Raw genomic sequence first — 71,009 nt, forward strand, 5'->3', positions numbered from 1 at the left:
GGACAGAAGGCAGAGGGATAGAGAGACCAACCAACAGGAAAACTGGGGCTGGGTCCATGATCCATTCCGCCAATTATTCAGTGGTTCTCAGAGTGTGAGCTCCAGACCAGCAGCAGCATCTCCTGGGAACCTGATAGAAAAGCAGATTTCCAGACCTTCCCTGCGACCTGCTGACTCAGCAATTCTGGGGGCGGGACCCTAGGATGCGTGCTTAACAAATCCCTCCAGGTGACACTGATGCCTGCTCACTTGGAGAACCACAGCTCTGAGTCATGTACAACTGTGGTGGTGGAGGAGGTGATTATAGAGTGAGATGCATTGAAGCACAGACTCAGAGAAACCCACTCATCTTTAAATCCAGGCTTTGCTGAAGTCTTACCATGTGATCTTGGGCAGGTTGCTTTTTAAATTAATACATATTTATCGAAACCTACTCTTTACTGTTGAAGGCCCTGAGGCTATATTGCTGGGAGTAAATAATGGCAATAGCCAACATCTTTTCCTGTATTCACTCATTTAACCCTTACAAGAAAACTTTAGGCATAGTCCTGTCATTACCCGAATCTGGGCAGGTGAGGCACCAATGTCAAAGTAACCTGTCCCACCACTAGTCTGAGGCAGTGCTGGGGTTTGAGCAATGGATGTGTTTCTAGAACCAGGCTCTGGGCCATGGGGGCTACACTGAGCTGTGGCTAGTTAAGGAGATGGACAAGATGCAATAAAGACACACAACACAGGCAGGACCTGATGTGTGCTTTGAAGGCAAAATAACACAGGGAAGGGGATAGAAGTGCATTGGGGTAGGGTGGGGTGGGGTGGGGGTGACTATGTTAACTAGGTGGTCTGGAAAGGCCTCTCTGAGGAGGTCACCTATAAGCACAGACCTCTCTCTAAGGCAGCTTTCTTATCTGTAAAGTGAATTATTAGCACCCTCCCAGGTGCCGTGTGAATATGTCACAAGAACATGCCTGTGCAGCATAGTAGATGCTGAACAAAGAGAAACTGTTGTTATTTGAAGAACTGTTTCAACTCCAACCGGCTCTGCCCCTCACTAGCTCTGTGTCCCCAGCTAGTCGCTCTATCACTCTGAACTTTGGTTTCTGCAGCTACAAAATGGGTGGCGGAAGCCTTGGAGATAACCCACATAAATGTCAGAGAACAGAGCAGGGGCCCAGTAAGGGCCCTGCCCTCTCCTGTCCCACCCTGCTCACTCACCAGGCTGTCAGCGGCTCCTCTCTAGGGCTGTTGGTTCCCTGGTCCAGGCTGCCCAGGAGTCCTTGCTGTTTTTATTTTTATTATTCTGGCTCCAAAGCTGAGGCCTCTCGCTCCAAATGGTTCTTCTTGCCCAGAAAAATAGGTCGTTGGCAGCTCCAGCCTCCTGACAGGACCCACACAAAGGCAGCCTGGCTGGCCTGCCTGCTGACGCCAGCCCAGGGTTCCAGGAAGTGAGGAGCCAAGCCCCGGCAGGGCTGGTGCCAGGCAGAACTGGGTCCCTGCAGGTTCCAGCATGCCTTGGCAGAGTGACCCTGGTCGAGTCACTTTCTGCCTCTGGCCTTGCTTCCTCACCTCTGGGAACACGCTGGAGTTGCTACGACTTCATGAGGCGATGCATATAGAAGCATAGAAGGGCCTGGCACACGCAGGGGTGGCATCACCCCACCTGCAGAGGCAAACTCCATAGATGCTCCCGCTATGGTTGCTCTCACACCTGTGCCAGTACTGCCCCTGGGATCAGGGAGACCTGCTTATTCCTGTTTCACAGAGGAAGAGACTGAGGCTCATAAAAAAGTTTTCCCCAAGTCTCATCAGTCAAATTGGCAGTCTTGGCTTCAGAGCCCCGGGTGCTCCCCTCCTCTTGCTCATTCCAGTGTTCTTTCCAGCAGGGAAGGGACATGATCTGACTTCTATAAAAAGATCCCTCTGGCTGCTGAGCGGAGACTAGATGGAGGAAGAGGGGGCAAAACTGGAAGGAGGGTGCCCAGGTGGGAGATGCTGGAGGCTTAGACCAGGGCAGTAGCAGCTGGGAAGGCGCTGAGAAGTGGTTTGCTTCTGGATGTGAAAGGACTGTCCAGCCGGAGGGATGTGCTGCTGGCAGATGGAGTACCAGAAGTGACAGAGAAGAGTCGAAGCGAAGCAGGATGAAAGCGGCCCTGGCTTCCCATCTCAAGTCTTTCAGGAACTCACTTAAAGATCCCCTCCTTTGAGGCTTTCACTCACTGACCCCCTTCCCTCTCATTGGCCCTCCAGGGCCTCTTCTCTGCTTTACTTCCCCAAATAGCTTTATCCCCATCTGACAGACTAAATAGTTTACATACTGACTTGTTTGTTGGCCCCTACTAGAACATCAGTTCCTTGGGGCAGGAGTTTCTGTCTGTTTTTTCCCCCCACCTGCTGCATCCTCAGTGCCTAGCACAGAGCCTGGCACAGAGTAGATACGTAATCAATACTGTTGAGTGCATGAATGAATTGTATATGTATGAAGGCAATTCCATTTTAACCCAGGGCAGCCCTGGATTAATCTAGAAGGCCTCCTATGGAGGTGGCTGACTCACCTCAATTATCTGCCATAATCTCACTGCGTGACCTCAAACAAATTGTCCCCCAACCTCAAGATGCCCAGCTGCCCATGGTCTCAGTGACCTCTCAGCCCTGACGGTTGGCCAAAGATGGTTTTTCTATGGATGACAGATCAAGAGAACAAGGCCTAGACCCCCTCCTGGGGCAGGCAAAACTGCCCCAGTGTTGGGAAGCCCTGCTGGATGCCTTGGCAGGAGGTGCTGTATATAAATAGCAGGTGGTTCAATTATTATCCTGCCCTAATCCGAAGTTTCCTAATCCTGGGCAGGTTCCTGTGTGTGTGTGTGTGTATGTGTGTGTGTGTGTGTGTGGTCTTGAGGAATGGGGAATGGCAGAACCTTCTGAAAGCTCAGGCCAGGAGTCTGCCTTATCTCTGACCTTCATCAGAAGCCCCTACCCCTATTCCCACCCCAGATGGATTCCAATGATAGATTTTCCCAGGAGTCTCAGCTGGTCACCTTCACGGTCACCACCAGGTGTGTCCTGAAAAGTCAGACTCCTTACCTCCCACTTCAGATCCTAGGAGGACCCTAGAACAACCTCCTCACTGGTCCCCTGATTCCATGTTCCCTTCCCTGCAGCCCACTCTACACTCACAGCCAGACTGGTCTTTTAAGCACATGGATTAGACCATGGTGCTCTCCTGCTTAAACCCTCCAAGGATTTCCTATCTGCAAAATAAATGCATGTTTTACCAAGGCCTGCAAGGCCACCTAGCTGGACCACTCATCCTTCACTCATTCTCCTCTAGTCAAACTGGCCCCAGGGCCTTTATCTATGCTGTTCCCTCTTCCTGGAACAGCAAATCCCCAAATCCTCACCCTGCTGCCCCTTCTTGTGATTCAGCTCCCAGCTTCTCAGAGAGGCCTTACCCTTATCTAAATGAGCACACCCTTCTCACTCTCTGAGCTCAATCTTCTGTTGTTCATTAATTATTTCTACTTGTCTACTTATCTGTCTCTCCACTAGAATATAAATGCCTCATGGACAGGAACATACAGTGGGTCCCTGCTGTATCTTCCATACCCACAGAAAAAAAATCCCCTTGCACTTCAAACACTACCCAGAACCCTGTGGGCTCTCAAGGACTGTTGTCAAACACTTTGCTTATTTATCAAATGCTGTGTAGCACTTGGGACATGCTAGGCACTCTTTAAAGTGTTGTACAAATATTAATTCACGGAATCCGCACACCAGCCTTTTTAGGTTGATACTCAAGTTGGCCTCATTTCAGATGAGGAAGGCGAAGCACAGACAGGATAAGGTATTATCCAAATCTACACAGCTCATAAGAGGTAGCTGGCAGGATTTGAACCCAGGGAGTCTGGTTCATGCTCTCAACAGTGGTATCCTGCCTGCCTCCCTCTTAGCACAGGACCAGGACCAGGCATCTGATCGGGAGGCTGGGATGGGAGTGAGGGCATCACTTTACAAAGGTCTTCATTTAGCCTGGGAATCAGGAATTCAAACCTTGTTTCTACCCCGGCCTTGTTGTGTGGCCTTAGGCAAGTCCATTTCCTCTCCGGACCAGGACTCCCTTTTGTTGCTTCATTCGTACTCTTTACTTAGGAACCCTGCCAAGCAAAATTAGTTAGCTCTTATTTCCAAGCCCCAGAGAGGGTTTGGCTGCGTTCCGCCCACGGGCTGGAGCCGCCTTTGCCAGGTGACCGGCACTCCCAATGCCCGTGCCGACCTGGCTGCTGCTGGGAGCACGGTTTCGCTGGAAGGAAAGGGGGGAGCGAGAGAAAGAAGGAAAGGGGGCGACAGAAAGAGAGGCAGGGACCTGTCGAGGCTCTGCTCTCCCGCTCCAAGCCTCTTGCCCCTGTTCCCCTTCTTTGCTGTCGTCCTGCTCACTCCCGGTCATTTGCCTGGCGCCCGGGGCTTCACGTCCCCTTTCCCCCCCCGACCCCGTCCGCCGCCCCGCCCGAGAGGCCCGGGCCGGGAGAGCGCCCCTCCCGCCCGGGCCGCAGCCCCGCCAGCCCCGCGCCCCGCCGCGGGCGGCACGGAGTCCTCCCCACGCGCGCTATTTCTGCGCCCTCGCTCGCTCCTTCCCTCCCTGCCCCCCACTCACTTCCTGCTTCCCCACCGAGGCGGGCGCGGGGAGTCGGGCGCCTCTGGCCCGAGCCTGCCCCCGGCCGGGGCCTTCCTTGCGGGCGCGGGGGCAGGCCGCTCGGGGAGGGGCGAGGACGGGCACCCGCGCGCCCTCCCCGCCACTCCCGCGTCGCCCCCGGCCGCCCCGTGCGGGGAAGCGGAGGCCGAGCGCGGCCGGAGCGGGGAGGCGGCGGAGGCGGGCGCAACTCGCCGGGTCCACCTTAAGGGGACGATGCCGCCCGCGCGCCGCGCCGACCTTAGGAAAACAAGTTTGCGCTGAGCGCGCGGGGGACCCGGACCCGGCGGCCCGGCGGCGCCGCCACAGCCTTCCAGCCCCCGCCGGCCACGCAGGTCCGAGCCCGCGCGCGGTGGGGGCGGGGAGGGGGCGGCTCGGGGCCGCTGACCGCCGCGCGGGCTTCTGAACTGGCACATTGTTGGCGCCGGAGGCTGGTCTGGTCCCGAGCCCGAGCGGGGTGCGCCGGCGGCGGGGGCTGGCGGGCCGCCTCCCGGGGCTGCTGCCGGGGCTCGGGCGCGCTGCTGGCGGGCGCTCGCCCGGAGGTGCCGGCGCGGCCGGAGCCCGCATCCCCCGCGGGCGGGCGGGGGAGAGGGTCGCGGCGGGGGAGGGGGCCGCGGCCGGGACTGCGGCCCGGAGCGAGCGGAGCCGCGGGCGCGGCGAGAAGTGCGGGCGGGGCGGCGCGGGGGCGGCCGCGGAGCCGCGGGGACCTGGGCTCGCGGGGCTCCCGCCGGCGCCGTCCGGGGCTGCGCGCCGCCTCGCGCGCTCGGCTCGCCGCCCCTCCTCTCGCTTCCCCCCCTCGCCGCCCGAGTCTCTGGCTCTCCGCCCGGCTACCCCGGTCTGCGTCCGTCTCCGCCGCCTCTCCGGCCGCCCCGGGCGTGCTTTCTCGCGCGCCGGGGGTCCGTCAGCCTCTCGCTCTCCCCGGCGGGGGGCGGGGGGCTCCTAAGCCGCTCAGGCGCCCGCTCCGGGAGGGGGAGCCCGGCCGGGCGGGGAAGACGGGGAGGGGGAGGGGGTTAGTCATCCCCCGCGCCCGCCGCCCGAGCGCGCACTCACGCCGTCTCCCTCCTCGCTCCGCAGCCGCGGCCCATGGAGCCCGCCGGCCCGGCCCCCGGCCGCCTCGGGCCGCTGCTCTGCCTGCTGATCGCGTCCTGCACCTGGGCAGGTAAGCGCCCCCACCCCACCGCGGCTGTCCCCGGACTGCGGGCTCCGGCCTCGCAGACCGCCGCTGGAAGCCCCTGGGCTGTCAGCAGGAATAGGGGTAGAGATGCCTGTAACCAGGGTTACAGATTCGAAAACTGAGGCCAAGAGAGAGCCAGCGACTTGCCCAAGGTCACACAGCCAAGGATGGGACCCAGTCTCCCCCGCCTCTGACTGTGCGCCCCTGCGCCGGGCACTGGGACGTACCCAGACGAGTTGCTTCCCTGGCCCCTGCGCAGCCCGGAGCGGGAGGCAGGCTGTCAGCAGCTTTCCGAACAGGCACCCCTGGCTTCTCTAGAAGCTCTCTGCCTGGACTGATGCTTTCCACAGGTTTGATTTCGGGGTCTGAGAGAAGGAGGTGGGGGGCAGAGGTGTTCCAGGTACTGCCTGGGATGGAACAGAAACAGGCTGCTGCCATTAGGGAAGAGAGCATTCCTTCTGGTGCGCAGAGTAAAACAGTGTTGGGGGGGGGAGAAGGGTGAGCTGCTGCGATCAACAGATCCTAATATGAAAACACGGTGGATGTCCCTGTGGTTGCCAAAGCCTCCGGCTAGATGGCTGTTCTCCTTGCTGCTCCCCCCCCCATTCCTCCTGCCTTCCCCTGGCTGCCCGGCAGCTCCCTGCAGCTGAGGGGCTCTGTGGGGCTATTACCTGTGGCTCTGAGCAGGTCTTTTTGTTGGCCTACATCAAACACCTGGCTGTCTCCAGCAGGCGGGCTCTGAAAGCTGGCATGTGTTCGCCAAGGGGTGAGGTCACCATTCAGGAGTCCTGCTTCTTAAAGGGGTTTTGCAAAACCATGGGTCTCCTGGGAGGGCATGGGGGACAGAGAAATGGCATTAAAGAGAGGGTTGGGGAGAAGAAATCTGAATCTTAATTTTTGGCTTCTTGAAGCTGTGTTGTTGTCAGAGGGGTCTTTGCACCTCCCTCCCTTGAGGAAAGAGGCAAAGATGAGCTCAGTATCCACCTCCCCCCTTTTGCATTTGCCTAGAGACTGGTAACCATCTGAAAGCAGTGAAAAAGGAAGAACTAGCAAAGAGTGGGTGGAGGGAGAAGTGGGGGTAAACAGCCTCTTCTCTCTGCCCTGCAATTTCCTCTGAACCCGGGGATCCACGCAGGCACCCCCCCCCCCCCCATTCTCGGGTCTTTCTGTTACAGTTGGGTACTTGCTGGGCAGAAGGAAGCACTGGAATATTTCATGTCTCTCTGGTGAGTGGCATCTCCGATCTGCTCCTTCCTGCCTGAGCCAGCCATGTATACCCTGCAAAGTCCCAGTCCCTGCCCTGCCATCCTTCCTGGCCTGGAAATGCATGAGCATCTCTCACAAGTGCTTAATTTTCCTAAAGCAGGGAATTGGACCCAAGTTAATTTCTAAGTATCTGTTTCAGACCCTTCTCCAACCAGGACCCTGTGGTTCAGTTTCTGGCAAATGAGCGGTAACGCTGGTTAACAAGTGTTCAGATGGACAGCCTGCCTTTCCCAGGGCCCTGGTTGGGAATACCACCACCCTTCTTGTGAGAGAATCTCTCCCTTTTGTCTATAAAAACAATCTATAAAATGGTAAAGATTAGGCCATAAAACTTCCGTTCCAATCCATTCAGCATCAATAGCCTGAAAAAGTGGGAGCAGCAGAGGGGCCAAGATTAACTTTGAAATAAATAAATCTTAGGAGGTGAGAATAAATTCCTTGTCTGAGGATGGTGGGGAAGGGATGGAGGTGTCACTGTCATAGCTGAAGCCTCCCAGCATCCTTCACTCTATGTTCTACAGGGTCCTGGTCAGATTCTGGGCCCTGGCCTGGAATTCATCCGGTTTGACTGAAGGATGGGCCTTCAGGCACCTCCCTCAGTTGATCTAAGCATGGAATACAACAAAGCAGAGCAGAGGCAGGACAGAAGGGCAGGGAAGTACAAGGAGGCAGTCGTGCAATTTTCTAAGAAAATGGATTTGTTTGAGTGAGAAACTCAAATGTCAGGCTTAGGAAGGCGGCTCTGGATTGAATGACTCCTAGTGTCTCAGGCAGAACTGTCAGCCTGGGAGGTGTCACATGATTCCGTGGCTTCACATGATCACTGTTTAGAGGGGCTGGTCATGGGAATTATCTTGTTTTGGGGGAGGCAGGGGAAGAAGTTTCTAAAGATTGCTTTCAGCACAAATGCTGCCAAAGGGAAATTCTATAAAGATGCCAGTGAAGTCACCAACCTGTGATCTTAGAGCCAACGTGAGGCTTGTTTCTTAAAACAACTTCCCAAGGGAGATTCTGAGTCTGGAAGAAGGGCAGGTGACAGGGGCTTGGGGATACCTGGGCAGCTTGATTTTATAGCAGCAGTAGCAGCAGCACATGACACTGAACCTTCTGGCTCCTGTCTTGGCCCCACCTAGGTATTGGGACGTCTCCTACTAGGCTGACCTCAAATGAGGTGGCATTCACTCCCGGCACTGGCTTGGAGAAGGCAAGGCCAAGTTGGGGTTCAGGCTTTGGGGGACAGCTGGGCCCTCTGGTGAAGCTCTGACCTTTTGGTAGAGGGAGGCATGCTGATGGCTCCTCTGTACTTCCCTAAGTGGTGAAATTAATCTCACTTCCTCTTTCACAAGAAGAGAAGGGCGGGGGGCTTTAGCCCTGTTGAGCTCAGGCTATTGGAAGGTCCTTAAAGTCGAGTGTTCTTTGAGTAACTTCTGCCCATTAGTTATTCCTTTACAAACCCCATGAGATTCAGGGTGTGATTCATTCCTTGATCTGCAGTCACTCAGCATGTATGACGTCCTAATGTGAACCATGTGTTGAGAGAAGCAAGGAGACCCAGTCTTCTTTGAATGTTAACTGTATTCCAGGCTGTGTGCCTACTACCTATCTGCGTAATCTCATCAATCAGCAGACAAAGACTGATTTAGCTGTTGTTCCCATTTTGCAGATAAGGAAAATAGAGTCCCAAACTGGAAAAGTTCACTACTTTAATCAGGATTACTTAGTCCAAGCTGGAGGGAGCGAGAGAAGCCCCCTCCCAGCTTCGATGGAAGTTGGTAGAAAGGTTCGTTCTGGGGCAGAAGTTTTTAACTGAGTCACAGCCGTTTCTCTGAAAATACACTGAGGATGGAAACACTGGCAGCCCCTTGGCCCTCACAAATGACAACTCATCAGAGAGATGTGACTCCTGTCAGAGCCCCCCATCTGGGCTGCTGAGCTCTGGAGCCCCCAGAGCTGGAATATTTCTTCTTCCATCTATCTTCCTGGTGCCCTTTGCAGCAGATGGAGAGGGGGTGTGTGAGAGGAAGGCAGTCTAAAAGTGTTGTGCGGATCCCACACTCGCTCGCTGCTTCCAATGGCTCCGTGTGACAGGTTATTTTTTTATTTGTAGTCTTGGACTGACGGAAGGTCCCCCCACCCCCCTCTTTTTAAATGTGCTCAGATTTCTGGCCTGTCAACACAACTCAGATCATGCCACTCCCCTGCTCTAAACTGTTGAGTGAGTCCAAATTTTCTTTAAAAGAAAAAAAAACAATTGCACCAGGGCCTCTGTCCCATGACAGGCCTTATTTCTCAGCCACATGTTTTCCAAAGAGCTGACCTGCTGAGATGCTACAAGGTAACCAGGCTTCCTCTCTGCGGGCCTAAGCTTTCCTGGCTACTCAATACCTTAGCACCCAAAAGACCTGAGATGTCCCACACCTGGAGAATCCCCATTCAGACCCTATTTACTTTGCTGTTCCCCAGACATATGAACAAGAGGCATTTGGTTTGTATAACGCTCACTAACTAGGCCTAACCCATTTTGGTGAGTGCTCTTGTACAAATCCATGCCCTTAGCTCAACTCTCTCAAATGTTCCTTTGCTTATACTGTTCCTGCCATCAGAGATGCCCTTCCCTGCATCTCCTTATCTCCATATGTCCAATCCCTACCCCTCTTTCACAGTTCACTTGTGCTGCCTCGTGCTCTAAGGGATCTCCTCCTCCTCTGGACCCTCTCCCAGCATTTTATCAACACCGCCTGAGGCTCTGCATTGCCTTCTCCTTGTTTCGTCTCCCTGTGCGTGCATGTTTAGCTCCAGCACCTGGTTGGCGTGGCAGTCCTGCAGTTGTGATCATTTAGCCTCTCCATGCAGAGACACAGCTAGCCTAGTGCTGAGTCACAGGCTCGGAGCCAGACCCCTGGGGTGAATCCAGCAAAACCATCTGCTTGGACAACTTACTGAACTCTGCGTCTTGGTTTCCTCATCTGTAAAACAGAAATGCCATCAACAGCTCTGTTTCCAGGACTAAGTCAATTGCTGCATGTGCAGTGCTGAAGCCATGCCTGACACGTAGTGAAGTGCTCAGCACATACTAGCCAGTGTTGTAATCATCAGTTTTGTTGTGCTTGGGTTTCCTCATGCACGAAAGCAGGGCATACTCTTGTGAAGCACCTAGCACGGCTCCTCGCACAGAGTGGGTACTCGCAGAACAACAGAGCTTATAGGGGAGGGAACGTCTTCAGCCTGAGGTTTTTAGCTTTTATGCCTGTGGGGGATGGACAAGTTGAGCAGAAACCCAAGCTGTGTGATTTAATTGTCTGGTGGTAGGACTGAGCGCTGTGGGCACAGCTTGCCTCTAGGTGTCTCTGCCCCTATCCACAGGTCTGGAATTGTGGGTTCCCAGACGCAGAAAACCGGAGGGGGCCCAAGAGAGCTGTCAGTCCTCTGATCCAGCACCTCGCAGTGCAGCCTAGAACACTGCAGCAGAGAGAGGAAGGGACTGGAGGCTCACCCAGCAGATCCATGGCAGGGCATGGGTGGGACGCCAAGCCAAGCCCCCTGTCATTCAGGCCAAGGCTTTTTAGAGCTTGGATGTGCTGGAACTTTCCATCCTTAAAGCTAGAAATCTGACAAGATCCTGAATTCCATGGAAAAATACTAAAGTAAAAATAATGGTAGTCATCTTTTCTGACCACTTACTGGGTTCAGCACTTGCTGGGTATGATCCCAGTGGTACAGCACCCTGGGTAGTATGCGCAGTGACCATCAGATCTATTTGAACAATGAGGAAATGACGCTCAGAGAGGTGGAGTGACTTTACCAAGGCCACAACAGTAAGTTGCAGAGTCGGGATGGTGACCCAGATCAAGCCCATGTGGTTAACTGGACAGCGCTTAACCCTGCTTGACCAGTAGAGGAACTGAGGCCCAGGCCTGCCAGCATCTTGCTTTCTTGGCACTCCTTTCATGTCAATCAGTGTATCCTCCCGGAGGCGGCAGGTGTTCCCAAGATGTGTTTCCGCCCCATACTGGAGAAGGAAGCATCTATTTTCACAGCCGAAACTGCTTTCCTGTTAACTTGGGCGTTCCTGGGCAGGTCTTCTGTTGGAGCCCTCCGCAAGATGAGTTTTCCCTGCCAGGTGTCCTGCCAGGCCTTCAGTCGGGAGAGATGCAAAACAGCTAAAGTGAAGTTGGAAATTACAGAGAATTGGATCTTTGTGTCTGTAAGATTTCCTGGCACATCCATTTGGGGGCGCAGGGCGTTAGATGGCTGCAGATTAGCTCCAGGAGCTGAAGGCAATCAGGTGGCCGATCAGGATCAGGAGGGAGATTGGAAGGGGCGAGTGAGCAATGAGCTTCCAGCCGGTGGGACGGCTGGAGAGGGTAGGTGCCTGTGCCAGCGCCTCTGTGGCCCCACTCTTCAAGGGCACGTGTCCTCCGAAATGGAAGCTCATGGTAACATGAGCTGAGCCTTGAATCCGTGTTTTCTCTTCCTCCTCTTTTTATTTTGAAATTTTCAAATATGAACAAAATGAGAAGGAATGGTGCAGGGAACCCCAGCTTCAAAACTGCTCTGCCATTGTTTCACCTGCTCTCACCTTGCAGGGGGTGGGGTGGGCGAATATTATAAAGCAAAGGCTAGAGATTGGGGATCATTTCATCCATGAATACTTTGATGTGCACCATTGTCTGATCCTCAAAATGAGCCCAGAAGCATGGAGTTCTTCATCCCCATTTTACAAATAAGGGTACTGAGGCTCCCCAAAGCCAAGCTGGGCTCTTCCTAAGGCCACATAGCCAGTGAGAGTTAGAGCCGGCTCCAGGTTTACTCTTAACCACTTTGCTGTCCTTATGGTTATTATAAATATTTATTCAAAAAATTTTCTGAGCATCTACTATGTTCCAGGGGTGGCTGTAGGTGCTGGGGATGCAACTGTGCACCAGACAGACAAAAGCACCTGCTCTCATGGAGCTGACATTCCAATGAGGAAATAAAAATAGACCCAAATTAACATTACATCAGGGGGAGACTAGTGCTATGAAGATAGCTAAAGCAGGACAAGGCAATGGAAGGTTGAGTGGGGACAGAGGCAGGGCCTCTCTGAGGAACAGAGGCCTGAATTAAACAGCGGGAGCAGCCGTGGGGATATCAGGAGAGGAGCACTCCACACTGAAGGAATAGCAAGTGCAAAGGTCCTGAGGCTGGAATGAGCTTGCTATGTTCCAGGAATGGAAAGGAGGCCAGGAAGGCTGGAGTGAAGGGAGATGGGGTGGAGGAGTTACGAGAGGTCAGGGCCAGACCAAGTGGTTCATTGAGTACCTGACATTAAACATGTCAGACCATGTGAAAGGATAATTACTCTGTAGATTATCTCACTTAGTTCTCACCACAGTTTTGTGAGGTGGGAACTATTATACCCACTGGACAGATGAAAATGAGACTCAGAGAGGTGAAGTGACTTGCCCAAGGTAATACAGCTTGCAAATGCAGAGCTAGGATTTGAGCCCAGGCCCCTAAATACTGCAGCGTCCTCATCGTTGCTTTCCTGCTTCCACTCTGGCCCCTTCAGTGAATCAGATCCTCTTTGTTCCTGCTCCAAACTTTTCAGTGGTTCCCACTGCCCTTAGAATAAAATCAAACTCCTTACTCATGAGGCAGGGCATTTCCTGGACCCCATCTATCTATCCAGCCTCATCTCATACGAGACTCTCCTTCTTTCATGGGTCGTAGCCACAGCAGCCTTCTTTCTGGTCTTCATATGCACCAACTTCTTTCCTACCTCAGGGACTTTGCACTTGCTGTTCTCACCTCCTGTAATACCTTCCCTGGCCTTTGCTTCCTTTGGGTTCCAGGTGCAGTCTCACCTCCTCAGAGATGCCACCCCAATCTAAAAAAGGTTCCCCCTTATTCACTGTCATGGCACCCAAGTTTGTTTCCTAGCACTCCTTGCTGTTTCTGTCTTGTTTCATTACTTCAGTCCTGCCTCCCCCAGTAGGATATAAGCTGCATGACAGTAGGGACTGTGTCTGTCTTGTTCGCTGTTAAGTCTCCGGGAACTTAGCACAGGGCTTGGCAACAATGGGTGGGTTAATACACATTGGTTGAATGAGGGAAATAAGTGGGTACTAAGATCCTCATTTTAAGGAGGAAGCTTGGAGCCATAGGTCACATAGGCAGTTACCCTGGTCCAAAGGCAGAGTGGTGCCCTAACTACTACATAGTCCCTCTGTGGCCAGGGCCAGGAGCACACCGCAGATCCCTGCCCATTGTGCTGACATCGCGCAGGATCCCTAAAATATCAGGGAGTACAAAAATATCAGTGTCAGCTGGGGTGGGAAGTGTTGGCCGAGAAACCCCAGAATTTGTACTTAAGATGCTGGCTACGCAAAACGCTTGCCCCAGTGCAGATACCATGACAGAATGAGCAGGCAAACCGTGAAGCATGATCGTCAGCGCCGCACTCAGCCAGGGTTTGCTTTGTTGGGCCCGCTCGGGCTCCCTTCCCCCAAAGGGTCCTTCATTGCATGAGACCATCTGGTGCTGCGGGTGAAGACACAGGTAGAGTCAGATCGTGACCTTGGCCAAGTGGCTGTGCCTGCCTGAGCCTCGGTCTTGTCCTCTGTGAAATGAGGGTAGTGACAGCCCTGTCTCGCTGGGTCCCATGGAGGTTTGGTGAGGCCTGTCGTGCTCCTGGCAATGTCGGTGTTTGGTGCTTGTTACCCATTATTACTATTACTGTTATTGTTGTGTGATCATCATTTCAAGGTTTGGGGCTTGAAAGAACAGGTGGAGACCCCACTCTACCGCTTACCAGCCAGGAGACCTGAAACTTATGCTGCCCCTCTGGGGCTCAGTTTCCCCTTCTGTGCAGCTGAGGCTCAGCTTGGCTGTTTGGCAAGTCCCTTCCAGCCCTGATGCTCCAGCCTGAATACCCATCTGTCCTTGATCTTGGTGACACCCAGAGCCCTTCTCTAACAGGGCAGGCGGTGAAACGGGCATACGCTTTGGGTCACACACTGGAATATGGTCCAGCATGTGCTACCTCCTGGCTCTGTGCTCTGGAGCAAGCATGTTACCCGCTCCGAGCCTCAGTTCTCCATCTGTGAAATGGAAGCACTACCACTCTCTCCTCTCACATAGGGAATATTGAGGGTTAAGGGACTTAAGAGCTGTGGAAAGTGCTTTCGTGAGCTGCAGAAAGCGCTATAAAAGGCATCAGTGAATAGTGTCAGCTTGGGGAAAAAACCTCATCCGGAGACTGTCTGCTGCAGGCAGCAGAGTGCTGAAACCTTGGCGAATGCCGTTTAATAAATGCGTGCTGCTTTTAAGGGGGCCTTTATCTCGGTTGGAAGATGTGTGCACGTCCTTGGCAGCCTGAGATTCCAAGAGCCTGAGCTAGAGGGGACCCGGTCTCCAGGAGAAGTGATTGTACACAAGCTTCAATGGCAGACAATGGCTGTGTTTGATTGAGCCCTGTCTCTGCCCCTTCCCTGCCTCTCAGGGTCTCAGCTTCCTCACCTGTAGGAAGGGGATGTCGACAATAGCACTCGCCTCACTAGGCTGTCGTGACAGTTAAATGAGGGCTTCCCATTATCTGGCCTCATCCAAATGTGCCCGTGAGAGCATGGCTGGCAGCACTGGAGCCTGTCCTGGAGGAGCAGCTGGGCCTGGAGGTTGGAAGGACACCACCTGGGTTCTCAGCTTCTCCAGGCCTCAGTTTCTCCCTCTGCAAAAGGGAAGTGGGAAGAAGGTGCTTAGGTTGTCGAGGCACTAAGTGCAGTGAATAGTGGGTGCTGATGTCCTGCAGGCTGTCCCAGCCTCATCTCGTTCCCAGGCCTGGTAAACACAAAGGGCATTTACAGCACACACATACTGATAGCTGTTCCTTCCTGCTTTGCAAACAGGGCCACGCTGCAAACATTTCTTATCACCTCCAGGTCTAGTCTAAACTCAGTGAACACTCACCAGGGCCTCTGGCCCTCCCTGCCTCCTGGCCCCCTTGCCGACAGCCTGCTCTCAAGTCTTGCTCTCAGGGGTCTTGTGTATACACTGGGGCAGAACTGGTGTTGCCTCAGAGTGAATCCTGCTTCTAACACTTAAGGCTGTGACCATGTGCCATCCCCTTCATCCTGAAATATCTGAGGCATGGGAGCAGCTGCCCAGCATTGAGGGCTTCCTCTGCCAGGCACAGCGCTGAGATATTTACCTTCGTTTCATCCTAAAACAGCCCTGGTGTTGCTACTAATATTATTATTATCAACATCAGTACCCTCATCCCAGTCTGCAGATGAGAAACCAGAGGTCCAGCAGGGTTAAGACACTTCCTAAAGTCTTAAATGGCAGAGTTGGAATCCAAACCAAAACTTGCATTCAACCAATGCCAGGCTCTGGTGTAAAGCTGGAGGGTACTGCAGGGAACAAAACTAAATCCTTACTCTCAAAGGGCTTATCAGTAAGCCTAGGGGAGGGAGATGGACACTAAAGAAATTAAATACATAATAAGTTGGGTGGTGGGTGATAATGAGAAAAATAAAGCAGAGCAGAGTCGTTGAGGGGAGTAATATTTTATACAGGGTGGCCAGGGATAACCTCTCAGGCCTGAAGGAAGTGAGGGAGCCAACGTGTACATACATAGGGGATGAGAGTGCCAGGCAGAGGCGATGGCAAGTGCAAAGGCCCTGAGGCGAGTGGAGAATTTGGCATGACTGAGAGCAAGGCTGTAGGGTCCTGGGTGCCACCAGAAGGATTCTAGGTCTCACTCTGAGTGCAGTGGGGCCTGCAGGAGGGTTTTGAGCACAGGAAGGATGTTACCTGGCTTAGGTTTCAGAGGCTTCTCTGACTGCTGGAGGAGTGTGTTGGAGAGAGGTGTAGAGGCGGGGAGGCCAGTTTAGAAACAGAAACAAAGATCCACATGTGGAATGGTAGTGCAAGAGAGGTGGTAAGAAGAGACCAGAGTCTGACCAAATCTTGGAAGTTGAGCTGGCAGGATCTGCTAACACGTGGGACGTGCAGGAGAGAGGGGAGGGGAGAAATGTCCAGGTCTCAGTCCTGCTCTCCTCCTGATCACTGACCATCTAACCTTAGGGGGAGAGGTGGTGGTGTTCCCTTGTTCACATGTGAGAAAGTGGAGACTCAGAGAAAAGGGACCCCACTAGAGATGAGACTTACTGGTCTCTGGCCCCAGAGCCTGAGCTTTAGACTGTGTTGGCACCTTAAGAGTTTACCTGCTACATGGAGGGCTGATCAGGGTCTACTCTTTCCCTGCAAGGATATGGCACAATGCCCAGTTCCCCAAGTTGCCTGCAGTAGGGGTAGAGGAGAGAGTACGCTGGGCCTGCCCCCACCTTATTTACAAGGCCACATGTGTCCCCATTTTTGCTGGCTCCAATGCAGGCGGATGCTTCTACAACACCTGGAGTGTCTCTGCACAATGGGTTTATTGTAGCAGTTGTAGCAATGGACTGCTCCCAGTGGTGGCCTGTTGTTCAGATGGCAACTGAAGCCACCTTTCAGGGTGTCAGGTTAGCCCAGTGCCAAGCTGGCCCTGTCCCAGCTTGCTCAACAGCCAACAAGCATGTCCCAAGGACTCTGCCTGGTCCCTGGATTGTCCGAGCCTTTTTCTCCCCTCTGTATCTTTGCTCATGTGGTTCCTCCCTCCTGGAATGCCTTCTCTTTTCCCTAGCTTCTGTCAGTCTTCAGGGACCACCACCTCTAGGAAGTCATCCCAGATACCACCTCTTTTCCAAGACCCCATCCCCAGGCCTCTTCTTGCTCATTGATCATCCTGCACGTGGTTATTGACCATCTCCAGGGCTCTGCCCCACAAGGGCAGGGACCTGTCTTACCCAGCTGTGTCCTGTGGCATCTAGGACAGGGACTGGCAGCAGAGTGAGCTTTGAGAGGGCATGAATGAATCAGCCTGAGTCCAGAGAAAAATCAATGCCTAGCTACAGCTGTCGGAGCCCTGGTAAACCTGCTTTGGATCCTGAGCTCCCTTGGGAACTGCAGAGTCCACACGGCCATCTCCCCCCTATAACCCCCCTCCGTGAACCAGCCCAGAGACTATCTGCTCCCTGCCCAGAGTCATGGGTTCCAGCAGGGCAGTTCCAGGCTGGCCTCTTCACAGCTGTGCCTTGTGGCCACACATAATAGTAGGTGTCAGTAAAGGTTTGAGCCTCCTCTTACGGGCGGGACCTGTGCCAGGTGCTGCGCAGGGCCTTGCCCACCAGATAAACTTGAGGAAAGCGTCTCTCCCACCCTCCTTCTCTCTGTACGTGTGCATGGAAACTCACCATGCCAGGCACTTCCACAGCTGGGCACGTGGACACACAGGGTGTACAGACAGTGGGCCCCACGCATGCTGTCGTCCTTGCTCCCAGCACTGTGTCAGCACACACCTCTCACACCACACTCACGTGTACACCACTCCTGTTGCACACGTACTCTCCCTGCACACCCCCCCATGCACATCCCACTCACATGCTGTCTCCTGTACTCCCCTTCCCACAGGCCATTCACGGGCACTGCCAGCGCACACCCCTCCCAGACAGCTGCTCACACCCTCAGGCTCAGGCACACCCTCTGGCCACACTCGCTCACACACCCAGGCCAGCCAGGATTCAGATGCTCCTGCACACAGCGCACACCCCGCGTGCCCTGTTCTCTGGCCCCCATTCAGACACGCTCGCAGCTGCGCTGTCTCACATTCCTGCACGTGTGCATCATCTCTGTACACGCTTACCTGTGTACACCCTCCCGCCCCCGGTCCACCCGGGGGTATGAATGCTTGCACTCGGCACCCTCAGGCACATGTGTGCACACCCACATCTGCTCCCTTTCCTTCTTATGTGCGTACTATGTGCGTACTCTCATCCGCACTCCACCACGCACTCTCACGTAGCCATCAGACCATAATCCAGAAGGCACCGAAGGTGGCCCCTGAGGAGGTGCTACTGGGCTCGTGGGCTAATAAACCAGCAGCCCCCCTCCTGGGGTGCCGGAGTGGCCAGTAATGATCATGATTGTAGTCAGGGAAGAGGGTGCCAAGCTACGCCTGCTTTGCGGGCTGGGGCAGGGCTGGTGGGTATCATTGAGTCACCTTGGGATGCTGAGCTCCAGGCACAACCAGAGCTCCAGCTGTAGCTTCCCAGACCCTGGGCTCCTTAAGTTTGTGGAAATTTGGTGGATGGCCTCCATCCGGTCCCCTAGGCCCCTGCACCAGTGGCAGTGAGCACCTGTCTGGGAAAGGCTGGCTCTGGGGAAATGTATGTCTCACCTTTGTTCTCTGTGCCTCGATGAGACAGACTTCTGCAGGAATCACACCTGGGGATGAATGTGGCCCTGTTTTCTTTCCAGCAAGTTTTGGTTCTAAGTTGATTTTTTTTCCCATTAGAAAAGCATCCATGCTTTTTCACTTCTAATGAAAATCATTTTCATTTTTTCTTAATCTCAAAAACCAGGCATAAACAGAGGAAAATAAATTTACATATAATATGTATCTATATCTATCTATATACATATACACACACACACACATATATATATATGTCTCCAAGCCTGATGATCAGCTTTCAGCCCCATCTTAGTTCATCTCTCACACTCTCCTTGGCCTGTTTGTGGAAGACAAAGGAGACTGGGGTGGTGGGAGCAGCAGGTCGCTGGATGGGGTCAGAGATGCCAGCAGGAGCCACTTGTCTAAGAGGCTGTGGTTCATTCCAAATGTAATCACTTGATTTATTTCTTTAAAATCTATCTTCTCTGCTTGTGAGCAAGCTCCACGAGGCCAAGGACAGAGCCGTCCACAGCCCTTAGCTCAGGGCCTGGCTCACAGTAGATTCCAGTAAATCATCTCTGACTGCCCCTGTGCTGTGGACTCCCGCATCCTGTGGACGTTGAGTTCCTCCTACAAGTGCACAGAGCAGGCACCACTCACCATGTGGACTTCTTCCATTAGAAAACTTGCTCACAGGTTTTTACTTCATTAATTTCTCCCCAAAACAATAAATGTTCACTGCAAAAAAACAACAACAACAAAAAAAACCGGGGGCTTCAATATATATTGTTTACTATAGAGTAAAAAGAAAATGTGCCCACCCCAGTCCTATTTTCCAGATGCAACATACCTCAACATTATGGTGTTTATCATTCCAGACCTCTTCCTCTGGACATTCGATAGGTCAGTCAGTCTGCAAATGTTTATTGAGCATCTACTCTATGCCAAGCACATATGTATCAGGTGTAGTGAACAAAACAGACAAACTTCTTGGAAGGGAGGTTCATTCAAGCAATAAACACATATGTAACATACATATTACATATATAGGTTTTGCTTATTACAAAGTGGGATACTGTAAATATTCTTTAATATTCATCCAGTTTAGAGAATCTGAAAAATCTCCAAAATAGAAGGAAAAAGAAAAGGAGAAACCCATCAGCTTTAGATTCATGATCCAAAGAGAGGAGTGTTTTATAGCTTTGTGTAATACCTTGCAGCTGTTTATTTATCTAGTTTTATTTTATTTTACGAAGTCATGAGCACACCGAAAGCATACTTTTTCCTTCTTTTTTATTGCACAAGTAATGCAAACAGAAAACATAAAAACAAAATCCCTTGTAAATCTACTACTCACAATTAATCACTGCTAACCTTTAATATCATATATCATTTTTTTCAAAACTAGAAGTTTGGGATCAAGCTGAAAATGTCACTCAGTAACTGACTGTGAATTTCTAATATATCTCTGTGCTAGTAATTGAAATTCTACAGTCATTTTTGTGGCTGTAGACTTCGTCGTCAGGTGGGTTCAGCATCATGGGATCAACCAGTCTCCTTTTCTTGGACATCAGGATAGTTCCAATTTTATATTTTTATCAGGCCGAAAGAATGAAGCTACATGTTTGCACATAGCCTTAGTTACCTGAGCCTGGCTCTACATTGTTTCCATTCACTCATATTTCAGCTACATCAAAATGTTGATCTCAGTTGTCTTTGGTGATACTCTATGATCATTATTATATTTTCATACTTTTTTGTTTTCCCTAAATGCTTTGCAATGAACAGGTTTTATTTACATAATCACAACATCATTTCAAATTATGCCATGCAGAAATTTCCAGATCACCACAGCCTTCATTATGATCGCTTTTTATGGCTACTTGCAATTCCGTCTAGGGGATGGGCCACAATTCACCAAACCATCACCTATCATTGACCATATGGGGGTTTTCCCAACTTTTCCAAGCTCATTATGCAGGAACCCCACTCCAAACAGCTTTCGCACCTCTGGTACATCCTGCCAAACTGCTTTCCCAAAGGGATGCTCCAATTTCCACCCCCACCAGCAGCGTGTGAGAATGCCCGCCCCGCCACCCTCCTCCCCGGAGACCGACGGTTCAGGCCCCTGGACAGCCTCTCCGCCAGGAGGGCAGGAGAGAGCCGGAAATGGTTTTGCCAGCGATGCCGGGATGACGACCCCAGGCCCAGAGCCGCAGGAGTGAGTTTTAACAAGGCCGGTTCCCAGAACAGAACCTGCAGAGAAGAGCAAGCAGGAAAAAACTCTGCTGGAAAACACACACGTGCACAGATTAAAATAATATTTGGCACTTACGTCGCACTTTCAAAATTCTTCAAACACTTTATAAACACTAGCTAATTAATTAAGCCACCTAAATCTGGCTGCGGTTGGTGGAGAGAACTTAAAAGGGAGTGGGGGGGCCGTCCTACACAGCTCCAGGTCTTATTGTCGCCTGCCCGGCTGTGCCTGCGGGCCTCCGACAGCACCGCGAGAATAGACCTGCTCCAGCACGCCACACGCCTGGTTCTGCAGCCTCTTCTCGCACCACTCCCCTCACAGCCGCCGACGCACAGCCCTGAGTGGTGTGATTGATTAAGATAATAATAACTGCCATGTATTACAGGCATCTGTGGGCCAGGCACAGCCCTGGGCTCCGGGCTTGCCTGTTGCCTGGATATGCCTGTTGCAGCTCCATTAACGTAAGGAAAGAGGCTCAGAGAGGCAAGAAAAGCCCCTCCTTTGTTTAGTCACGCATGCATTCAACATGTATTTTATTGAGGGCCTGGCGTGTGCCGGACCCTGTTGTAGACGGGGTTGGAAAGAGTCCCTGTGGATCTTACATCTTGCTTGGGGGGACATGACAAGACAGAGAAAATCAAGTAAGTAAGTAATATATCTGTGGTCATAATGGGAACACAAACTAAAATTTAACCAGCATCTGTGCAGTGCGCACCTATTTCCAGCCGTGTCATAGCCCTCCTAATTGTCCTGGGGTGGGTGGCGGTCCACCACTTTATGGAAGGAGTGGAGGGCCAGGGAGGGCAGTGCTGAGCTGGCTCGGGGGCTGCCCCGGCTCTCCCAGGCCTGCTGGCCCCAGCCTGTGCTGCCTCCCTGGGCATTTCTGGTTCATCAGTACCCATGCTGGAAGGCAGACCCCCTGGGAAAGTACCTGGCTGGTGCTGTTGGCAGCTGCTGGTGCTGCATCAGGTGTCTCTGGGTCACTGCCGGCCTCTTTCCCCTCCTCTGTGTGCCTCTCACACAGATGGCCACCAGCTACACGTCGAGCCCCTGCCCTCTGTGGACTCGAGTTTCTTCCCTGCTGCCCTGAGTGTCTGGCTGCCCTCAGGCTGCCAGCCTAAGTCATCACTCACCTACCATGGGAGTCAGGGCTGGAAGAACAGGCAGGGGAATGAGGAGCCTGTCCTGAAGCCCTGGGCTTGCCCGCGGTGAGGGCAGATGGAATCCATGGCCCTCTTTCCTCAGACGCCCTGCCCCTGCCAAAGGGGTGGTGCCAGGCTGCTGGCTGGTGGGCCCAGCCAGAGCCAGAGGGGGCTGCTCGGGGATCAGCTGAAACCCTGTCTGCTGTACAAGACAGTGGTGGCCTAGGTCAGGACAGGACAGGGTCACATTGTGGTGAATGGAGTACCAGGGGAGACAGATGGCCCGTCTGCATCCATAACAGGCTGCCACCAGTCCGTCTCTCTTATCTGCTTCCCCCTTCCCCCGCCTGTCTCTGTGCCTCTGTAGTGTTAAGTCAATCTGTGTGTGTGTGTGTGTTCAAGGTCTTTATGATCTGTCCTCCCCACCCCCCACCTTCTTCAGAATCAGGGCCCGGGCTGTGACTTGCTCTGAGCACCTGTGGCCCTTCTCACAGCATCTTCACCTGCCTGTGGTCTCCCCTCCCCCCAACTCCTCTACCCATAGTGCCTCGTCCTCTCCAATTTGGGGCTCAGGTCCCTCCCACCCTGGACCTCTAGGACTCTTTCCAGCTGCTGAGCCTAGAAACCCTTGAAGCCTGACCAGGTCCATCTCTTGTGTGTCCCCAGCACAGCCTGGTCTGCAGGACCATCAGCGTCAGCAACAGACCCTCCCTCCTTCATTCATTCCACAATGACAGTAGCTTACCCAGCGCTCAGCTTGGTGCTCAGTGACTTAAAACAGAGGGTAAGGAGGTGTCTGCCCATCTTGTAGATAAGGAAACTGAGGCTCAAAACCGATGGATAAACTAGGTGACATAAATAAAAGGTGAGCCAGACTTCAGACCAGGTCAGGTGGCTTCAAAGACCAGAGGCTCCTTTTTCACACTGTCCTGGCCCAGGCTTGTTGGTTGGTCCTCCCAGAGACCCATCCAAATGGGGTCATATAACTGATTGGCGGGTTAGGGCACTAAGGCTCAGAGGACAGTAGGGGCCTGCCCAACGAAAGGCAGCACTCACACTTACGCAGTGTTTGGCAGTATCAAGTGCACTCACAAGAGTCCTGGTTGGATCTTCTCGGTGGCCCAAGTGATGGCCAAGGTCACACAGTAGTGAGCCCTGAGCCAAATCCAAGCCTGCACGAGCCCCAGCTGCTGAGCCTGGCTTCACTGCCAGGGTCTGCTGCTGGGACAGACTCCAAACGAGTCTAGACTCCTAGAGAGGCCCCACACACACCATGCTGCCACCTGCCTCTGAGCCTTTGCCCATGCTGTTCCTTCTCTTAGGAACACTGTGCCCCTTCCTGGTAAATTCAGATTTGAATTCAGAGCCCAGCTCAGACATGGCACTTACAGAGAGGGCTCAGGTCTCAACCCCCCTCTCTGCCACATCACATAACCTCTCTGTGCCTCAGTTTCCTCATTTGTAATAGTCACATTACAGGCTTGTTGTGAGGGTTACATGTATGACACATGCAATGTGCTGAGCTCAGGCCCGCTCAGGGTGCGCACTTGCCAATGAAAGCGGTTGTTGATAGACACTTGGCAGAGCCCACGGGATCACATGCGATGCATCATTAACTGCTCTGTGCTTCCCTCCAGGAGGGGCAGGTGAGGAGGAGCCGCAGGTGATTCAGCCTCAGGAGCCAGTGTCCGTCGCAGCCGGAGAGACGGCCACTCTGAGATGCACCGCAACCTCCATATACCCCGTGGGGCCTTTCCAGTGGTTCAGAGGGACAGGGCCAGACCGGGAGTTAATCTACCATTTCAGAGACAGCAGCCGCTTCCCCCGAGTAACAAGTGCTGCAGATGCCACGCAGAGAGACAACCTGGACTTTTCCATCCGCATCAGTAACATCACCCCAGCAGATGCGGGGACCTACTACTGTGTGAAGTTCCGGAGAGGAGCCAGTAATGACACGGAATTCAAGTCTGGAGGCGGCACCCAGCTCACCGTGAGTGGTGAGTACAGTGTGGGATTCCGTGTCCCTGGCATGTGACAACAGTCAATAAAGATGCCCTCAGCTCTGTGAGCAGCAGCTAGGAATCAGTGCGGTGGTGGGTGCTTATAGCCTTGATCTGATTCATGGGCAGACTTCACCCCTTCTGCAGATCAGGGAAGTTGAGGCCTGGAGATATGCTGTTTGCTCAGGCCCCATGGCTGGTCAATGGTAGGGAAAGTCTGGAACCCCCAGCTCTGGCCTTTCAGTCCCGTCCAGGGATGAGGGAACTGAAGGTCTGAGTGACTTGCCCATCACAAGGCCAGGCCTCACCCCTGCCTCCAGGGAGTGCTCCCCTCAAGTGGCCGAGGCTCCTCCTTAGTGACCTGCCTGAGCACCTGCTGTGAGCCAGGCTCTGCTCTGGGTGCTGTGGCAGCTGCAGAACAAAGTAGGAAAAGGCTCTTCTCCCACGAAGCTTCATTCTTTCCCCTCCAACAGGGACAGATCCATCCAGGATGGGACGGGGGAGAACATGCTTCTTTATTTCATCTCTGGAAACATCACACGAGAAGGAAATCCTGAGAGGCGCAGACTCACTGTTTACTCTGAGAGCCTGGTGGGAGGAGATGCCCAGCGGTTGGGCAGTCACTGTGGGTCTGCCCAATAAACTCCCTTTATTTCAGGGACCCAGTCACACTATCACTGAAGCTCCGAGCAGAGTTTTCTCAGATTGTCCCTCCCCCAGGGAGGAGGTTCCCCATGTGGGTGACTTATGAGTCATCCCATTGAGGCAGCAGAGAAGGAATGGTGCTCAGTTCGGGTTTTCTGCCAGAGGCCCAGGATCCTAAATCCTAGACATGTTTAGACCATCCCACCCAACCCACCCATGTACAGATGAGGGCCTGAGGCTAAGAGGTAACAGGGGACTTGCCCACAGTCACATGGCCAGTGAGTGAGGGGATGGTTCCAGAACCCAGTGTGATTCCAGGCGGGTTCCTTCCTGCCCTGTCGCAGTACCTTTCTTCCATGGAAGACCTGGCACATAGTAAGTGCTGAATAAAAGCTAATTACACCAAACCATTGAACAAGGAACAAGAATACTCCTTCCATCATTTTCTTAAAGGTTCCTGTGCCCCTTGCATTCAGACGCGGGGACCCAAGGTCACTGGGAATTCTTCCACCTTCAGCCACATCGCCCCAAATCAAGCATCCATCTCAGCACCTAGAGCTGCCCCTTGTGCAACAGTTGCCTCCCCCTCCAGTGTGTGGAGAGAGCATCGTCCATTGACTCTTCTGTTGATGGGTATGAGTTGTTCCCAACTTTGGGCTATTAAAACAGCGATGCAAGGGATGCCCTTGCCTATGTGTCACTCCACTCGAGATGCCCACTGGAAGCAGCATTGCTAGGTCACAGGGTATGTGCATTTTAATTTGTGTAAATATTGCCAAATTTCCCTCCTAGACATGGTAGCAATGAAATCTCCCCACAACTCACAGGCAGGGAAGGTGGCTTTATCCTGAATTTTCAGATATAACAGAAGTTCCCAGTGGTGTGTCCCTTGCCTAGGCAATCAGAGCTAGTAAGAGGCTCCATATCAGGTCTGCTGCCCCCTGGTAGAGCACTCGTCCCCATCTACCTGCTCAATGATGTCCTGGCTGAGAAAGCAGGGAGGTGGGAGGGGTCAGGAGCCCTGTTTTCATCATGGCATTTACTCTTATAACCAGCGCTATGGCAGGGGCTATCTGCTGGCCCCTTTGAGAGATGAGAACATGGGCTCAGAGAGGGGACCTGACTTGTGAGCAGGTAGGGAAGCTAAGACTGAACCCCAAGCAGCCTGACTCAGAGCCCCTGCTTTTCGCCCCACCCCACTGTGCTTGTGGAGAAAGCTCCAAGCCGCTCTTGTAAAGACTTTGAATTGCTCTGTTCTTCAGCAATAAGCATGTCTAAGAAGGTCCTGCAGGTCAGCTTTGCAGCCCACATCAGACAGGTACACAGCCGTCTCAGGATGTGCTGGGCCTGTGCCTGTGGCACAGCTCAGCACATAGACGCATTGAGGGGGCTCTCCCCTTTGCTGTGCTGTTTCCCCTTCACTGAGCAGCCTGCAGAAGCAGCCTGGGCGCAGTGGCCTGGAGAGAGGAGACAGGGGCCACTGCACCCCCAGCCACACCATGTGCACTATTCCTTCTCTGCAGATTGAGGATGGGGGCGCATTTCCTACAGGACACTGGGGCCCCAAATGAGCAAAGTTCATATTCTAGACCCGGTGTCAGGAGTCCATGTCTTCCATTTATTGCGACAGGGTCCCTAGGCCTGGGCACTCAGAGGTGACTCTTCCCTATAATTCCTTGAAGTCAGGAATCTGAGGGAAAAGAGGATGGCAGTCAGTACCAGGGTTTGTGAGGTAGTACGCTTGCTCTGTTGATGGACATGAAGCTTGGGGACCACAGGAAATACCCTGGGACATAGCGCTGGGTAAGGAGATAGTCCCTTCACTTCCTCAGCCTCACTTTGCTCATCAGTAAAATAGTGATGATCATAGACTCCTTTTAAGAGAGTTGAAGGATTTGAGGTGCTCTGTCTGAATCACCCAGCACAAAGTAGCACCCCCAAATCAGGTGATATTTCATGGTGTGGTCCAATTTCTTTTGCTGAGCCTCAGTTTCCTCACCTGTAGACAGTGGATGATCTCACCAACCTCTGCAGGAAGATATGAGGATGCAGTGAGCCTGGTGGGAAAATAGATCCTCAGTGAGCAGTGGTGTCATCCCGCAGCTGGGTGCTCTTGGGCAGGTCTCTGTTTCCCCGGAGTCCTCAGTTTCTCCATCTGTGAAGTGGTGATAATCATAGCTCCCATTCAAGGGATCTGTGAAGGTAGGAGAGGATGTCTAGGAAGCCAGGTGGTGGTCCAGGATGTTACTGAGCGTCAGTGCTCAGCAGGTGAAAGCATGGACCAGCCCCCTGCCGCCTGGGTTCACATCCCAGCTCTGCCACTTCCCAGCTCTGACCTCTGACCCATCACTGCCCACACTGTGCCTCAGTGTCCTCATCTGTCAGTGATAGCGCTGACCTCACAGCGCAGCTTCAAGGACTGAGTGAGTGAATGCATGTGCGGTGCATAGAGCAGGTCGTGGCATGTAGTAAGTGTTCAATGAGTGTGAGCTAGGATGTGCCGAACTCATAGGACCTTGGACAGGTTGCTTTCCTCTCCAGGCCTCAATATAAATGGGGTTAAAGGTGGGGTTCAATGCCTTTCAACCTTGGCTTCTCATAAGAATCACCTGGGAAACTTTGTAAAGGTCCTCAGGCCCTGTCTCCACCCTGGGAATTCTGATTTAACAGCTCAATGTGGGCCTGGCAACTGAATTTTTAACTACCCAGAGGATGCTAATGCAGAGCCAGGCAGAGAGCCCTGAGTTGGATACTCTCTGAAGCCATAGAGGAAACCTTGTCGTTTTTCCCCCCGACAGCAGTGGCTCCCCCTGCTGCTGGGGCTGAGAGAACAGCACCTTTAGGGGCACAGGTGCTTCAGAATAGCATGTGCCAGTGACAGCTCATCAGAGGCCCAAGAAAGTGAGCCCTGGAGAAGTGACAGGGACACCCTCCCACGAGCAGGCCTGGGCTGAGAGTGGCCCCTGCCCTCTCCGCCCTGAGGAGGGGCAGATCCCAGCTCCCTTGCTGGGGACTCCTTCCCATCTCTAAACACGTATGTGTCTAAACAGGCTTCGGAATCCCCACAATACTCACTGCTCAGCCCCAGAGCCCTTCCTGCCCCCAAACACCAAAACGTCACTGTTAAAATCTCCCCTCCCTTTCTGCACAATGCTTCCAGCTTCCGTAAAGAGCTAACCGGTAGGGAAATGCCTGTGATCTCATGTGTGTTTTGAAAGTCAATTCGCCAAACTTGTTTCCTGAGGGGATCATTAAAAAAAAGAGAGAACCATCATTTGGTGGTTTCTCTCCTTTTCGCGTCGCAGCTGCGGGGAGCAGGATTTGAGGCGTTTCTCGGTGTTTCCGCTCTGCTTTTCTGTTGCCTTCTTACTGCCTAACGAACAAACAGGTAGTTTCAGAACTAGTGAGACCAGGTCCTACGATAACAGCCACAGGTGTTATGTATTAAGCACCTGCCCCTGCCAGGCTCTGTTTCACTAAGTCCTCACTCTTCCTAGCAGGGTGGCATTTTGATACACTTTGTACAGACACAGACACTAAGGCTCAAGGATAAAGAGCAGAGAAGCTAAACTCAGCCAGTCCCGTGGGTGGAGAGATGAGCCCTGCCTTTGCTCCCCGTGTGCCCTTGACCAGCCGGGTTCCTCTCTCAGCCTCATCCCGTAAGTGGGACCACACGGGGCCTGCTTCAGGGGGGCAGGAATGAGCCGAGGGGCACAGAGGACTCACCATGAGCGGGGTACCAAGAGGCTCTCGATGGGGGGTAGCTGGTCCCGGCCTCTCTAGGGACATCCGGGCTGCAGGAGTTTTTGTGACTTGACTTATGCAAGTGACACCCTCTTACTCTGTCCCCAAAATATTTGAGGTTTAGGAGGCAAGTTAAATATTTACGAATGCAAATACTCGTTAATATTTGCTATCTGCCCCACTGTTAGAGAAGGCGTTGGGGAACAGTGAACAGTTTCGAGACCCTGCAGAACCTTTCTACAGGGAGAAACTGTTCTCGCTTGTCTTTCAGTGATGTGTGGATGCTGTCAGGACACAGGAGCCCTGCCTGCCCCTAGGCCTGTGTCCGTGTCCTTCTAATTTAATACCGATTAAGAAATTAACCACCTTTGGTTTTCCCAGCACTCAGTGATCTTTGTGTTCAACCCAAAACTGACCCAAGAGAACGCAAGTTTAGAAAACATCCCATTGCCTCTCCCTTTCAAATTCAGGGATTGACAAAGATTAAATTGACCCTATTGGAATATTTGTGAAATGAACAAAAACTATCTAGAAAATTCATAAATACCTGAAGGGAGAGCTCTGGATAAATTAAGTCTGAGTTCAAGCTGAATCTGGGTTTATTTATTTTTGTGAAGCACCTTCTATTTTGCTCAAAGCAAAAATGCTTCCATTGCCTCATTTAACCCTTTTCTGAAGTTTGGGGAAGGAGAAATGCCTGTTGTCCCATTTCACAGATGGAACTGGGATGTGCCCCGCGACACCTCTCCTCATCTGGCCAACCTGGGTCCAGCTGTCATAGGGGTCCCTTTACCCCACTGCTTCCCTGCCTTTACTTCTGTAAACACTTTCTCTGAGGTTGGGAAGGCTTCCAGGAAAGACCAGCTAGGAGAGTTAATAAGAAGAGTGAAACTCATCAGTAATTTTGTTCCTGTGCCCAGGCTGGTGGGAAATCACCGGGCAAGGAAAGAAGGTGGACTTTGAACTCAGGCCTGCAATTGCTTGTCAGCCCTGCCCCCCGCTCAGAGTTCACCTCTGGGGACATGAGTGTCCCCCTCTGTAAGATGAGGACGATAACACGCCCTCCCTGCATTATTGGAAGGATAAAAAACAATAGATGGGAAGGTTTTGACAGTGTCACATGCTTGTCATTAGTGGCAATAACAACAATCATGTTCTTTGTTTATTATGTTCCTTTAAAGCCAAACCCTCTCCCCCCGAGGTATCGGGCCCCACAGGGAGGTCCACACCTGGGCAGACGGTGAACTTCACCTGCAAGTCCCACGGCTTCTCCCCCAGAAACATCATCCTGAAATGGTTCAAAGATGGGAATGAGCTCCGAGCCTCCCAGACCACCGTGGACCCAGAGGGAGACAGCCCTTCCTACAGCATCTCCAGCACAGCCACGGTGGTGCTGGCCCCGGGGGATGTTCGCTCCCAGGTCATCTGCCAGGTGGCCCACGACACCCTAAAGGGAGACACTCCTCTTCGTGGGACTGCCAACTTGTCTGAGATCATCCGAGGTAGATGCCCCTCACACCCAGCGCCAGCCCACACCTGGCCCCTGCCCTCCAGGCCTGCTCCTCCCCCTGCTCTTTGCTCCAGAGTTTGATTTTCCTGGATTCTAATTCCTGACAGTCCTTCCCCTCACCAGGCACCTGGAAGTACCTGTCACTCACACTGTTTAATGGTAGCTGCCAAGTGAACACCTACCACTGTACTTGGTAGTTTCACCTACTTTACCAGTAGCAGTTCCAATAACTGAGCATCTGCTATCAGCCAAGCTCTTATGTGCTTGGTGATTTCATTTATTTTTGTACAGTTACTATGCTCCAACTGCATACCAGGGCTGTGCTTATTGACTTCACTTATGTTATCCTAATAGCAGCTACCAGTCCTTGAACACCTACTGTGTGCAGGGCACTGTGTTTAGTGATTTCATTCATGTGAAAGAGTACCGTCGGTGTCTGAGCGCCTGTCCTCTGATACCCTTGCAGTGGGGGAGCTAAGTTAGGGAGCGCTCCCCTGTGATCTGTCTGTTCCATGAGGTCAGAGCTTCTGCCCTGTGCTGTTTCAGTTCCGCCCACCGTGGAGGTTACCCAACAACACACAGTGTCAAAGAACCAGGTGAACGTCACCTGCCAGGTGAAGAACTTCTACCCCCAGCGCCTACAGCTGACCTGGTTGGAGAATGGAAACACGTCCCGAACAGAAACGGCCTTGACCCGCATAGCGAACAAGGATGGGACCTTCAACTGGAGGAGCTGGATCCCGGTGAACTTATCTGCCCGCAGGGAGGACGTGACGCTCACCTGTCTGGTGGAGCACAATGGGCAGCCGGCAGTCACCAAAAACGTCACCCTGAAGGCCTCTGTTCCTGAGAAGAACCAGAGCACAGAGGGATCCTCTGGTGAGGCCTCCACTCCAACTGACCCAGCTCCATTTAAATTGTATCTTTACTTTTGCTGTTATAAGTAGTGATTCATGCTTATTATAGAATAATCTAGAAGTTTATAGATAGAAAGTAGAATTTTAAAGTGAGATCCCCTCCCCCAAACCCCACACACACTCCGTAGTCAGCACTGGTAAGACTTTGGTACTTACTCTTACAGATATTTGACACGAATATACATTAAAGAAAGAAAGAGCGAGGAAAGGGGGCCATCCAGCTCACGGTGTCCTGCTGCTTGCTTTCTTCCCCTAACAGTCACTGCGTTCACTGTCCCTGCCAGCCCCTCCCTCCTTCTGGCTCTTTCTAACCTCTGCATGTCCAGGCCGCCATGCAGGCTGCCCCCCAGGAAACGGGGCGGGGCTCCCGGGTGTTTGTGGCTTGTGTCTAATATAATCACTGCTGCAGTAAATGTCCTTGTACCTATTCTGTTACATGTGCAGCTGCTTCTGTGGGACGATTTCCCAAAGAGCATTTCTGGGCCAAAGTGCAAGCTCACTGAAGATGGCGGTGATGCTGCCACTCTCCTGGGAGGGTCAAAGGTGTCAGGGTGTTATTTTCTCAGCACCCTTCCAACATGTGGTCATGTATCTCTCTTCTTCAGAATGGCAGCACCTAGTTGGCGTTCGGTGCCACTGAGGAATGTTCCATCACTGTCGTTAGCGTGGCTGTGCCTTGTACACGGCAGACCCTTTGAATGGATTAGAACAAAGGCCATTTCTTTACTTTGTGCATCCTTCAAGATTCAGGGGGCTCCAAAGAGGTCCTGGTGCCCTGTCAAGGGATCCCTTTGATGCCACTGATGCCTGGTTTTCATAGGATGAGACCTGCACTTGGAGACAGGATGTGCAGGTCAATCTCTGGCTCTGTCATAGACTTGATGGGTGACCTTGGACGAGTCAGTGCCTCTTTCTGGGCCTCTCTGCTTACTCATGGCAGTGATGAAGGAGAGGAGCTTTGTGACCCTAGCTTGGAGTCTCAGCTGCTAGGAACCCCAGCATCACAGCTTCAGGCCCTGGCATACAGCCCAGCACATAGTAGGCATTCAAGAAATACTTTTAGCAAGGATGAAAGAATGAATTAGTTGGTTGTTTGGTTATCTACTGAATTAATCCTCAGAGCTACCCAATGTGGTAGAGATAATTCTTGGCCTCAGTAACGCAGGAGGAAACCAGTGTGTGGAGGTTTAAATGACTGGCTCAAGGTCGCACAACTAGGGGCATTGATTTGAACCCAGGTTTCTGCAGCTCAGCTGTGCTCCCAACTGCCCACTGCGCTCTAGTGTAGGTTCCCTCCATGTGCCCTAAGGCCAGCCAAGTCCTTAACTTCATTTCCAGTGTCCTGGGTTCAGAGCCCCTGTGCCGGGGTCGTAGGCACTAATCAGCGGACAGTCTCTGAGAGGTTCACTGAGTCCATTAGTCACCTGCATGTCGACCATTCCTCACTCTCCCCATTGTGATTCAGAGTTTGCATGGACCTGTGCTACCACAGTGGCCACTGGTTGTAGCCCAGTTTCCACCATGGCTATCAGCACCAAACAGTTTCCCTCCTGGCACCTCAGCATGGTTTTTGTGCTACCCGTGGTTGACCCACGTGGGGACATGTGTGTGGAACCATGAACGTGCCCATGTGGCTGGAAACGTCCAAGGAGATGCAGCCAGATGTTCTTAGTTAATGATGCCTGTCTAGTGGAGAAAGGAGGCGGTGGGTGGCAATTTTCTTTGCATTTGTGTTCCTGAAGCCTCTATTCTGTCTTGTCTCTAGGTGATACTAAGAACTTCAATATCTTTATTGTGGTGGGCGTGGTGTGTGCCTTGCTGGTGACCCTGCTGATGGCGGCCCTCTATCTCCTTCGAATCCGGCAGAAGAAAGGTGTGTGGATTCCCTGCTTTCTCCCCAAAAGTTTGCCCCTAGGCTTTCCTTTACAAAGGGAGAGGACACAAGACTGCTTTGGGCTCTGCATAGTTTAAGCCATTAGGATGTCCAGTTACTTCCTGTAATAAGATCAAAGTCCAGAGGTAGCACTGCCATAGCTGGCGTGACACCTCCACCAGGCTGGCATCTGGGTGGGGCCCTCCCATGGCCTTCCTCTCATGGCTGCAGGATGGCCCTCTCTGCACATCACTTCCATCCCAGTGAGATGCCCCCCTCTCCCTCATTGGTCCCTGGAAGGGTCCACCCAACCTCAACCTCAATACAGTGAAATATCTTCATTTCAGTTCTACCAGTTACCATCTTTGTGACTGTAAAGAGTCACCCGATCTCTTTGGTGTAAAATGGGGTGATCAGTCATTGGACTTCCTGAGACATCTCATGTCCCAGCACTTTGCAACCCATCAGCCTCCATTAAGATGTTAGATGCTGAGCTGCAACCTTCCCACTGGTACCCACTCACCTAAAAACCCAATACCTGCCCAGGCACCGAGAATTAACCTAGCAGTGAGAATTTTTGCATTGTGACAGCCTCCAGCCTGTTAACACGAGGTGCAGAGCGCATTTGAGTGTGCATGTTGCTTTTTAATTACAATTTTGTGGTGAAATTCAAGTCAAATGGTGGCTGAACTCTAGCAGCTTCTCTGTGGGATGCCCCATAGCACAGGTTTAAAAATCTCTGAACCAGATGGACTCTTTCTTTCTTCTTTTTGGGAAAGTGGTGACATTAAAATAAATGAATGTCCAGCCCAGTCCTGTGAGTCAGCTGAAATCCAAGCTCAGAGGGGGAAATGACCCATCTAGGGTCACACAGCGAGTGAGTTGGTGGCAGAAGTGGGATTCACACCTGCTCCCTAGCTCACAGCCCTGCTAGAATCTGTTCTCCAGCAGTGAAAGGCCATGACTGGGATCCAGACTTAATGAAGGGTCTCAGGTGAGAAGGTGGTGAGGCCCAGACCAGGGATAGGACAGGTGGCCCCTCCCAGGCTGAAGTCTGCTTGGGGATCTGACCTTTGGCAATTCCCAGAGGTGAGAAAGGCCCAGCTCCTGGTCTTCCTCAGTGGGAGATAATGGACCACCCCAGTGGGGTGAGCGTGGGTTTCCTATGGTTGGGAGGATATGATTTCAACAATTTCTCCCAATGTTACTGGAGGCAAAACTTTGCCCACTACCTGCCCCCCTAAAGTTACATGAGAAAAGTATGTTTGTAGGTTAAATAACTGGCTTTTATTTCTTTTCTCTTTCAGCCAAGGGCTCCACTTCTTCTACAAGGTATGTGCATTGCTGGCCTCGAATGCTTTTGCAATTGTTATTTAGTTGTTTGACAGCCTCCAAACTGAAAAGCATAATCCACACCCACTGGCCCTCACACTTGCACTGGTCAACCTTTCTATGCCTTTCCTTTGTAAGTTCCTCATGCCAGGCCCAGTTTTAATTATTGTCTCAAATGAGGGGATTTGAGGGGATTTCTGCACACAGAGGCACTGAGTTCTTGCCTGCTGTGCACAGACAGCGAGACTCTTATGAAATCCTGTTTGGACTGTGGCAGAAGCCTCCTGTACATGCCCCCCCAGATCCAAGTTGTATACTTTGCTCTTTCCTTCGTTCATTAAATATTTATTGAGTACCTTGGCATGGGTGGCCTTGGAAAGCATCTGTGCCGCCCTGAAGCCTGTGTTCTGGTCAGAGGCGAAGGTGATGACATTACGTCACAGATGGTGCCTTAGTTTGTTGATTCATATTTTCAGTGACTCTTACTGAGTCCCTACTATGTGCCAGCTCACTTCTGGGTACTGGAGATACAGCAGTGAACAAAAATCAGTCTGGACCTGCCCTGGCCAGTGTGGCCCAGTAGTTAGAGTGTCAGCCCACATACTGAAGGGTCATGGGTTCCATTCCTGGTCAAGGGCACATACCTGGGTTGCAGGTTCGATCCCCAGCCCCGGTCAGGCACGTGCAGGAGGCGGCCAATCGACCATGTCCCTCTCTGTCCCTCTCTGTCCCTCTCTGTCCCTCCCCCTCCCTCCCCCTCCCTCTACCCCCTCCCTCCCTCCCACTCTCTCTAAAAATCAATGGGGAAAAATATATCCTTGAGTGGATTAACAACAACAACAAAAACAGTCCAGACCTAAATGGGGTTCAGACACTGGTAAGAGAAGCAGGCAGTGAGCATAGAGGTAAAATATGTAACGTCATGTCAGGTGGTGACAAATCAAAGGAATGGAGATTTATGGCAGGACTATCTTAGGCAGGGAGAGGGGCCTCCTCTAAAGATGTGAGCAGGGTTCTGAGCAGGGAGCTAGGAAGCAGAGGTGAGTGCGGGTGAGAGAGCACGTGTGGCTAAGGCCCAATATGAGATGTTCCAGGCGGCAGAGGAGGCCTGTGCAGCTGGGGCAGAGGAACAAGAGAAGGACAGGAGATGAGCTCAGGGAGATGCAGATCCTCGGGCTCTTAGCCGAAACCCATGCAGCCGGCTGTGTTACTCATTCAGGCTTTTCAGCTCCAGGGAGGCCCCCGATGTTCACCCCAACAGAATAGAAGCAGCACCCCATAATCTCCGTGAATGTACCTGCTTGGAAATATCTGAACATCTGTTCTAAGCAATAAATAAAAACTACAAATAGCTTCATGTTGATTTAGGTCAGGTTTTGCCACCAAATGGGTTTTGCAAATCTTTTGATTTTTTTAGAGCTTTGTGGATTTCAGAATTACAGAGCAGGAACTGAAGATCTGGAGAGGGGGCCAGTGGTCTAGGGCCTGTGGCCGCTAGGACCTGGGGTTTTATTCCCAGTGGGATAAGGTGCCATAGGAAGGAGATGATCTGACTTTTAAAAGTATCATCCTGAGTGTTGTATGGGGACACGGCTGTAGGAGGTGAGAGTGGAGGCAGAGAGACTAGGGAGACAGCTTCTGCAATGGTCCAAGCCGATGATGGTGCCCTCAATCAAGGTGGTGGGATGGGCTGAGAAATAGTCAGATTCTGAATATGTTTTGGAAGTATGGCCAAGGGGACTTGCTGCTGCATTGGATGTAAAGTCAAGGACATTCCCAAGGTTTGGGGCAGCGGGGTGCTGTGTGTGTGCACACCAAGTATGCACTTTTGCCAGGGCTTCCATCTCTTGCCTGTAAACCTTCACTGGGTTTGGTGGCCCTCAAGATATTCCAGATGCCCTACTGAGGCCCTCAAGCCCCTCGTGGTCTGGCCCCTGCTGACATGGACAGTTTCACTTCTGGCCACTCCCCAGTGTTCGCATTCTGTGGCTCAGCCACGCTGCACTCCCTTCGCTTCCTCCCTGAGGCCTCGCTGTCCTCCTAGCCCAGGCGCTGGCCTCTCTCCCAGAGATGTGCTCCCGCACCCCTGCTCACTCACCACCCAGGGCGTTGTGTGACATGGGAGCTAGAGTGGGCACCTCCTCTCTTCCTCCGGGCTCAGCGAGAGCAGTATCTCCCCCAGGATTGGAGCCCCTCATGGGAACTCTCCTGGTGCCCCTGCATTGACATCCTGGCCTGTTCAAGCTGTATCTGCACTTGTCCCCAGATTATAACCCATCCCTCTTGAGGGCAGGATCATTCCCCTAGTGTTCACGGCTAATAGCTGCTGCACATGGCACCGGGCCTGGAATGGAATAGGTGCTCACTAAAGGTTTGTTAAATGAACAAATGAACAAACGAGTGAATGAATGAATGAATGAATGAATGAATGAATGAATGAATGAATGAATGAATGCCATCCCAAACCACTGCAGTGGTCTTCATTTCCTCCTTCTCTGAATCCTAAAACTCTCCCTCTCAGTGTCTTCACGACCCCAAGTATGAAAGCATCTCTCTTTTTCGTTTTGTTTTTATTGTTGTCATTAATTTTTATTTGCCTTATCTTCCCAATTAGACAATAAGTTCTGGAAGAAAAGGGCAGTGTCAATAATAATAATGACAGCAGCAGCAGCTGACATTTATTGAGCACTCACCGGGTTCCAGGAACTGATCTATGCCTTTGCCTATATTAGCCCAAAGGTGATGTTAATTATCACAAAAACCCTATGATTTACTATTATCCCAACTTAATTGAGTGGTGGTTCTCAGACTTGAGTGTGTAGCGGGATCCTCTGGAGGACTTGTTAAAAACACAGCTTTCTGGGCCCTACCCCCAGACTTTCTGATGTAGAATTTGCATTTCTGACAAGTTCCCAGGTGGTGCTGATGCTGCTGTGCCCAAGCCAGACTTTGAGAAGCCTGTTCTAGAAGGTTATTATTGGCCCTTTGTGTGGTTGAGGCAACTGAGGCTCAGAGAAGTCCTGTGACCTTCCCAGGGTCCCTCAGCTAGTGAGCGCTGGCACTGCGGCTCCCTCCCGCTGTCCTGACACTGAAGCTCATGCTCTTTATCTGCGCCCAGGCCTCTCACAGCCTGTTTCTTCTTCCCCGGAGAAGTCAGCTGTTTTCTGCCTGTTTTTTATTTTTCCATCATAAGCCTACCCAGGAAGCCAGGAGATGGCTTGCTTCCTTTCATCTCTCTAAACCAAAGCGATAGGAGCGAGTGGTAATGGTGGTTTCCCATGTAGCAGCTGCTTCTGCTGGGCTGGCTGGGATCAGACGCTTTCCAGAGGATGTTGGCATGAGCATCACTGAGCGCTGCGGGGAGGGCGCCAATGGGGATGCCTCCGCTTTGAGCTCAAAGGGCCCCTCTGGCTGCAGAGCCGGCGGAGGGACTGGCTATGTCCAACTGCCTGGGTTAGGAACGTACAGGCAGATCACTGTCTGTAATCTTCCCCAGCTCAGACAGCGGCAAAATGTGTCTACTCTCTTAATTGGGCACTGGGGTTCATTCGGTTGGCCATTTGTTCACTCGTCAGACATTCACTGCGTTTATCCTTGGAATATTTAGGGCTTTCCTGATCCTTTCATTTATTCAGCTGATTGAGCCCAGCTCAGTGCCAGGCCTTAAACTGGGGACTGCAAAGGGGAGCAAAAAAGACACTAGCCCCAGTGTCATGGCACTTGTGATCTGATGGGACAGATGTTCATTCATTCATTCATTCATTCCTCAAATATTTACAGCATGCTAACAGTGCGCCAGCCCGTTACTAGGTGTCAGGGCTCCAGCGGCGAAACAGATGGGCCTAGTCCCTGCCCGCGTGGAGACCATGGTCCACTGGGAGGCAGGCGACCAAACAAGCCAGGAGGTTAATACACAGCATGATGCAAGTGCTGACTAAATAAAATAAAGCTGGGCACAGAGCAGAGCAGGTGGGATGTTGGCAGGTGATCAGGGAAGGCTTCTCTGAGGAGGTGACATTTAGAAGATAGCTGAAGGATGAGAAGGCACCAGCCATGGGGCTGTCTGGGGTCCTAGTGGACCGGTGGACCAGGCAGAGGAAACAGCCAGTGCCAAGACCCCAAGGCAGGAGCAGTTGGAGATGACTGACCGTGGAGGAGGCCAGGGCAGCTGGAGTGGAGTGAGTCGGGGGGAGAGAGGTGGGAGACTAGGGGCAGGTCATGCGGGCCTCGCCGGTCAGGATACAGAGATGGACTTCACTGTGTTGGGGGAAGGGGTTGAGGGGCTTGAGCAGAAAAATGATACGACATCATTTATGCATTTTACACGTGGAGAATGGTATGTAGGGTGCAGGAATAGAAGCAGGAACACAGGGAGGAGGCACCTCAGGAATCTAGGGAGCTGGGATGATAGAGGTGATGGAGCAGTTGGGTTTGCTATGTATTTGGGGGGCAGAGTAAACAAGCCTTGTAGTAGATCAGACATGGGTTGTAAAGGAGGAGAGAGGAGACTTGGGGATGGCTCCCACTTCTTTAGCCCGAGCACAGGGATGAGTAATAGCAGTACCACTCCCTGAGAAAGGAGAGACCAGAGAAGAGACAGACACATAAAAAACAGATAATTTCTTCCTATCTGAAATATTGCTCTGAAAGAAAGGAGGCCAGTGTTCTGAGAAAGGAGTTGGGGGATCCAATGAAGTTTTCCCGGAGAAAGGACTATTTGAAACAGGTTCTGAGGGAAGAGGAGAGAACTAGATGAAGAGGCAAGGAAGGCTGAGTGTGCAAAGGCCCTGGGGCAGTCTGACTAGCATTCATTCCAAGTCACTTTTGAGCACTTTTTGATCACCCATATGGTAAGGAAGCCTGACAGACAGACACATAAACCAGATGGGAAAATATATAAGGAGGCTTGAAATTGTCATGCAGGTTCAGCTCAGCCAGGTTATCACTCTCAGAGAAGCCTCCCCAAGGACATGATGCCACAGTTGAGTCTTGAATGACACATAAGTTAACCAAGGAAAAAGTGGTCCAGAGGGTCTGTTGCTGCTGACACAGACACTGTGTCGTATCAAGTAGTCCTCTAGAAATATTTGGTGGGTGGATAAGTGGGGAAAACAGAGACAGGGGAATGAATGAGTCTGGGGGATGTGGTCAGTAGGGGCCAACATGGGGCTTACAAGCAGGGTGAAGAGTTGGACTTGAACCAGAGGCATTGGGAACTCCAAAGGGTTGGAAGCAGGTGGGATGTGGCTAGATCTGCATGATCTTCCTTACCAGACTGTCCCTGCTCCCAGGGGGTCGTTTTTGTGGCCGCTTTGGGCCCATCATGCCCCACAACTGCTTTCTGAGCCAAGCACCCATGCCAAATCCATTAATAACCCTGCTGCCAAGCCCCATTGCTCACTTCTGACATTATCCAGGCTAACGTTGCAGAGTTGTGGCTTGAGAATTTATACAACTCCTGCAGAACCAGTGGCTCTGGTTCACTCACCACCTTGCTGTGACCCTGCAGCGAGCCAAGCCATGGCCTCCAATTATAGAATCAAGTGCATGAATGGCTGCTTTGATTAACCCGGACATTTGATTCTTCCCTCTTCTTTTCTTTTTTTTAAACCCTCACCAAGGATATTTTTTTCCATTGCTTTTCAGAGAGAGTGGAAGGGAGGGAGAGAGAAAGAGAGAGAGATCGATGTGAAAGAGACACATCGATGGGTTGCCTCCTGCAAGTGCCCCAACCAGGGCTGGGGATCGAGCCTGTGTCCCAGGTCCCTGCCCTTGGCCGGAATCGAACCTGGGACCCTTCAGTCCGTGGGCCAACACTCTAACCACTGAGCCAAACTGGCTAGGGCCCCTCTTGTTTTCTTAATGATAACACCTAGATGTGTATGATATAGAACAGTTGGAGAATATGGGAAACTAAAAGGAAGAAAAAATACCACCCAAAGACCACTGCTATTAGCATTTTACTGTTTCCTTCCAGTGTTATCCACACATTTTTCATAATCGAGATCATTCCACTGAGAATTTTGTTTTTTTCACTTATCTTTTAATGTAATCATTTGTAATAAAAAAAGAAACCTCTTCATAAACCTTTTAAGTCTTTATCTACGATTCTATACTAATTTCCTTAACCAGTCCCCACTGGCAGAGCTGTTAGATGCAGACCGCCCTCCCCCACCCTTCCTTGAGCCAGTGCCTCTGTGCATAAAGCTTTTTCTGTATTTTGATTCCCCCACCAATGCAATTATGAGTCAAAAGATGAGGACACCTCCCAAGTTCTTAAGATTTGGCTAACAAAGCTGCTTCCCAAAAGGGTTGCACTGGGTTGCCCCCCCACCCGCAATATATGAAGATGCCAGTTTCACCATATCTTCCCCAGCACCGAGTATTCTAATTTTCAAAGATCCTTGCCGATAGAGTAGCTTAAAAAAATTGCTTGAAATTCCTTTTCTGTGAGACTGACCCATTTGTCCAAACATTTGATAAGCAGTTGTATTTCTGTTGTGAACCGCGCATCCATGTCCTCCACCCACATAGGAAGTAGAACCTCAATGTTATTCTTATCAATTTACATGAGCGCTTGAGATAGGGAGGATATTTTTATCTGTGTGTCTCTTTCCTTTTTAGGCTGCATGAGCCCGAGAAGAATGCCAGAGAAGTAACCCAGGTACAGTCCTTGGTGAGGTGCCCTTCCTGGGAAACTCGATGGTGTGATTTTCTTACACCAGCTGGAGCTGCAGATTCTGCTCTAAATTAAGACTCCTTTCCCAGGCTGGAAGGGCTCGGGGAGGGGGGGGTGGAGGTTCTTTACATTCTCGTTTCCCCCAGTTCTCTGCACACTCTCTCCCTCTGCTCCAGCCAGATGCCTGTCTCCACCTCCTTGGCTCAGTGCCGCCCATTGCACAACTCCAGGGGGCGCCCTTCACAATGTGCGCAGCCTTCCTTCAGGTGGACGGTGCCATCCTGCCTGCGTGCATTTGCCCAGGCCAGTCCGTCCAGCGGGAACACCCTGCCCAGCTCACTCTTCGCTCCGCCTTGTGCCTCTCCCACAGAGGAACGTGGCGCTGCCAGCATCTGTCTGTCTGATGGAAAGACCTGTGTCATTAATTCCTCCAGCTGGCAGCGCCTCCTCACCATGCCGAGGAGATGGCACGGGCAGCATGGCTGGCCTGTTTCCGAGAAGCCCAGCCTCGCTCCTTCCCGCTGCTGCTGTCAGACCTCGGAGGCAGAGGGCTCCCCTGTGTCTTGTAACAAGACAGGCCCTGCCCTGAACCTGGAACAAGAGAACGCCAGCTGTCCTTGACATTTCCCTGGCTGTTGTCATCGCTTTAGATGTAATCTGTTGAAGAGACTGAGGGCTGGTAACAGACATGATGTTTGTAGGCCACAATGTTGTGTCCTGCTCTCCTGACCCAGTGCGGCCCCCCATGGCCCTGGGCATGAGCTCAGGTGGTGATTAGAAAAACATGACAATTTCCAATTGTGGGAGAGGGGACATTCTCCCCAGTCATTTTACCTGTGGACTTCTTTCTGGAACCTTCCAGGGAAAGAATGATGGTGAAAGAACTGATCACTGAAACCTATACCAAATTCAGTTAGCAAAGGCTTGCCGAGCACCTACTATGTGCCAGCCCAGCTCTTGTGGCACTTGCAGCCTGGTGTCTGGGATTCTTGGTACCAGGTGCCAGCCCTTGCCAGGGAGGGCATTTCATGCTGTTGGTGTGGGTTTCCTAGAGAGAAGTGTGACCGTGCAGAGTTGGGACAGAGGAGCTGTGGTCAGACCACAGCTTTAGGATTCAACAGACTTTAGATCTTCTTCAGCTGTGTGACTTTGACCAAATTATTTAACCTTCCTGGGTCTTAGTAAACCTGTAAACCGGGGTACATCATTCCAACCAAGCAGGGTTGTGACAGGGCCTGAATAAGGTGATCCAGGCGACAGCATGGTGCTGATAGCCGTCAGGGACTGAGACCTGGGGTTGTCATGCAGCAACCAGGAGTTACCCTTGCGGGCAGCTCCTCTCTGCTTCTGCACCATAGGTGCCAGACACAGAAGAAGCAAAGTTCATCGTTCCTGGTGGGTAATTTTAGGGCACAGTTGGTGGTGAGATTAGCACGTGGGAGAGAGATGTTCAGGTTTGCTGGATGGCTGATAATTTCAACTATTATTGAACATACGTGCTCATTCAGTGCATGCCAGGCTCCATTCTAAGAGTGTTACCTGAAGGATCTCACCTGGTCCTCACAGTGACCCTGGCGATAGATACGATTATTATACCCACTTTACAGATGGGGAAGCTGAGGCCCAGAAAGATGCCATGAATTGCCCAAAGCCTCTCAGCTAGAGAGAACAGAACCAGGATTAAACTTCAGGCTTCTGACTGCAGAACCTTTACCACCCTTCTAACAGGCCTCATTCGCTCATGCCCTTGTTCTGTCTCCCAGTGCCCACCTTCACCCTGAGGCTGAAGTTGTTGCCATTCATTCATTCATTTGGCCAACACCAGTCAGGCTTCTTCTGTATCAGCCTTGGTTTCTGCATCATAACAAATGCCTAGTGAATATTTGTTGAATAAACGAGTCAGTGAATGAATGTCCCCACCCACTAGGGAATCAGCGTTTACTCAGACCCCCAGATAGACGCAGTCCTATGTGGCGTGTGCTGTAATGGAGAAACGGGCTGAGGGAACACAGAGAAGGAGCCCTGGACCCAGCCCATTGGGTCTCAGGATGGAGCAACACTTGTTCTTGAACGTACAGGGTGGATTAAACTCATCACCAGGAGAAGGAGGGGGAAGGATGCTAGGCAGAGGGAGGAGTAGGACAAGGCAGGACACAACTGTGGGAGGAGGTGACACTGAGTGAGGGCTGGGAGGTGACCACAGTGGCTTTCAAAAAGATCCTCAGGCTGTGTGAGGAGGGAGGTGGATTGGAAGGGTAAGGCTGGAGGCAGGAAACCTTGGCCAGAGAAGAGCTGGGTGTGAACTATGGCTGAGTCACTGGGGACCAAGAGGAAACAGGCATCCAGATTTGGTACTGATGAGTGGGTGAGAGGCTGGGAGCTCCAGAATGACCTTCTCTCCATCTCCTTTAGATCCAGGACAACAATGACATCACATATGCAGACCTGAACCTGCCCAAGAGGAAGAAGTCGGCCCCCCGGGCCCCTGAGTCCAACAACCACACGGAGTACGCCAGCATTGAGGCCGTCCGGCCGACTGCTCCTGAGGACACCCTCACCTATGCCGACCTGGACATGGTCCACCTCAACCGGGCCCCCAAGCAGCCAGCCCCCAAGCCTGAGCCATCTCACTCGGAGTATGCCAGCGTCCAGGTCCAGAGGAAGTGAACTGGGCCTGGGTCGTCTGTGCCCATGATCCTTCCTGTCCCACGTGGGGCAGCCAGCCCAGTTCCTAAAGGGCCGGGATGGCACAGGTCTTGGGACCCAAAGATGAGGCTGGATCTTGTCTCTGCAGCCCGCTTGGCTCTCCAGCATTTCCAGGGTGGTCACAGCCCCCTACATTGCCACACATGGAGGCCAATGCTGCCAGACCAGCCGGGGAGCCCACCTGGCCAGAGCCACCAGGAGTCCAAGAACTCTGATGCCTCTCTTCATCAACCATGGTCTTCGCCATGGTCTTGGCAATTCTTGACAGCCTCCTTGATGTTCTGCAACCTGATCTTCCGAGGTGAGGAGTGAAAGAACCCCCACCTGCCCCTCCTACCACCACCACCATGCAACTGGGGCTCCAAGAAAAGTTCTGCTTAAATTAAATTGCCCCATCCATGGAGAAGCTAGAAAAAAAAAAAAAAACCCTCTGGGACCACATCCTGAGACTCAGTGAGGTTGCTGTCAATAGTCCTGGCCTCCTGCATCCCTGGACTGACAAGTCACAAGCCCTGGGAGGGGAGGACACTCCAGGGAATCCTCCACTACCAAGGACTGAGTAACAAGACCCTCCTCCTCCTGCCCTCTGAGACTTCTTGAGGACCCAGCATCCTGACCTTGACACTCCATGTGGACCTGCCTCGCCTTTTAGACCTGAGCTTGCTTCCTCCAGCTAGCACTAACTCAGCAACATCTCGCTGTGGACGCCTGTAAATTATTGATAAATGTGAAATGTGCAATCTTGAAACTGAGGTGTAAGAAAATTTGATCTGTGGTGTTTTGTTTTGTTTTTTTCTTAAAACAACGGCAGCATTATCTTGGCTCTTTGTCATGTGTTGAAGTACATGGTTGGGTCTTGTGCTGTCCAAGATTTAGCAGTTGGTTTCCTGGAGGGAATATCCTGCAGTAGAAAGTGAGTCCCTCCATGTCCCAGAGCCCTGAGGATGGGAAGAAGGTTCCAGTTTGGCTGCTCCACGGAGATGCTTACCCTTCTCTCCAGGACTAAATTGGCCACGTTCTCAGCCAAGCCACGAGGCTGGTACTATTGCCTTCCTGCCCCCAGCGTGGTAAGTCTGAACCTGCCAGTGTTTCTCCAGGCTACGGTCTTGTTAAGACTAATGCCTCAATCTGCTCACCTGGAAAGGGGAGAGGAAAGATGCCTTCCTCCCCACCATTCCTCATAAGCACTTTAGGGCCATGCAGGGTAGGAAGCAGTGCCTGGGTGTTTCCCCCACCCCTTTAGCGACCTTCCCCCATTCCTGCTCTCTGAGCTGATCTCTGCAGCAGAAATCTTCCATCTCTGCTCTCAAACCCCATTGGGATCAAACTGGAATAAATCCAAGACAGACAGGCGGTCTGGGCAGCTATGAAGACAGGACTGACCCACCTTTCTGTCCCTCTGTCCCAGGAAGTTGGGCAGAAGCTGTGACCCATTGTCCTCTGACCCCCACCCTTCCAGTTCAGTGCGGGAGCCTGGCTGAGCCCAGGGCAAACAGAATTTGCACGCTGTGTCTTCACGTGTAACCGCTCAGCTCTTAGAACTGAGACACTAAGCTTCGCCGCCCCCCACCCCTGCCCCCGCCTGGGTCCAGAGACTTGGTGCCTAAGGGATTGTTGCTCAGGCCACCCGGAGCGAAAGGGAAGCTGCCCCATTCTGCCTGTAAGCACAGCCTACAGGTGGAACCCCGGGAGCGCAGCACAGACCGGCTGCTGGGGGACAGGGATTTGGTGTTTTACATGACGGCATCCAGGGACGAGCTGAGCCAACAGGCCATGTGGGCAGCTTTGGCCCAACGAGCTAGAGTTTCTCTGTGGCATCTGGGAGCACAGTGTCCCAGCCACCTGCCTCGGACTATTTCCAAATTCCAAAAGGTTGGCTTTTAAACCATTGTCTCCCTGTCTTCTGCCCAGAGAGAGCACACATACACACATACACACTCACACAGAATCTTGAAAGAATGTTTTCTTGGTGCCATTTTAATTTAACTTTATTTTGAATTTTGGAAGGGGGGTGAGGGAATGAGGCCAAGGAAGCCGTGTAGTTTTAGCTCAGACTGGCAGCCTGGAGATTCTCATACCTTGTGTATCGAACCCCAGGGAAAGGAAGAGGTTGGATGACAGTGCGGAAGGAGCGTGGTTTCGAGAGTTTATTTTAAGACTGCTGGGAAGGAAACAGGCCCCGTTTTGTATATAGTTGCAACTTAAACTTTTTGGCTTGCAAAATATTTTTGTAATAAAGATTTCTGGGTAACAATGACCCCTTTGGATGTTGAGTGTCCTTGTGTCTCTGAGTGTGTCCCCCGTCCCCAGGAGCCTGGGAGAGGATCACATGCGGGCCTAGGGCTTAGCAATGATCGTGGCGTTCAGTCTTCTTTCTTGGGTTTCAAATAGGCACAGAGACTTTGTTTCCCTGGCTCAGAGGGAGTCGGGGTAGGGTTGTGTCCAAGCAGAATTCCGACAGAGCTGAGTTTGAATGCGGCTCTGCCACTTCGTAGCTGCAGGAATTCAAACCAGTCACCTCTCTGAGACTCAGGCCCATCCTCAGCACCGTGGGGACAATAATACCCCCAGCCAGGGTTACTGTGGGGATTAAAGGGGGTCATGGGGCGCCAAGCCCTATGCTTGGGACATGCAGTCCTTCACTAAGCAGTCCACTGGGCCCTTTCTCCCCACTAAACATTGCACATTGGGGTCTAGTCACCCCTCAGCACCTGTGGGGTCTTGGGCAAGCAGAACCTCACTTTCCTTCTCTACCGAGTGCAGAAACCTAATGCTCGTCCTAAAATATCCTTGCCAGATGGTTCATGTCCAGTACTATATATAGTAGGTGCTCAATACATGTTAGCTCCCTTACCTCCCCTCCATTAGTATATTAATAATATTAATGGCAGTTATATAATGTTTAGTGCTTACTGTGTGTTGGCACTTTTCATTGATTAGCTCTTCTAAACCTTACAACTCGAGGCAGTTAATATTACTGACCTCATTTTAAAAATAAAACACAGAGAGGTAATGTAACTTATACAGGGTCACACAGCTAATGAGTGATATAGCTGGGACTCACACTCCAGCTTTCTGACTTCAGTGCCCTTCTAACTCCTGAGCTAATATCAGTACATCACGTGTTGTTACTGACTGCGTAGTATGGTAAGTAAAATGCCAAGTGCTTTACAGTTACCAACTCATTTAATCCCCCACCACCAGGTAAGGTAGGAACTCTTGTTACCCACATTTTACAGATGAATAAAACGAGGCACAGAGAAGTTAGGTCGTTTCCCCAATGTCCCACAGCAGAGCTGGGACCATCCCAGAGCCTTTGGCCTGGCCCATGTGAGCAGGGACCCGAGGCAAAGAGCCTCCTGCGGGGCTCAAAGGTCACTTGCCTCAAAGCCAGGACCTTGGCTGTGATGGAGAGCTCAGCTCTGTGAAATCTGTGAGCTGTCTGCAGGGATGAGGTGTTAGGCCTGACTCCAGGCCGAGTGGGTGGGGAAATGCCTCCTGTTTCCTGGGAAGGTGGGGATGAAGAACTGTGTCCAGGCGCGGAGACTTGGGGAGTATTTCATGGAGCACCCGGGCCCGGCTTCTCCCCAGCGTGAATCCCCAGGGCTGCAGGCTGGCAGGTGAGATGAAAGGTGATAGGAGCCAAGTGACCCTCTCCCTACTTGCCAGGAAATCAGTCAGGAACTTGGCATTTATCAGGTACCTCCTTCGGGTTCTCCATTGCACAAAGAATGATAAGAATCCCCCACTCCGTGAGGACCCAGAGGCTCTGCCCACTTCACGTGATAATCCTAAAAATCTCTGCCCCTCCTCAAGATTCTAACGCCCGACTGTAAAAGCCCCTGTGCCTTCTGGCGTACTCCCACCAGTTAAATTTGGATCAAGTTTATTTATTTTTTACATAAGCACTTATGTACCAACAGTCTCTTAAATTCTGTACAAATATTAACTTATTTACTATCAATTCACTGTATCCTCTTAACAAACCTATAAGGCAGACACTATGATTATCCCGTTTAATAGAGAAATTAAAGCCCAGAGATATTACATACCTTGTTCAAGGGCCACCATCCAGGAAGTGGTGCAGCTGTGGGTGTGGGTGGGCACAGGATGGGCAGATAGGGGTGTAGGGGTTGCTGGAGAGACAGCAGGGCCCTCAGATAGTGCTGGGGTGCACGGAACTCTACAAGGAACCAGAAAACACACGGCCTCACCCCCAAAGATAAGAGCATCAGGGCTGTCCTGGTCACCTGCCTGACCACCAGCCAGCACATGTACCCTTGAGCCCCCCCAGCGCTTAGCTTGCCACCACTAGGGTCCCCATTGTACCCATCACTTAACCATGGCACTGTGCTTGACCAGGGTGCGGATTTGTTTTCTGAATGCACAATTATGAGATTATAAGTCCTTTCGAAAATCACGTGCCCCAGATGCTCAAAAACAAGCAAAACCTTGGTGACAGATGTCAGAGGGGGGCTATCCTTGTCAGGGGCAGCAATGGAAGGAGCCGGAGGGGCCCCCTGGGCGATGGGATGTTCCATGTCTCCATCTGAGTGGTGGTTATGTGGGGGCCTTGCAGATGAAAAAGCACATTGATGCAGCCTTAACGTGTCTGCATTTCCCTGCGTGTAAGTTGTACCTCAAAGTTTCAAAGAGATTGGTGCCCTGTCCCCCTGGGGGTTCAACCCCAAACTTTGATGCCTGCCCCAGCATGACAGTTTCTTCAAGATGGTGTCAACGCTTTATCTTGGTCCCTAAGCCAGCTCAGGGAGTGCTGCTGAGTTCATTTGAAAAATAGCATCCCAGTGACCAAAATAGCACATGAAACCATGAAAGAAAAAGTGCCAAACTGGGCACGAAGACCAAGGCTGGCAAGGATAAACCGTTTCTCTGTCATCTCTTCATCTGCTGAGACCCCCTTAATTACTCCGCCCACTCATCCTCCCCCTGGGACCCCCCGCTTTACCCAGGGTCTTAGAGGCAGCTGCACACACAGTCCTCACCCTGTGACCTTGGGCAAACAGCTTCACCTCTGAGCCTTGGTGTGGTCGCCTGAGAAAGGGGACAGTAGATGGCTCCACCTCAAGGGCGTCTCACGAAGGTTAAACAGAGTCTAGACGGAAGACCCTTTGCAATAGAGTGGGGCAGGCAACAGTCAGCTCACACACATCTCCACACACTGACTCACACGCACACACATCCACTCACACGCACTCACCCCCATACTTGCATACATTCACACACAATCATACACGTAATCACACACATTCACACCCACACATTTGCACAATCACACTCACACATTCACACCTGCATACTCACACACATTCATGTGCACACACACACACACACACACACGCGCGCGCACCCTCAAGGCCTGGCTTGCAGAGGAGCTGAACAATGGTGGGCCTCCTCTCCTGGCTGAAATAACTGTATCAAGTCCCCCCTCCTTCACTAGCCTGGGCTCCCTCTTACCAACTTTGGAGAACACAACACTCCAGCCTGGTTTTCAGGGCCCTCTTCCTTCACCGCACTTGACCTTTTTAAAGACTCTTCCTGCTCCTCTGCAGCCGAGACTGGACTCTGGCGAGGCTAGTCTTTCTGTCCCATCAAACACCAGCTGGACCCACCTGTGACTGCCCTGGCCACACAGTGAGTCACCCCTCAGTGACTTAGTGCCCCCCTCCCAACTGGACCATGACCTCCCAACACCAGAACTTCACTTCTTACCTTTAGGATCTGCCCTGGGGAAGGGAGACTGAAGATCACCACGTGCCAGGCAGGATCCGGGCACTTGACTTCTTTATTTCACTGAACCTGTACATCCTTTGGATATTTGATGGGTGCTATGGTGTCCATTTCACAGATAAGAAAATCAGGGCTCAGAACAGTAAAGAGATAAGCTCAGGATCACTCACTGAGCCAATAATTATTTCTCAAGCTTCTACTGTGAACTTAGCCCTGTGCAAAAATTCTGAGGCTCCAGTGTTGACAAAAGAAGGACCACACCCTCGTGAGCTCATGGGCTGTGAGGGAGCCAGAGCATCTGGTAATCCCAACCCGTGCACGAGTACTGCTAGGACAAGGGGTGTCAGCGTGTGATTTTCAGTAAGCTATAAAACACGATACATACAACTACAGAATGAACACATTAATGAGTGAGCCAGCAGGAGGGGGCAGCTGATTCCAAGAGTAAATGGGTATTTACAGACTTTCGAAAAAGGAATATAGAATAACATTTTTAGGCTACATATAAAGCTGGTTAATATTCTACAAGACAATAAAAATCATATCTTTGGTGTATCTTTTCTAAAGACAGAAGTCAGTTGCACCTCTCCCTGGACAAAAATGTACAGATTAGCATGTAGCTTTACGAAATCTGGGCCCTAATCAAATAGCAAGGTCAAACTCGAGTGTATTCCCATAACAGTAGCTAACCTTTTAGTGGGCCTTTTTATACAATGCCCCAGTATGGCAATAAAAGGAAATAATACCTTCTTTTGTCTTATTTCTAGATTTCAGATACTTCTTCTTATTAGGAGGAAGTCCACAGGCCTCACTCAGCCTGCATAGGGCAGGAAAGGCTTCCTGAAAAGGAAATCCTTGAGCTGAGACCTAAAGGATGTGTAGAGATGAGTCAGATAAAGAGGGTATGAAGGAGGCAGGGCCGGGCAGGAGCAGCCTTCCCGTGTGGGCTGGCCCTGCCAAGCCCCGCAGCCCCGCACGGTACTGCTCCCCTCATCCCTCCCTGCAACAGCAGTGTCCTGACAGTTCCTGAAATGAGCCACAGGGCCTTTGCATATGCTGCTTCCTCTGCCTGGAACACTTGCTGGGTCTTTCTTGCTTGTCCTCCAATCCAACCACGTTCCTTTGCTCAACACCATCATAACAACCCTGCCCAGAACTTCTCCTTCATAACCTTTGTCACCGGTTGCAGTTATACATTGACCCTGCGAGTACGTAACATCCCTCACCACCACGCCTGGGAGCTGCCTTAGGGCAAGGTAGGTATTGCCTTTGGCATCAATGTGACTCCTGTGCCCAGCCCATAGAAGGCGTCCAACAAATATTTGTTGGCTGGATGGGAGGAGGAAGGGAGGGATGGGAGGATGGAGGATGAGAGGGTGAGTGAGTGGGGAGAGGGAGACAGATGGATGGGAGAGGGGAGAGAGGGTGAGGGCTGGATGGATAGATGCGTGGGAGAGGGGGGGTTTGGGTGGGGAGGGAGGGGGCAGGGAGGGAGGGAGAAGAAAAGGGGAAGGGAAGGAAGGGGGGAAGGAGGGAAGGAAGGGGGGAAGGAGGAAAGGAAGGGGGGAAGGAGGGAAGGAAGGGGGGAAGGAGGGAAGGAAGGGGGGAAGGAGGGAAGGAAGGGGGGAAGGAGGGAAGGAAGGGGGGAAGGAGGGAAGGGGGAAAGAGGGAGGGAAGAGGGAAGGAAGGGGAGAAGGGGGGAGGAGGGAGAGAAGGAAGGGGGAGGAGGGAGGGAAGAGGAAAGGAAGGGGAGAAGGGGGAAAGAAGGAGGGAGGGAGGGAGAGAGGGAAGGAAGGAAGGAAGGAAGGAAGGAAGGAAGGAAGGAAGGAAGGAAGGAAGGAAGGAAGGAAGGAAGGAAGGAAGGAAGGAAGGGAGGGAGGGAGGGAGGGAGGGAGGGGGAAAGAAGGGGGGAAGGAGAGAAGGGGGAAGGGGGAAAAGAAGGAGGAAAGGAAGGGGGGAGGGGGAAAGAAGAACATGAGGAAAATGTAAAAAAGCCTAGAAGCTGGAGAGAGTGTGGCATCTCAGGAGAACTGAAAGTGCCCCAGCTGGCAGCTTTGGAACAGGATTGACACCCAGACCAGCTGACTTTTCCCACCGAGTCAGTCTGCCTTTCATTGTGATCCTGGGTTCAGAGAAGTCACTTTGTAAAAAATCGACACATGCCCCCCAACAGGCAAGGCGCCAGTGACCCTTGTCTGTGACTTTGATGCCTCATCTGGGGAAACTGGGACCACACTTAGAAAACAGAGATTTCAAAGCTCCTTCCCTCCCCTGGAATTGCACAAGCCTGGCGCCGCTGGTTGGATGTCCCGACTGCCAGGGCTGGTGGGGCTTGGCTGCTCCCGGAGCCGTCCTCCTTGGCCTGGCGTCAAGGACAACGGGCCAGGCCTCACGGTGGAAGGTGCTGTTCCCAGCTCCTGGGCCCTGGGCCCCCGCAGGCCGCTCTGGGCAGGGTCAGCTGGTGCAGCAGCCGGTCGCATGGATCTGGGCCACGGACCTGTCTCCAGAATGAGGCCGGGCGAGGGTGGAATGGCGAGAAGGCTGCGGCCCGAGGCGCCTGTGGGCTCGGTTCGCCCGCGCCCCGGGTGCCAGGAGGTAGACCCTGTGCACGTGCAGATGACACATCACCGCCGGTATTCTGTGCGGGTTGCAAAGGCGCTGGGGCGTCCAGGCCGGGAGTTGCCATTACCGCAGGACCTTTCGCTGAAAAATATTTCTTGGAGCAATTAAATCTTCAGCTGTCTCCTTGCAGGGAGTGCCAGCTTGCATTTTAATTATCTTTAAAAGAGGGAAATAGGGGAAAGGACACAGGCAAAGAATTTAAAAAATAACAGTCTGCTTTACAAACACAGCCATCATCTCAGGCTGTGCATCTATTCGGAAAGTTTCCCCCCATCAACTCCACAAGGCCGGCCCTGTGGGCCCCAGGCTCCCTGGAAGGGGCCGCCCGGGGGCCAGGGGGAGGTGGAGGGGGACGTGCTTGCCTGTGGGTGGCGGTCGGCTACGGGGGAGTCACCGAGCCGGCAGCGTTACTCAAGCTCCAGCTCCTTCGTCACTACTTTCTACCAGGTGGAAATTATTAGCCTAATTTTACAGATGAGGAAACTGAAACCGAGAAAATGGTTGCTAACAACATGAGCTGCAGCCATAACAAGGAGCAAGCGACCCGTTCTCACAGCAGCGTGGAGGGCTCCCCGAAGCACGTCAGGCCCAGCCAAGGCGCCTGGGCCCTGTTTCCCTCCCTTCCTACAAGGTCCAGAACCAGCAAAACAGTCTGTCAGGATGGAAAGCGGAGGAGTGGGGGTGGGGGGAAAGGAAGAGGCGTCCACTGAAGAGCAGAGGGAACTTTGGGGGAGATTAAAATGTCCTTTATCTTGATGGAGGGGGTACTTAGATGGGTGTATAGATCTATCAAAACTCATAGAACAGTATTCTTAAAAGGAGTACATTTTATTGTTTGTAAGTTATACCTTAATAAAGTTGATTTAATCATAATGCAAAATACATGTCAGTTAATATTTATCTAGACCTTACTCTTTCCCAGTCCTTATTGTGAGTGCCTTCCGTGTGTTAAGCCATTCATTTATCGTTCACCCCAATCTGTGAGGTAGGCACTGTGAAAGCCCCATTTTCCAGATGAGGAAACTGAGGTGCAAAGAAGTTTTAAAAACTTTCCCAAGGTGATAAGGATAGTAGGAGGCAGAGCCTGGGTTCAAATTCAGGCAGGCTGACTCTGGAGCTTTATAGCTTTGAAAGCAAAGGTCAAAGTAACTTAGCTAATTAATCCTGGAGGCAGAATGAAATCCCAGGGCCTTTCCAACATGACAAAACTGGCAGAAGGGGAAAATTCATTCAAGAACTCTTTCCCCAGCTTCCACCATAGGTCACACTGTGAACACATGGGGAGCAATAGAAAAGTCCCAGGTCCTTGGCTGGGCGGGAGGGGGACAGGCGAGGCAGGGATTGCCAAATAATCACAAAAATGAATGTGAACTTGCAGCCAGTGGTGATTCTCAGAATCAGAGGTTACCAAGAACCCAAACACACAATCCACCCTGGGCGTTTGCCCAAGACCACACCCTCCGGTGGAAACAGAGCTGCATGGGCAGGCACCAGATTCCTGAGCCAGTTGTTCCTAACTCAATTTCCCTTCCAAGCTGCCAGTGCTGCTGATGTAGGACAATTTTTACAATCTTGTCTTCCAGGAGATTCGGGCAGAGGCCCTTTGAAATCATGCCTGCTCTGCTCTTAGCACCTTGAGCTTAGCGCTCAGCTATTTCAAGAATGCCCCTGTGCATTCCCCTGGCCGGGCCACCCAGGGAGTCGCATTCCAGCACAGTGGGAGCAACCTGCTGGGTGACAGCTGGGAGTGCCTGGGCCCCTGAGGAAAGACCCTTGCTTTGAGCCAAGCACCCAGGCCCTGTGGGACTCCATGTGGTCTTGGCTCCAGGAAATGGAACAGGATGTTTTGGCAGCGAAGGTTAAGCCTGTTCCCAAATGCTCACAACCTTTGCTGATAGGTACCTAGTGTTGAGAGCCTGAGCTGGGCACTTTGGGTACATTAGCCAATGGATTCCTCTCAGTAAGCTCTGGACCACCCTGGGTTCCCAGGTGAGCACAGAGAAGGGAGGTGACTTGCCCGAGGCCACACTGCAAGAATGGAATTGGGATCTGGCTCCCCCCCTGACATCCAGGCCTCCTGAATCTCACCTCAGCCTCAGCGTCACCTCCACTGAGGTAATCACTCTTCACCCCTCAGTGAGTAAATTTTTGGAAGCCAGACTCTCTGGATTCATCTTCTGCCTCCCCTACTTTCCAGCTGGCTTTGGGCAACTTTCTTAACCTCTCTGTCCGTTTCCTCCTCTGTAGTATGGTGCCCATAACTTGTGCCTCCCCCAAACGGTTGCTGTGAAGATCGGAGATGAGAAAATAAATGTAAAAGGCCCAGGTGATAACGAGCCCACAAAAAGTGGTAGCTATTCTTATTGTATAAGCTTTGTTTTTGCATAAACGAGCTCATATCCAACTGTTTCATGTTTGGGGCACCTTTCCAAATAACACGTAGGGTCTACCTCATCCTTTTAAACAGCTTCATGGAATTCTTATATTCATGTGTTCATTCACCCACTCATTTGCCAAACATGTGTGTAGTGGCAGCTTCTATATACCAAGCAAGGACCCACCACATATTAAGTCCTTGCTCTCGGTTCTAGTAGAGAGACAATTAACAAGCGCCCAAATAAGTAATCGAAATCATTTCACCTGCTGAGTGCTATGAAGAAAATAAGATGGTGTAAAGAGAGAGAGACTGGGTGGCGAGCGAGAAAGCAATTTAGAGGCAGTGCTCTAATTCCCTGAGGAGGTGGCATTCATACTGCCAGCAGAAGGGGGAAGGCCAGGGAACAGCCGGGGCCAGAGCATCCCAGGCGGAGAGACGAGCAAGGGCAAAGGCCCTGAGGCTGGACCGGGCTGCGTGTGGTTTGACTGGAGGTAGAGAATGAGCGTTTCTGCAACGGTGGAGAGGCCAGCTGGGGCCCGGCGAGGTAGGGCCATGGTGGGAGCTTGGCTGTTATCCTGAAAGAAATAGGAAGCCACTGGGGCAGGGGAGACGCCTGCTCTAATATGAATTTTCACAAACCACTCTGGCTGCGGGGTAGGAATCGATTAGAGGGGCCCTGATGGAAGAGTGAGAGAGGCATGAATTCCCCATTGATGAAGGCTTGGGCTGTTTCTATTTTCTCCCGCCTTGCAAACAGTTCTGCAATAAACGTCAGTGCACAGAAATTCCTGGGAGTGGGATGGTCGGATTTAACACACAAGCATCTTTTTTTCATGTCCAGATTGCCACGCTGCCTTCCACTTCCCTCCGGTGGCGCAGGCAGGAGAGCAGGTCTCCGGGCTGAACTTTCTCCACCTGCTTGGCTCCTGGGAACACTTCTCCCAGCCTCGCCAGCGCTGGCCCACACCCCTGAGTGCTGAATGCATTCGTATTTCTTGTTGCAATCTGGAATTACCAGTTGTTAAAAAGAAAATCTCAGAATCGGGCTAAAAAACTGCCCAGGGGCCGCCTGTTCCAGTGGGAGTCAGAGAGAGGCCTCCAGCACCCCAAAGAGGGCCAATTTACCCCTATTCTTCCAGCCACGGTGAAGTTGCTGCTTTTTTTTTTTTTTTCTGTTCAGCCTAGAAAACAAGGCACGGCACTGAGATGGCAGCGAGAGCAGGCCCTGAGTTTACAAACGATCAAGGACTAGGGCTGGAGAAAGCTGCTATCTCTGAGCCCTCTGCCTCCCACCCCTCCGGGGCCACACCAGGCCCTGTGAGTGCCCCCTGGTGGCCACCACCCGCAGGGCAGCCTCCTGGCTTCCATTCCATGCCCACTCTGCTGCCAGACTACCCTTTTCATGAGTGGTCTTTTCAAAGGAAGCATTTTCTTTTAATCAGCAGCCACAGCATCTGCAGTAGTGTCAAAGCATAATTTTACTATTTTCTCATCACTTAGGGCTTATTTGTGCTGTTTATTTGGGGGAAGGGGAAGGGTTGCTGAGATTTATAACTAGCATGTGTGCGGTGTCTGATTTTAATCTTGGCATTTGGAGATGCTTTGAAGAAGGTTTATGTCATCTTTCCCAGACTGACCTGGTGAGTTATTTAATTGGGAGAGGATTTTGCAACATACTGTTTCTTAATATTTTATCTTTTAAGACAAGTGACTTTTTTTTTTTCATAGCAAAATAGATGGATAGCAAACTTTTGGAAATAAGTAGTCATTATTATTCATTAACTGCTGATGAGGTGGTAGCTGTCAGATTGGACTCATTGTCTCATTTTATCTTCTCAGCAACTCTATAAGGGAGGTATAAGTTTTGTAAGAATTTTACAAAAGAGGAACCGAGGCATCGAGAAGTTAACTTACCCAAGGTTACAGAACTAGTCAAGGGCCAGATTGAGATGCAAACACAGAACTCCCTTCCTTTGTAATCATGTCTTGCGCTGGCCACAGGGCCTTGAACTGTCCCAAGTTAGCCAAGCTGCAGTTGTGTGTCCCAGAATTCCCATTTTGTGTGGTTCTGGTTGACATTGGCCATGTGCAGCATTTTCCTCAAGCTTTCCAAAGCACAAATTAAGAAGCCACCATCATTTTATGCTGGGAAGGTTGGTGCATGGCACCAGGCAGAGAGGCCACTCACGCATGTTGTTGCTGACCTGCTGTCCGCCTCGTTGGCGTGGGGGCAACACCCAGATTCATAGCTCCCACCAGATCTTCCTCAGCTTCTGCAAGCCCTGGGCCAGGTGCACATGCAGCTCCCAGGGAAGGGCACCTGGTTCGCCTGCATTGAGGTCGGTGACAGACAGGTGCAATTTCCAGTTTGTCCTTGCTCTCGCCCACAGCAGCTCTTCTTTCCGACTGTTGGTCCAGCTGACAGTAGAAACTTCCAGTTCCCACTAAATGCGGGGGTGGCAGCCCACACAGACAGTTCCACCAGCTCCCACACTGCATGAGGCCACAGTCCTAGGATTCATCACACCTTCTAGATCACTCTGCTTCTCTGATGGAACTCAACTAATGCACAGAGATTTGAATTTTATTGAGAAAGTGGCCAGCTCCCTTCCACCTAAATCTGACAGATTTAGCAAATAAAAATACAGGATATTTGATGAAAGTTGAATTTCACACAAAAAAATGAACACCTTTTTAGTGTAAATATATCTCATGCAATATTTGGGACATACTTATACTAAAAACTTATTTGTTATTTATCTGAAATTCAAGTTTAACTGAGAAAAGGCATCCTGTATTTTACCTGGCCACCCTATCTTTAGCTCCCGATAGATGTCCTTCCAAGGAGAACCACAAAACTGAGCCTCTTCCATTTGCCAGGCATGACAAGAACATTCGAGTAAGCACTCAGTCAGCAGGTGGGAGCCTTGGAGGATGGAGTAGGACAGGTTGAGGTTGGTCCTTGCAGGACATCAGTTTTCCCACCATGAACTACGTGGCGAAGCTGGGAGTCCCCAAGGAACCCTGAGTCCACACACTGATCATCACCACCTCAGGATAAAGTCCCAGTTCTTTCTTTCTTTTTAAATATTTTATTTATTGATTTTTAGGGAGAGGGAGGGAGGGAGGGAGGGAGGGAGGGAGGGAGGGAGGGAGGGAGGGAGGGAGGGAAGGAGGGAGGGATCTGTTGTCCCACTTATTTATACATTCATTGGTTGATTCTTGTATGTGCCCTGACCCTGGGAATTGAACCCACAACCTTGGCATATCTGGACAATGCTGTAGCCCATGGAGCTACCCGGCCAGGGCCACAGTCCCAGTTCTTAAGTGAGGCATTTAAGGGCCCTGCCTGCCATCCCACCTCACCTCTTGCCCAGCTCATAAAACCACCCACCTAGGAAGACTTGATATTGCCCCAAAGACAATCTTCTCACCTGTAGGGCTTTACCTTCATTTTTCTCTCCTTGCCTGGGATGCCTCTCCCTTCTTTGAATGCCCTTTAAACTCCTAATCACCCCTAACACCTTTAATACCATCTCTTCCCAGACGCCTTCCGTGACCACAACAGTCAAAGAGGTAGCATTAGATACATTCCAACATAACATATACCTGGGGCTCAGTCCCCCAGGGCCTCTCATGCCTAAACTGATAAGTCTAGGCTTTGAAGATAAATGTGCTTTGGTTTTTTTGAAGTAGCAGTACAGCGGTCAAGAATGAGGGATTTGGCAGGCCAGATTTGTCTAAGTTCAGATTCCAGCTCTGCACTTACTAGTTGTATAAACTTGAGCAAGTTGCTAACACCTCAGTGCCCCAGGCTCTTCATGTGTGAAATGGGTATAAGATGAGTATCTTCTTCATAAGGTTTCTGAGGTGATAAAATAAGTTTCCAACCTGTAAAGTGCTTAAAGCAGCACCTCACACCCACTAACATTCACCAGGCCCGAGAGCTGCAGGGAAGGAAAAGCAGCTGGGCCAGTACTGCAGAAAAATCGGCCTGTGCCAGACTCACCAGGAGACGGGGCGCGTGGGTCTCTAACCTGGAGTCTCCGAGCACGTGTAACTCCAAGTTTTAACATCCTTGGTTTTTAATTTCCAAGCTGACTCCGTTGAATAGCACCCTCAGAAGAATGAAACCAGCAGACAGTCCTGGGCTAAAGTCCCCTTCTGCCACTTCCAGTTGTGCGACCTTGAGCGAGCCACTTCAGCCGTGCCCATCTCACCTGTCGGATGGAGACAATGATGCCCACTCGCAGGGCTGTGAGGGGTTAACCCCTGGGCTGGCATTCGAGAGCTGCTGCTCTTACTGTCACTATTCATAGAGCTGTTAGCACACTGTGCTGCACTTTCGGTTCACATGCGGTTCTCCCACAGCCTAGAAACCCTTGAGGGTGGGCATTAGTTTCAAGCAGTCCAGGTTTCAAGGTCAAGTCTGTGCTCAGAATGGAGGAGGCATCCACATATGTGGAAGGAAGGAGGAAGGGAGGGAGGGAGGGAGGGGGGAGGGAGGGAGGGAGGGAGGGAGGGAAGGAAGGAAGGAAGGAAGGAAGGAAGGAAGGAAGGAAGGAAGGAAGGAAGGAAGGAAGGAAGGAAGGAAGGAAGGAAGGAAGGAAGGAAGGAAGGAAGGAAGGACCATACCCTCTCTCCTTTGGCCCCCAGCTTGTCTAACAAGGGTCTGACCAGAGAAATGGTTCAACAGCCCCTGTTCACTCTCATATCTCTTTCTAGAATCACAAGTTAGGTTTCTAGCTGTCTAATTTATTATTATATGGTGCAGTGCAGGGTAATTATACACTGTGGTATAATTTGTTATAACTTGGGCTGAGGCCTGTAACTGTATAATTTATTATTATACAGTACAGTGCTGAATAATACGAGGAGTATATAATTTCTTCCAGGCTCACGAGCCTAACCTGTAATCCAAATGCAGCACGTAGACTATGTGGATGAGTTAATGTTTCTACGGAAACCTCGGCTTAGAGATTTCTTCATTACTAACCCCTTTCCTCGGGCCTCGAAAAACTGCTGGCTGCCAGTCGCCAAGTTCCTGGTGCTCCCTGTTTCGTGCACGGCTGAAATCGCAGGCAGCCCTGGCCCAGGCTGAGCAGGACTGACACCAGGGCATGGAAAAGGAGGGCCCAGAGCTGTTACCCTGCCCAGGGGACATCAGGAGGTCACGGCTTGCCTGGGAGAATGCTGGCAACAGGTGCAGAGCCACGACCAAAACCCAGTTTCCTGGGTCCCCAGCAGGGCACCGGCTGGCAGGGTCTCCCCACATGTCTTTGATAACTCTTTTGTTCAGTTCTCAGCCCTGGGGACACATCGTTGAACCAGAAAAGGTCCCCTTGGAGCTCAAATTCTGGGCGTCCAGAGCTTATACCTCTCAGGTCCCTTGTTTCTCCAAGTGTGGTCCCTGGGCTGCTTCCCCTGGGAGCTGGTTGGAAACCCAGAATCGCAGCCCCCTACCTGCTGAATCAGCCTGTGTTTTCACAGAACCCCTGGTGATTCATACACACTCACACTGCTTGAGCATCTACATGACTTAGGAAAACCATTTCCCCCTGTAGGTCCCCACCCGCAAAGGTGTCCTGCTCGCTGAACATCATTGAGGGGCTCCTTCTCCCTGGGGACTTTCTTCTCTCTCTCTCTCTCTCTCTCTCCCTCTCTCTCTCTCTCTCTCCCTCTTAAAATCCATCCCCTCCCCCCCCCCCAAATGTTCACTGTGTAGCTTTTGGAAATGACCAAAAAAACTCACAAAGAAGAAAATTAAAACACCCAGAATTCTACCATCCAGAGATGCTGCTGTTTCTATTGTAGTATCTAATTGACCGGACATTTTTTCTACATACACACATATTTTCTAAACAAAACTTCAAGAAAAAGTGGAATAGTATGGGGCGGTGTTCTCCAAACCCAGTGTGCATCCGTCTGAAAGGCCTGCTGAGACCCAGGTGGCTGGCCCCCACCCAGAGCTTCTGACCTGAGGGCCCATATAAATGGGGATTACCATTTATATGGAGCTGCTGGTCCAGGGACCACATTTTGGGAATTGCCAGTGTGGCTCTTAAGGTCCTGGACTCCGAGATTTAGCGTCAGGGAATCTTGACTGACCGCCTGCTCCCTGCCTACAGGGAAGTCTCTCTGTGCTCCAGCTCCTACAAGGATGATACCTGCCTCATAAGATCACTGTAGGACTAAATGAGTTAAATAAGTAAAGCACATAGGAAGTATTGATTAAGATTAAATGCATATAATTTTATAACTGAGTTTTCTTAAACAATTGTTTATAAACATTTTTCAAGTCAGCCTACATATTTGTTTTTAAAGTTTGCAGGGCTGTCTTTCAAACTGATGCATTATCAAGTCCTTCATTTTCGATGAATATAAACAGCGCTGCAGTGAGCGTTCCCATGGATAAATCATGGTGTACCTGTCCGATCATCTCCTTAGGATAGAATGTTCTAGGTGAGAAATTGCTGAGTCCGACGATATGACCATATTTAGGGGTCTTGATAAGCTTTGCTAAATGGCCTTCCAGAAAAATTATACTGATTTATAATGCTGTCAGCAGCATATGAAAGCATCCTTTCCTTATATTTTCATCAATACCTGTTTTTCTGTTGTTTTTGAAACTATGCCAATATTTTGTTTGTTAATTTGAATTTTTTTTTGACCACTACGAAAGTTGAATAAGCCTACCCAATACCTTAAGATTAAAAAAAAAATTAATCTGAAAAATGTAAAGCTTGTGTTTCTGAGAAAACCAACCAGCCCTTTTCCCCTCTAAAAACGGCCTGTAACTTGGCATCGCTCCCCACTCCCCACCCCTGTGGAGCAGAGGCTTCATCTCGCAGGTAACAGCTGCCTGGTTTAAATCCCACCTGTGCTGCTGGGATCACGCCTCCCACTTACCAGGCAGGTGTGGACTAGAGGGGGCAGGAGACATTAAGAGGCAAGCAGATGGAGAGAAGTCATTTGTTCAACAGAAATTCCCAATCATCTCCCACGGCAGGCCCTCCGCTAAACGCGGAGGGGTGGAGGTAAAGGGCCAGCAGGTCTCAGAGGCCGGGGAGAAGCAGACGGTAAATACTCACAAAACCAGGTGAAACGTGACGGTGCAGATGAGGAGGACACAGGGGTAGGAATTCACGTGGGAAATGGCACCGGCTTTGAGGTCAGAGAGGACCTGCGTTCAAATCCTGTCTCTTCCAGCTCCTGACTTTGGGCAGGTTGCCTAACCTTTCTAAGTCTTAATTTCTGCATTTGTAAAATGCAAAGACTATCCATTCTGAGGTTTAAACAAGTTAAAATGACAAGTAAAAAAAATCTGGAAACATGTAGGGTGTAAGTCTCAAAATGGCAAGCCAAGCACCAGAAATAGACTATAGAGGGCCTTGTTTGATCCATCCAGTGTTTTGGAAAAAAATGTAAAAGAGGAATTAGGATGGTTCAACCAATAGTTCTCCTTAATTGCTCAATAGAAACACCGGGAGATATATTGGCTCCTTGAGAAGAGATCTAGGCTCATTCATTGACTTTCCTTCTGGCCAAGATGGAGTAGCAGAGAATGAGTTTATCTATCCCCTCACCTGAAACAAAAACCTGGACAAAATACATGAAACAACAGTTTTCAAGACTTGGACATCAGACAACAAAGGCATTGATCCCTGAGAGATAGAAGACCAAAGCAGGGAGCCCTGTGATTGACCCAGACCACGGGCAGGAGGGGGAACGTGGGGGGAGCCCAGTGGTCTCCCTGAGCTGCAGCTTCGAGATGCAGCTGGGAGGTCAAGGTGGCCGAGTTCACTGGGCAGAGTCACTGAGGAGCAAGCTGCCCAGAAAGAGGGAAAAAAGGAGAGAGAGGGATTGAGAGAGAAAAGAGAGAGAGGACAGGAAAGCTCAGGAGACCTGTAGAGCACCCCTGGGCCTTCTTCTGAGTGCTGGTGAGCACGTCTCCATCAGTCAGGATTCTCCAGGGGAGCAGAGCCGAAAGGGAGAAGACATCTATGCAATAATCCCTCCTTACCTGCGGTTTCACTTTCCACGGTGTCAGTTACCGGCGGTCAACCATGGGCCAGAGATATTAAATGGAAATTCCAGAAAGAATCAACCCATGAGTTTACATTCGTGCTGTTCTGAGCAGCAAGATGAAACCCTGTACTGTCCCGCTCCCGCCCGCCAGGGACACAAATCACCCCTCCGTCCAGCGGCACACACCACCCGCCCACCGGCCGCTTAGTAGCTGTCTCGGTTATCAGACTGACCGCCGTGGTATTGCGGTTCTTGTGTTCAAGTCACCCTTATTTTGCTTAATAGTGGCCCTGAAATGCAAGAGTAGTGATGCTGGCAATTCGGATGTGTCAAAGAGAAGCTGTAAAGTGTCTGTATGTATAGAAAAAAACAGTATATATGGGGTTTGGTACTCTCTGTGGTCTGAGGCATCCCCTGGGGGTCTTGGAATGTATCCCCCGCAGTTAACAGGGGGCTACTCATGCAGTTATGGAGGCCAAGAAGTCCTAAGATCTGCTACCTGCAAGCTGAAGAACCAGGAAAGCTGGGTGGTGATTCCCTCTGAGTCTGAAGGCTTGAGAACCAGGGAAACCAACAGTGTGAGTCCAAGTCCAGAAACCTGAGAGCCAGGAGCGCTGATGTCTGATATCCAAGGACAAGGGAAGATGGGATGCCTGAGCTCAAGCAAAGAGCAAGTTCACCCTTTCTCCACCTTTCCATCCTTGTCAGGCCCTCAAGGGAGTGGATGAGGCCCACCTACATTGGGGAGGGTGATCTTTACTCAGTCTAGTGCTAATCTCTTCCAAAACCACTCTCACAGACCCACTCAGAAATAACGTTTTACCAGGTCTCTGAGCATCCCTTAGCCAAGTAAAGTAGATATATAAAATTAACCATCGCAATATGTGTGAAAAGTACCTGAGGTCCATAACCATCATAAGTCTACCCCTTGCCAATTTGGTACACATATATATCTCCTTTAAACCATATTTAACCACCAAATAAAGACAATAAAAGGTCATAATACCATCTAACATGATAGAATTATCTTGGATACAACCAAAATATACTAATCCCTTCCCCAGAAGAGAAGATAAAGTCCTCCAGTAATGTTTACTCTTCTCCTGATGTCCCATAACTTAAACACTGCTGTAAAATTAACACTTAAATACAGATATAAACTCAGTGCATCTCTTGTTATAAGATAAGGTAATAAGAGGAGAAAGAAAACAAAGACTTTTACTTAATATATGTATATGTACACATAAACGTAACCATCGTAAAACAAGGAGGAAATATTCATGACAATGACAGCCCTTGTTTCTGTAACTGGATTTGCTGGCTCAGGTGGCCCAAGTGGCGGAGCAGCTAGCACAGCCGCCTAGGCCTGCTGCACACCTTCTCTTCTGAGCCCCACTCAACGATGGCAGCTTTCAGATCACTCAGCAAATGGGCTGGAGTAACACACCTAAATGAGGAATACGTTGCCTCCAAAATCCAAAGAGGCAAACTAGGCACTGAGCCTCTATCCTGGTTGTGGCAGGGGCCAGATGCAACCACTAAGCCTTCACCTTAGAAGGGATATCTCGACATGTTCCACATCACTGGACGCCTAGAAATGTCACCGAGGCTCCTAAATTTTTACTGTATTTACTTCCCATACTCTGACATTCACATTTTGCCAGTACACCTGGAGTGGTTACTACTTGCTGCTCACTAGGTCCAGTCAGCATCACGTCATCAGCGCAGGGGATCAGTGCGATGGCTTGTGGAAGGGAAAGGAGATCCAGATCCCTGCGAACTGCATTATGACATAGGCTGGAGAGCTGATATGCCTCAGAGGTAGGACAATGGAAGTGTATTGCTGGCCCTTCCAGTTCAAAGCAAACTGCTCCTGGTGGGCCACATAGGCATGTAGGAATAAAAAGGCATTTGCCAGGTCAGTAGCTGTAAACCGGGTACCAGGGGTGTGTTAATTTGCTCACGGAATGAAACAACGTCTGGCACAGAAGCTGCGATTAGAGTCACCCCCTTGGTTAAGCCTAGGACCACCCACTGTCATTCTTCAAGATTCATATGCCTTTTGCACAGGTCAAATAGGAGAACTGAAACACTGGGGATGCCCTGGGAATCACTGCTCCTGCGTTTCAAGTCCTTGGCGGTGGCTCTAGTCTCTGCAGTCCCTCCAGGGCCGTGGTATTGCTTTTGATTTACTATTTTCCTGAGTAGGGGCAGTTCTAATGGCTTCGACTTAGCCCTTCCCACCATGATACCCCTCACTCCAGAGGCCAGGGCACCAATGTGGGGGTCAGCAAGCTGCCATGTAGTCGATTCCAATTACACATTCTAGAACTGGAGAAATAACCACGGGGTGGGTCTAGGGACCCACGGCGAGATGGAGCTGATCTAAAACTCCATTGATCACCTGAGCTTCGTAAGACTCTACTCTGACTGGTGGGCCACAGTGACATGTGTGTCTCCTGGAATTAATGTCAGTTCAGAGCCAATGTCCAGTTGTAATTGGCAGTTAGAGAGACATGAGCAGAACAGGACAATGGGCCAGGTATAGAAGGTCACCAGGGCAGAAAGCCACCAGAAAGTCCTGGTGACCTAGCAAGGGACAAAACTGGAAAAACAAGGACCTTACCCCCAGGATGGCCTTTCATCCCCAGCATATCACTGCTCATGCGGTTTGGACTTCTGACCTTTCATATCGATGGTCATGCGGTTTAGATCCTGTGACATTTCCTCCTTCAAGAGACCATCTAGGCCTCAGTTGTGTTTCAGCTTCAGGCCTGAAAAAGCAGCAAAACCAGGTAAGTGTTGCCATGGCTGCCTCAGGACCACCTGCATTGAATAATGACCCCTGCCCTGGTGCTGACCATCAGTGGAGACCAGGACCCTGAAAGAGCACACCTAGAAAGCAGATGAATATTCTATTGAGATCCTCCCCTGAGACCTCCCCTAAGATTCCTGCCTGCAAGAAAGAGGTAAATTCCCCCAGGGTGAAGGACCCAGCACCTGCTCTTCCTCTGGGTGTTGACAGTTTGGCTCAAATAAACTCACAAAAATCTTCACAGGTTTGAATGTTTCTTACGCTGACAGATGGATGGAGGCCTGGATAAATGGAGGGTGGACTGATGGAGAAGTAGATGAAGGAATCAGTGGACGAAAGGATGGATGGATGGGTGGGTGGGTGGATGGGTGGATGGATGGATGGATGGATGGATGTATGGATGGATGGATGGATGGGTGGATGGGTGGATGGGTGGATGAGTGGATGGGTAAGTGGATGGGTGAGTGGATGGGTGAGTGGATGGGTGAGTGGATGGGTTAGTGGATGGGTGAGTGGATGGGTGGATAGGTGAGTGTATGGGTGGATGGGTGGGTGGGTGGATGGATGGATGGATGGATGGATGGATGGATGGATGGGTGGATGGATGGATGGGTGAGTGGATGGGTGGATGGGTGGGTGGATGGATGGATGGATGGATGGATGGATGGATGGATGGATGGATGGATGGGTGAGTGGATGGGTGGATGGGTGGATGGGTGGATGGGTGAGTGGATGGGTGGATGGGTGGATGGGTGGATGGGTGGATGGATGGATGGATGGATGGATGGATGGATGGATGGATGGATGGATGGGTGGATGGGTGGGTGGATGGGTGGATGGGTGGAGAGATGTACATATAGCTGAGTGCATGGATTATTGAAGAGATGAATAAATGAGTGAATGATTGATGGAGTAAGAGAAAGAACAAATAATAAGCAATTAAATAAATAAATAGTCATAAGTGCATGAGTGGATGAGTGAATAAATGAGGAAATAGGTGACTGGAAGAAGGAATGAATAAGTAATTAAATAAATTCCTAGTGAATAAAATTGAGAATAGACAGGTGACTGAGGGGACGCCATGGGCCACCCGAGCAATCACAGCCGTGTTTGTCTGGTGCACAGCAGGTGCTCAATAAACAGCTGTTGGATAAACAATCAAATAAATGTTGGTAGACCAGTTGACTCAATGCCGGGCAAACATCAGAACTGACACTAAGAGGTTTGGATTTCAATCCCAGCCCTTCACTCTGCAATGATGTCACTTTGGGTTTACCCTTTTTTTCTTCTGAGCCTCTGTTTCCTCATCTATAAAGTGGGGTGACTGTCCTTATTTGTCAAGGCTCTTGTAAAGATACAATAATAAGAGCCATGCGGCTATAATAGGGGCTTGACAAATGTTAGTTCACTCTAGTTCCCCCACTCTTTTTGTACTACTTGAAATACCTTCTGGATATGTATTTTTTTAATATTACAAAGCCCCTACTATGTCTCCCCTCTCCCAGACGCACATTTTGTCATTTATACCCCTAAGCAGCTGAATTTAAGCCACAGAACCACCCAGGGATTCTGGTCTATATGCATGAAATGCTCTCCCACAAAGGCATTTCAATCTTAGCTGAGAGCCCTCAGCATTTACAGTTTATTATTGTTGCTTTTATCATCAGTATTATTATTTAAAATTTCTCCCAGAGCTTCTAGCAAGGCTGGGTGGCAAAATAAGTTGGGCCTGTTTTCATCTTTATTTTAGATTTTGAGTGCAGAAAAGATGGAATGGGTGGGGAAAGAAAAGTGCTTTGTTTTCGAGTGAGGCTTAACTGTCTGAAAGCCAGTTGCCCAAGCTCCCTCTCCACCGGTGCAGAGAGGAGCTACAGCAAGCCTTATTTCCTTTTCTTTGTGGTGGGGAAATTGCTTAATCATTTGCAGCCAAAGAAAAAGACAGCACTGAAGAACAGCCTGTTTTCATAGGAAGTACTGAGAAGGCTTCTCATCGTAATGCTAACGACGTCCCATTTATATACTAAATAGGTGCCTGAGCCCCTGCCTTCAATCTTCATTTTCTGTTTGTCTCCTGGAGTTTGAACCCCAAGACCACCTGGATGGTGGAAAAACTCCCCTCAACACTATTGCTCGTCTCACCACGAGGGGGCGCTCCCAGATCAGACACAGGTAACTGCCAGCCACTTGCCTCGCGGCTGCCACCTCCCGAGGATGCAGCATCTTTGCAGACCTACCCAGGAGCCTTGGCCCAGGGGGCTCCTGCCCTCTTAGGATCTCCATGAAGACCAGGTGCAGCCCTGAAGGCTGGAGCAAGGTCACTACAGAGGAACAGGGTGTTTTGGGAGACTTCTCTGGATCACTACAGAAGAGATGGGCCTGTGGGGAGGCAATGGGAACTAGCTTGAGGGCCTACTATGTGCCAGGACTCTACATAACTCAAGTCCTTCATGCCACAAACACTGAGGGCCTTTGGCGATGGCTTCCAAGTATGGGGAGGAAGCTGAGGTGCAAGTAGGAAACTTGACCCTCAGATGAGTTTCACTGGTGGCCAACAGTGCTTTAGGTATGTTGCTAAGCAAGAAAGTGGTCTCAGCTGTGAACTAGCTTCAGCCTGATCCCAGGTGAGCTCTGAAACGTGAATGGCACCTACATGAGGTGAGGGACTGGTATTTTGCACCCCAGGCCTGGGGTAGGGGAAGGTAAACTCACTGGGAAGAGGGCAGTTTTCTGGGGAAGAGAGCAGTGGTGATGAGCACCTAGATTCGGAGCAGCAGGGGAGGGGTGCACCAGCCAGGACTAGATATCTGGGTGAGGCTCCACAGCACTGGCTGCAAAAATCAGTGATGATTGTTTCAGATTATTGTTATTATGTCCAGGACTTGTCCCTTCCTAGGGTGCAGAGATGTCTCAGGGAGAAGCCCCCTTTTCCAGAACTTCTCTGAGGGCCTCCATGTCAGCCCTGACTCTTTCATGAGTGTCTCCCATGGAAAGTCTTTCCTGTCTCCAAAGGAAAGTCTGCAGTGTGCAAACTTGGGAGGTTGAGATGATGGGATGTGGCAAGTGGAGATCCTCCCAGCGGCTCTTGCAGCTGCGCAGGCTCTCTGAGCACACACACCTGTGCCCAGCCTGCAGCCAGTTCATTCCTGATGCCTTTTCTCTTGCCCCAGCCCATCCAGTCAGGTGCCATGTCCTGCCAATTTCCACCCTGGCCCTGGCTGGCATCACTGTGTGGCCAGGGCACAAGCAGAGACTTTAGGTATGTTGAGATCATACCTAAAAAATCATAACTCTTAAGTGAGCTTGGGAATGTCCGTGTCAGGGAGCTTTTTTGTATACAGAAAAAATTCATTCTGTGTTTTTATTTAATTAATATTCAATGTATTACAGTTGCTTTTTAAAAATAACCTAGTCGTTCTTAAGTTCAATTTACAAACCATCCTTCCATTTCTATACTGTCACTTGGCAGGGCCTTTTGAGTAATGGTCAATCCACTCGCACACAGTTAAACAATCTGTCCATTTGCAAATTTGGTTAATTAAATTATCTTCAACATTTTACACAGGACTTACTAATTTAACATATTCAATTTCCTGACAAGCAAAACTTTCCAAAGTACTTAAAGTGCTTTGGAAAACCTAATTTAAAAACTTGCACATACTGTGAGTCTCAAGATTTTTTATACATTCTGCTATCATTTATAAGTTTAGTATAAGAAGGTTCGAATGCTCTTGACAGAAGAATTGCAAGTCTAAAATCAATTATACATTTTAAATTGGAGTCACAAGGCTAATTTGTTCATACTCTAATATGCCAAAAAAGTCTCTTCAATGTTATAAATACTTTAAATACCTAACACACAATGATTTGGGTTTGACTTTTAAACCTTTTCAGAGTTACAGGCATTTGCCTAATGAGGGGACATTTCTACATCCTTAGTGGAATGGGGTGACTTCCTTCAGTACATTGTACCCTCTCGGAGAGTGACAGAAACTGCTGGGTCCCAATACCCATGCTCCCCTTCCTCCTTAGAACTAGGACCTCAGATTCTGAATGAGCATTTGGCCACCTGGAATAAAAACAGTATTTCCCAGCCTCCCTTGCATGGCCCTGTGACTAATCTGTCCAGTGAGACCTAAGTAGAAATGTTTCATGGCAACATCCAGAAACCTGTCTGGATGTGCCCTTCCCCCAACCCCCCTTTTTTGTCCGTTCCTTCATCTTTCCACATGGGCCATGGGTGTGATGATCGGCATCTAGCTACTCTCCTCGGCCATGAGGAAGGTCCCCACTCTAGGGATGGTGGACTGGTGAGCTGGCAGGATCCTGGGATTCTGATGATTTCATGAAGTAAAGCATCTATTTCAGCCTGTGACAGGTTGTTTGGAAAGATCCCTTCCAGTCCAGTGCCTCTTGGCAATGTGACTCTGCCCTCTTCCCAGCAAGGGATGGAGTCTCTTTCCCTGCCCTGAATCTGGACCGGCTCTGTGACTTGCTTTAGTCAGTCATATGCAAAAGGCTCCAGCATTGGTGACTTCTGAGGCTAGGCCATCAGGGGCCACACAGCATCCACGTCTGTCCTTTGCAGTACTGAGCCGAGACCCCACTTGGGGAAGTCAGCGTAGCACAGGAGGAGGGTCCCAGCCAGGAGCACCAGCTGCTGGGCATGAGAATGAGGCCGAGGGGGACCCCCCGGGCCGGCAACCCTCCGGCTGACTGCAGCTGCTTGGGGGAGGCCAGGGGAAACCCACAGACCAGGAGAAATAAACTGTCACTGTTTTCAGCCACTAGCTTTTTGGGCAGTGCGTTTATGCAGCAAAGGCTAAATAAGACACAGCTCTAGGCCCCGCCACCTCTGACGTTTTCATGAGAATGAAACTGATGTGGTTTAAACCATCATCATTGCGGGTCTTGGGCGAACCGAATCCTGATGCACCTGTGGACCAGAGAGTCTTGCTGGGAGGCGATAACTCAGTGGCCAGGGTGATTCTCTCTTGTGCTGATGACCATCTGAGCCCTTTTAAAATTGGTTGCCATGACAACAAGGGACTCCATTTCCTCTAAAGAGGTTGGTCTCATAGCAATTAGATTCTGGCCATACCCATTACCTAATTCTTCTGTCTGATCTAAAACTATAACCCCCACCGCACACACCCCCAGCCTTGCCTGCCTGCCGCCCTGAGGTCAAAGCCGACTTCCTTTGCTAATCTCCTTACAGCATAATTGAATTCTAGAGCTATTTCTTACGCTTGCTTTCCGCCCAGGCTGCAACTCAGAGAGATATTCCAAGGCTTCCTTTTGGATTCTCTTTCCATGCTTGCTCCACACTACAACATCCCCAAAGTTGAGTTAGACAGAGACTGTCAGCTTTCTCCTGCTCCAAGTCTGTTTTCTGACCTGCAGGCGGAGACTATATCTTGACCTCATGGGGTTGCTGGGAGATCCCTGAAATAATGTCTGCAACACCTTGTTGCTCTCAGCCCCTTAACTACCTGCTTTAAGGCCTCAACTGACTCCCCAGAGCACTGGCAATAAAGTCTCAGGTGCTCACTGTGGCCTGAGGCTGCCTCGCTCTCCACCTCCCCCACCCCACCCCAGCCGCACTGGCCTCCTGTGCCTGCGTGTCCCCACCTCAGGGCCTCTGCCCTGCGGGTCCCTCTGCTGGCGGTGCCCTCCCTCAGCTCTCCCGTGGCTCCTGCTCCACTCTTCAGGTCCTCTTTTAAACATCATCTTCCCTGAGCTTGTTGTCAAAAGAACCGGACTTTCTCATCTTACCCCTACCCATCAAAAGTAACAAAAATAACTTTAAGAATGAAACTATAACTTTAATGTAAAGTAAAGCCCTTAGTGGGAAATGCACACCCACACAGACCTGCACACAGATGTTCGTACCAGCTTTATTCATAATTGCCAAAACTTGGAAGCCACCGAGGTGTCCTCCAGTAGGCGATGGGGAAATAAATATGGTCCATCCAGACAATAGAATATTCTTTAGTGTAGGAAGAAAGGAGCCATCAAGCCATGAAAAGACATGGAGGAAGCTTAAGTGCATATTACCAAGTGAAAGAAGCCAGGTTGAAAAGATCACAGACTGTATGATTCCAATTCTATAACATTCTGGAAATGACTGAACTATGGAGACAGTAGGTGAGTGGGTGCCAAAGGTCAGGGGAGGGACTTTGAAGCGAGTGAAGCTGTTATCCTGTATGATACAGTAATCATGAACACATGCCATT

General features: G+C 51.0%; 1 protein-coding gene across 1 annotated transcript; it reads left to right on the top strand.

Annotated features, from left to right (window-relative positions):
• The first annotated feature begins 5,753 nt into the window (after positions 1-5,753).
• SIRPA (signal regulatory protein alpha) lies at positions 5,754-45,444 on the top strand. Its single transcript, XM_087818832.1, has 8 exons — positions 5,754-5,843; positions 23,418-23,777; positions 29,351-29,671; positions 30,226-30,558; positions 32,362-32,469; positions 33,777-33,801; positions 40,426-40,465; positions 42,893-45,444. Exons 1-8 carry the CDS (start codon positions 5,768-5,770, stop codon positions 43,145-43,147), a joined length of 1,518 nt encoding a protein of 505 aa, XP_087674958.1. The 5' UTR covers positions 5,754-5,767; the 3' UTR covers positions 43,148-45,444.
• Positions 45,445-71,009: the final 25,565 nt, after the last annotated feature.

The sequence above is a fragment of the Miniopterus natalensis genome, chromosome 7, assembly GCF_054644295.1.
Source record: "Miniopterus natalensis isolate mMinNat1 chromosome 7, mMinNat1.hap1, whole genome shotgun sequence".
In the NCBI taxonomy this organism is placed as follows: domain Eukaryota; kingdom Metazoa; phylum Chordata; class Mammalia; order Chiroptera; family Miniopteridae; genus Miniopterus; species Miniopterus natalensis.

Bases quoted from the DNA above. Each gene is read 5' to 3' on its own strand.
- SIRPA (XM_087818832.1), top strand. From the start codon at position 5,768: ATGGAGCCCGCCGGCCCGGCCCCCGGCCGCCTCGGGCCGCTGCTCTGC. The intron at 32,470-33,776 runs GTGTGTGGATTC...TTTCTCTTTCAG, and splicing joins TCGAATCCGGCAGAAGAAAG to CCAAGGGCTCCACTTCTTCT. The intron at 33,802-40,425 runs GTATGTGCATTG...TTTCCTTTTTAG, and splicing joins GGCTCCACTTCTTCTACAAG to GCTGCATGAGCCCGAGAAGA.